Source organism: Drosophila hydei, unplaced genomic scaffold (assembly GCF_003285905.1).
Source record: "Drosophila hydei strain 15085-1641.00,03,60 unplaced genomic scaffold, DhydRS2 tig00000063-arrow-pilon, whole genome shotgun sequence".
Lineage (NCBI taxonomy): Eukaryota > Metazoa > Arthropoda > Insecta > Diptera > Drosophilidae > Drosophila > Drosophila hydei.
Genome location: NW_022045657.1, coordinates 7461772 through 7522719, shown reverse-complemented (window position 1 = coordinate 7522719; position 60948 = coordinate 7461772). Strand labels below are relative to the sequence as shown.

Below are 60948 nucleotides of genomic sequence, written 5' to 3'. Positions count from 1 at the left end.
GTCGGCTATATATACATATAAACATATACATATGTATATTACAGAAGAAAATGAAATATTTTCCACATAACGTTGCTATAAATTGAGAACGCGTTCAACATTTCAAAGCGTTTAGATTGGCTTGCAACATTTGGCAACGACCACGGCATCAGACGTTGTCCCAAGTTACACAAAAGGATTTGTAGACGCTAGCGCACCTGGATGAGTCAACACGGCACAGCACCGCAGACAACAAACAAGCGCAAAAACGAACTGCGCAACGATAAGTGAAATTGAAATTGATTGAAGAAACAACTACAAGAAAATAGAGGCAAGTGCCAGCAGCAGCAGGAAGAACTCAAGCAGCTATCCAGCGCTCACGGCAACATTTTAGCGTTTGATGTGCAAACCTCTGCAGGAACCAGTAAGCAAATAACCGCACACTCATACATACACACGTCAGCACATACGTGCGTTGAAGTAGACAAAGTTAACCAAATCAGCCAGAAGGTGCCCTATGGCTGGGGCTGCCTTGGGAACGCCGCTACAATCGATGTCTTATACAACAGGCTCCGTCAAAGCCTCGCTGCAGGAAAATGAAAGCTTTGCTGATGGCCCTATACATAATGAGGACCCTCGTATCGTTTGGTTGAAGACTATCATTGCCAACCAGCTGGGAGTGTTCAAGCCAGTTTACGTTAATACATTGATAGCCAAAAATAAGGATGCTGTGGATCAGTTTCTCAACAAGCGCTATGAGCGGCAGGCACATCTGGATCGTGTTATTATGTACGTGTGGAGAACATTCTACGACAGGCTCGTGGAGGAAGAGATCACTGTGCTGGAGGAAGTGCCAAGGCCTTCGTTACCGGATAAAAAAGATAAGAAAAAGAAGGGTAAAGGACGCAAAAAGGGCGGACAGGAGCCAGAACCCGTGGATGTCGAGCCAGCCGAAGGTACTGATCTAGAGACAGAGGCCGAGGGAGAGGCCGAAGGGGAGGAGGAAGCCGCTGCTATCAATAGCGCCAAGAGCTCAGCACGCTCCAGACGCACACGTAAGTATTCGTTGTCCTTAATGGACTCTGTTCTGGATCCACACCACCAAACTCAAACCGACATGCTAACTTCTTTATCTGCTCGCGTTTCATTCATGCAGTCAGCTCTGATATGGATAACGGTAAATATATCGCATCCTTGCTCAATTTTGCTTTATTCCAACGCCACTTTTAATTTGGAAACTTTTCTCAGCACCTTTTCCCTTGAGCACTCGAATGCAATGCATAAATTTAATACCCGTCCAACTTAATATCAAAATGAAATCTTTGTGCTGCCTTTGATTCAAGCTGCCCACAGCACACAGCACATCATAAATATTTAGGGGCTTAATTTCGGCTCGTCTTCCTAATATTCATTTCTTTTGCAACTTTTAATTTGAATTCGCGCCAAGCCCACCATTTTCGTCGTTGGAAAATGCAGCTCATTTGATTTGCTTTGCCCGGCACAAAGATAAGACCAAAGTTTCATTCCGTTCATTGCATTTAAATAGAACCGAAAAGTTCCGGAACAATGACAATGCAAATAACCCCGACAGCTTCTTCGCTTATTCACCACGTCAGTCTTTGCTCACAGTCCCATACATTTAACTATTCTGCAGTGCACTTGCCACGCCCATTCGCCATTCTAATGTACTTAATTTAATCTGCCCATTACAATAGGTCGCAAAACCAAGAAAAAAAGCTATGTTCCAGTCTACATTGAAGTTAAGGTGGGTACAAAATATCAATAAAAAACTAATTGAATTTAATAAGGCCACTTATTGATTATAAGTCCGTCTATTAGACTAGCGAATATTTAAATATTTGCTTTTATAAGGGCTTAAAATACTCTTATTTAGCTTATTTAGAAAATGTATTATAACTGTTCTAATTTATCCAAACGTTTTTTACAACCATTTACAGAAAATTGTTCCCGCTTATATAAAAACTCCAATTCTTCATTGTCACTTTGGCGAAATGGAATCTCACAACTTCGACCCCAAAACAAGATATGTCTATATAATGCGCAAGAATGCCAGAGAAATACGTAAGCTATGAACTATCTAATAATACCAAGAGTTTATTTCATTACAGTGATAATTATGATATGGACTGAAACGCATTTTACCGTTCGTATAGTCATTAATTTTATTTATTCTTCCAGCCTGGTTCAAAGAGATATCGCAGTGCTTTGCCGAAATGCCATTATTATTTCTATTGGGCTCCATTCGTGGCAACCTCATCGACGCACTGCGACACGAATTAAAGATGGTAAGCTCAACTAGTAAGCTGGTCATAAAATGCGCCACTTAATGCCACAACACAATCCGCAAACCAAATCACTCAAATTTGCGCCCTTTCGCTCATTTCACACCCCATAAACCGTTGTTCAATCAATCAATGGCTTTGAAGCAGCAACTAGGGCTTCCAGTGTGAACGGCTATGTGAGTTCCACTCGATGCCCTTTGTCTTTCTTTCGTCCATCTTCGTTGGTCCGTCCGCGCTTAACCGCAAAACAAAATGTGACGAATTGTAATTAATTCCTAAAACAAGGCAGTCATCTATCAAAATGGACGCTGTGGCGAAAGATTTTTGCGCTTCGGTGCACAACAGGCGGTTATCTGAGGGTGTGGGGGCCATAAGGATTCGGTAGCGGGCTCACGCCCACAATGCCTTGGGCGGGCGGCTCCAACTCAAATTGCTTCATCATAGCCTCAAAATGTGCTGCGGTTTCCATTAGGCTGGATGGCTGGCCAACCCAACCCCTAAACTTCACCCCTCCGCCCCTAAAACTTGGCAGCTTGCAAATTTTGCGGTCGGTGAGAGACCAGCAGCCCCAACTGCCATAATATTTGCTTTACGCATGAAAATAAATTGGGAATTTGTCGAAAATTGAAAATTGGTTTTGCCAAATCAACGCAGCAGATCAATTAGATTGCCTGCACAGAGCAGACTCTGCCTATTAGTACAACATATGAAATTCTCAATTTTTTTGCTTTTATTTTCATTCTATTGCAGGTTTACAATAGCGCCTTTCGTTTTCAATTTCGCGAACCGGACACCACGGATACCCAGCAAAAGGAGAGTAATGAAGCCCAGAGGGAGGGTGGAGGCGCTGGCGGTGGCAGCGTTGGTGATGCTGGCGCTGGCGAGAATGTTTCCAGTGAGCCCAAGGAATCGGGGCCGGGTCTATTGGAGCTTTCCAAACCATCGGAATTTCGTTTGAAAGCGCTTAAACAACAAAAGTATTTAACTTTTAACAAAGGCAACGCGGCAACGCATTCGCTTTTTTTGGGGCTTTGGGGCAGGGGTAATAGGAGGCCGTACCCTCCGCGCTTTATTGGTTTTGTGCTGACTGAAGTGCTTTCTCCGACGTGCTTTTTGTTTTTCTGGCTTTTTTGCTCACACTTTTTTCGTGCACATTTTTGTTTGCCCTTTGTTTTGCATTTATCACTGTTTACCATCGATGTGGCTACAGTTTCTTTTCTTTTTTATTTTGTGAATCCTGCATAACCCTTTTCGCACATAAATTACAGCGCATCCGATAAGAATTTTTATTTTTAATCGGATTTCATGCTACCATCAACGGCGCCAGCTTCAGCGTATACGCTGTTGTTGATGCTGTTGCCGTTACTTTCGCTTCTGTTGTCTTCTGCTCCCCTCGCCATTGGTATGGAAGTCAACATTTATGGCATATCCTGGCAGGAACCTCACTCGCCCGTGCATTGGGTTTTCATTGCTCTTATTGTGGCCCGTGCTCAAACTGCCACTTGACCAATGAGCGCTGTTCAGTCCGTCCTTTTTAGGCTGACACTCGTGCATTCAAAATCCTTTGGTCGCTTGGCAGCCAGCGCAATCGGAGAGGATTCCTTTACGTCCACTTTGTGCTCTTTGTTGTCCTTTGTTGGTATTTGCTGCTCATTTCGCTTATCAACGGCTTTTCATTGCGCTTTGTGTTAATTTTACATGTTGAGTGCCTTTAAGTGTACTAATTTATTTATTTATTTTTCTGTTATATGACAGAAAGCAAAAAGCACTGGAAGCAGAAGCGAAGAAACTGGCTCAGGCCAAGTTAGCTGCAGGCAAGGGTGATGCAGATGATGAAGAAGAAGATCAACCTGTAACCATAGAGCTGCCATCATCGTCTGAGGAGGAGGGTAAGTTGATAGTCAGAAATTTGACAATAATTGAAAAGCCGCTGGTTTCCATTTACAGTGCAACAGAAAACTGAAAAACTGACCATTGCTGAGCGCTGGGAAAATCTGTTAAATGAGACCAAGGCTAAAGTAGTGGCGGAGCGTATGGCTGAAGAGGCAACACCTCCTCGTATTAATCCAATACTGCGTCGTTTGCTCAAGGAGATTGAGGAGTTTGATAGAGAAATCGTTTGGACTATCAATCATATTGTTTGGGCCTTTAATTTACCCTCGTCCTATGTGCTGCCCGGTCAAGAAGAAACTGAGTTTGAAGAAGCGCTTATACGTGTTCCTGTAGATACAAAGAAATTAGAATTGGTTCCCACTTATACACAAGGTCAGCTCGAGGATGTGGTTGATGGTTGGATGACGTATCTAAATAAAACAATGAAAGCCTTGAAGGATGCCAAGCTAGACGAGTTCACTCCCATGGCCGAATATCGCTACTGGCATAAAATGGAAATCGATCTGTATGGCACACTGGAGCAGTTAAAAACTGAATTTGTGATGGCCGTACTTAACCGTCTAGCCAATGATGGATCCAAAAAGCTTATCGATTGGAATAGAGTTCTGGCGAAAACAGAGGAACGATTCAAATTGGCAAAAGAGAATTCGGATTACCTTGGCACCGTAACAGACTACTTGGAGGTATGTTGAAGCCCGAAATGTCGACAATCGCTTTATAGTCTTTTTCTCTTCGTTAGAAAATACAAAACTATGACAGCATGAAAATGGCCATAATGCAGATACCAAATGTAATGGTCGGCTTACGCCACATCTGGACTATGTCTAGCTACTATTGCCGCGATCCCGAAATGCAAGTGCTACTCTGTGAAATATCGAATGTGTTTGTGCAGAAGGTGAAGAAAATAATTAATTTTGACAATATATTTCGGTGAGTTTAAGTCGACCGAGTAGACAATCCCTTAAGCCAAGTCATTAATAACCTCAAACGTTCAGCTATTCTGCATCCTATACATATGAGACTGCCAACAACTGTGCAAACATTTTGCGCTGCTGGAAGGAGGCCTACAAAGTAAGCCGCCAGCACATTGAAGAATCCGGTGCCGGTTCCCGTTGGGAGTTCGATCGTGTAGCACTATTCAATGAGGTCAATCATATATATCAAGTGGCTGTGGATATTGCATATGTGGGGCGGGTGTTTATACAGTATGAAAACTTGTTTGGACGCAATCTTAAGGCACTGATAACTGATCCCGCTATTGTGGATAATCTTATGCGAAAAATCTATCGCTTGCTAGATGATCTGATTCGAAGCGTCGATTATGATATGTTCCTGCCCAGCAATTGGGAGAACTGGGAGTACTCGCTGGAGCAGTTTAATAAACGTCTCGAAAGTCTCGAAATTGATGCCAAAGCGGTTATAGATCAGAGCATTAACTCGTTACTATCTGCCCAGAAAGGTATCAAGCTGCTAGTCAATGCAAACACCATTGACACGCGACAGGTTCTACAGCAATTCGTTTCCACGAAACATGAGAATCTACTACGGTTTTTTGTGAGCGAGATTAATAACGTGGAAACAGTGTTCACAGTACGTAAATTTGATTGCTTTATATATTTTCTTGACTAGGAGGTATTTTATTTTTATCATTGTTATTATTTTACAGAAATTTAAGAAAACACCACCAATGCCGAAATTACAGCCCGCTAAAATTAGCGCCATCTGTTGGGCACGTTTGTTGGGCAGGAAGCTCAAGAACTCTGTCTTGGCATTCAAGACCGTCGAAGACGATCCGGCAATGAAGAATAGCTTTCTAAAGCGTAGCGCATTTAAGCAATACTTTGAGCTGATGACAGTTATGTTCCAGTTCGAAAAGATACTTTTTGAGAAATTCATACAGAACTCCACTTTTATAGTAAATCATACCAACCGATCCAACATACTGAGTATAGAAATATGCGTTGATGAAACTCGTAAGTACTCATTACTTCGGCCATTAGACATTCAACTGATCAAACTGTATTCCTACTCCAGTCAATTATATATCGGAAGCGACACAAACACTTAAGTCCAAGAGCCGAGCAAATTCTATATTGCAAATGCATTCTTCACAATATGGCGGTAGTATGAGTTTAATGGATGTCAACTCTGACGGTAGTGGAGAAGGATCCATCAGTTTCTATGAGGAAGAGGATGATGACAACTCGCAGACCGCAGTAGACGCTGCTCAAATAGGTGTCATGTGCAAAATTAATCGGTTCACGGTACTCACAGCGATGATCATGTGGATGGTGGGCAAGACGCGTCATGCGAATCTGCAGCTAGCTAAGGCAAATGCCTTTTTAGCTGCCATGAAAGAGCGAAAGCCAAAGGACATCACTCCTCGTGATCGAGAATGCATGCAGACATGTAACTGTGAGTATTTTAAACAAGCTCATTGTATACTATCATAATGACATGTATCAACTCACGTATGTGCTTCGAATGTAAGAATCAGATAGGTTTTTAATGTATCTGCAATTTTCTCTTCCATTTAAGTGCTTCTTCATGCGGAATCGCAACACATGTTGCCTGTGTGGCGGGAGCTAGTTGGAGATAAGGTTCTAATCGAGTACGATATGCAGTTTGTTGTCAACTTAAATCGTGAGGTGTTTGACACAATGTTCGAGGGACAGCTTTTTGAGCAACTGGGCTTTACGTTACCTACAGCATTACGTACTTCGATCATGAGAAAAGACATTCTCTTCAAGGACTATGAGAAGCTATCTGAGGTTATTAATCGGTACAATGCGATTATTAGCAACCTATCAATGTCCGAGGTGGTGTTTTTACGAGAGCACATCTACGACACGGAGCTGTTTATACAAATGGGTGTGGGGCGCTTCAACTGGATATCGTTCAATATTATCAAATTTTGTGACCAGATCAACTCACAACTGCGCAAATTGACCTCGATAGTGTCGCAAATAAATTTTATTCGTCGGGACCTACGCAACCGTATCGATGAAATCCAAAAATATAATCTGTTTAATCTAGATTCAGAAATAGCTCGACTGAAAGATACAATCACAAGTGTAGTGCCTGAACAAAGCTTTACAGGATCCATAAAAAACTCTATGGCACACACCTTCAAGTCAATGACAGGCGAAACAATTACAATGCTGCAAGCCGATGATAATCATGATGAGCAGAAAGTTATTCAAGACCTGACTTGTGGCACGGGAGTTTACGCCTGCCAAGGCTATTTTGAGCTTCTGGAGGCATCCCGTAATCAGAAAGCGGCACAAATGAAAAAGCTATACGATTCCCTGGGACCAGTTTTAATAAAACTAGAAAGCTTAGTGTTGGGCACATTCACTGGCCGGTCGGAAAAAATGCGCAATTACTACGAATTTTGGGAGGAAGAGACTTTCAAGTGTATTGTTGAGTAAGTTGCTGTCTTAAATAGATAATCCTAATATGGGTACATATATGAAAACGTAATTTACAGTATGACATTTGAAAATTTAAAATGCTACATTAATCGACTGCTATCGAATGAGCCCATGTTTGAGGTGAATGCTGTGCTGCTCATGTCTGAAATTGTATTGGAGCCGTCCGCCAATGAACTGCAGAGCATCATAATAACTGCAGCCAAGGATTATCTGACGCGGTAAGTCTTTGATTCCATACAAAACTTTTGCTGACCACTGCCAATCCACAGAATTAAAATATTCACACGCTGGATGTCCGGCACTTGTATCAACTGTCCGCTACTTGATGCAGGCACCCAGTGGAAATATAACTATACATTCTTCGAGGATGTAATGAGCATCAATGATGTGGTGAATCTTGTTATAAATATACACGATTTAGCTGCAAAAATTGTGAACGAAGCCAAGTCCTTTGTGTCGCAGTGAGTATAAATTGGTTTCTTTATGTTAATGATTGCAATTGGTTGTTTAAGATTTCGCAAGTACTTTAATCTATGGGCCTTTGAGAAGGATATCATATGCCAAAAGTTTGTGGAACGTCAGGTTACGCTCGTCGAAATCGATGAAAAATTTACATTTTACTCGACCATCGTAGAAACCTTGGATCAAATGCGCCAGTACCATGATGTCAGATGTGTACGCATAAATTTGAGACCATTGCTGGAAAGCATCAAGCAACATGCCCAGGAATGGTGCACCATATTGGGCGAGGAGTTGTTGCAGCATGTCATCGACAATATGAGGGCCATGCGAAACGAAATCAAAGTGAGCAGAGGAATACCACATGGCATCAATCTCCCCACCAACTCAAACCACTTCTGTAATCCCTTATATAGTTGCTGAGTTTGAATCTTAACAAGACCACACGAGAGCTAGAGGACTTTAAGCTGGTCATGCAAACAATCGCCACAATTCAGTCAACAACGTTGACAAATGAACAGAAAATACATGAGATGCAGGAGACCTTTACAGTGCTAAGTGAACACCAAATTACGGTAAGCTTTCCAGCTCTAGCCTACTATCAATCAATGAATGTACATTTTTCTATAGTCTAAGCTAGACAAACACAAATTTTTGTTATTAATAATTAAGCTTCACAAGCTTCAATATATAGTTGTTATAACTAAATCCGGAATACTGCAGAAGCAACTGACTACATAATCAATTGTATCATATTCTCAAACCCTTTGCTTACATACAAGTTTCAAAAGTGTGGGAGAATAGGTGCATATTATATGCATAATCTTACTCTTTGCCGATATCCATGTGTAATAGAATGATATCGTTAAGTCTTATCTACTCTATTTAGAGAGCATTTGTGACTGGTTTAGCGGAATTCGCTAATGTCGAGTAAGTTGTTGGAGGCGCATATTTGTGTATTCAAATGAGCTGTTTTGGAAATCCTTTTAAAAATCTTTTAAAGCCTTTGTGGTCGACAGCAGCTACACACTGTTTACATATGCATATTTCGTGGTCAGAGAGCGGAGCATGATTTGAAAATGGCTTTCCGCATGCTGGCATGATACAGACTCACACACACGCACACAAAATGGTTGCATAAGCTCGACATTCGAACTAGACACAGACAGCGGGTGGCAGCAGTTAGTTGCTAACGGTCCTTTGCTGGCCCAGTCATTTCCGTCCGTTCTCCACTTTCCGTTCGTGGACCTCTGTATGTCCACCAGTTGGGATTCGTTATTGATTGCATTTCGTTGCGGCAACGGCGCTTAGCTCTGGCTCAGACAACGACGGAATTAACTTGCATTTTATATAAATTAATGAATAAATGAACAAATGCACTCTCACACACATACACACGCACACAAGCGCAACAACGTAAAAGCTACAAAGGCCATATGAAAATTTATGCAATGACGACCAATTGCGGCGGCGGCGGCATTGAAAGCTTTGCAATTTTTTCAATACCCAGCAACCACACGAAACAAGTTAATAGTGCTTTTAAGTACGTATGTAACATGATGGATATCAAGTGTGAAAATATATAATTAACTAAATTTTAATTTTCTTTGAAGAGAAGATAGATGAGTAGAAGTCTTTGAATACAGGGTATCGTCTAGTCGGTTAGTCGACCTAGTTGACCATTCTTTTATTCATAGCTTTCTGCGTGTTGCAGTTGCGGTTGCGGAAGCGACACTTGGCAGCTCGTTAGTGAATTCGGCACTATTGATGATTATTATTTGCACTCAGCAATAATTGAAGGCCATTGCCTAATTTGAATGTCGGTGAAAGCTTTTATTTTTTCTTAATTTTTCGATTTTTTCTGTTTTTTTTTGCAGTTTATGTACGAAGACATGCTGATGGTCCATCATCTGGAGAAACGCTGGAAGCGTCTATTTTTATCGGCATTGTATCGCTCGGAGAAGCTGCAACCAATTAAGCAAAAATTCGCAGAGTTGACTACCGGAGAAATCGAAATTTTCTGGGACGATGTGAGTTGTCAAGTCGACGCTAGGCGCCACTCCTTGACGAGTGAGAAGAGTGTGGTGTAGGTGTGGTGTGGGGCTTCACTTTGCACTGCTTTGCCATCCCTGCATTTCCGCAATTTTGCGTTTTCTGCAATTCCGTTTTGTTTCCCTCTATTATTATTTCCTTTCGATGGCATTTTAATTGGATTTTTCCGCCCGCCCAACCGTTATTGTCAATTGTTAGTGGCAACGGTGCCGTCAGCGTAAAATGAATTAACTTGAAGTGTTTATTATTTGAATTAAGGCGTGAGCAAAGAATCGAGCAGCATAGCACTGGGAGTCCTGCACAAAGCGCAACAATAAAAAGCTGCTATTCGACAAGTGTACTGGACTAATATTGCGTTTTCCTTTCCATCTCAACAGCTGGAAGATTTTATCAAGGATTGGGATGAGAACGGACCTGGCTCCCATGGCCCTGATCTGGAACGCGGCGTCCGTTTGATGGATCAATATAGCCAAAAAATAAACGAGCGAGAGCTAAGACGCCAAGAGCTGGCTAATGCGGAACGTCTATTCGATATGCCAATGGTGGACTACCATGAATTTTCTCGCGTGCAAGCTGAATTCGAGGGATTACAAACAGTTAAAACCAAATTCAGATATTGGTATCCAACAATTGCTTTTAATACTTCTAGTTTTTTAGATCTTCAAGCTGTACAGAGCCCAAAAGAATAGTCGTGAAATCTGGGGCAAAACATTGTGGGTTGATTTAGATCCAAATTTCCTGACTGAGGGTGTTGAAAGCTATCTGAAGGAATTCCGTAAAATGCCTAAGGCGGTAAGTCACGCCCCCACGGCGTTTCGAATAAAAAGTTTGACTAATTGGTAAAGTTTCGGCTGGCCAGGAGTTTTTCATAAAATTGCAGAGGCGCTAAAACAATAACAAGCAAATGCTTCTCAGCTAAACGCTCAGTTTGCTTTCATACCCTGTTTCACCCTGTCAGCTCGACGGGTGTTTCTTTCTATTATTTACTTAAAAATTGATATGTACTCAGAAGGAAATACAATGCTCGTATCAAAGATTTCAGCAGTTAGCCGTTAACAGTCTACGAGTTTAATACATCTCTTAAACAATTCAAAGCCATTCAACTTTATAAAGCATGTCTAATAGTCGAACTCCATGCACTTGTTGACTTTTCCTTACAACAAACAAGTAAAGTGAAATTTGGCCTAGCAGCGTCGAAATTTTGCACCTAAACTGATTATGACAAATTGATTTATTTACTTCACTAACAAGTTTCTGAGGAATTTCCCTCCGTCCAGGCCAAAAGTTTGTCGCGCCAAAAAGTTTTATTCATACAAATGAACCGAGTTGTTGTTGAAAAGTGGCTGCAACTGGGCCGGCAGAGGGTCGAGTGGAGCTGGATGACTTTGTGGGAGGGCATTCGTATCTCTAAACAGTGATTACATGCATAGATTAGCATGCAAACTATTTCATTAGTTTATCATTAATATAAATAGCGCACTGAACACAAATTTGAATATAATCAGTTGGCATGCACACATTTTAATGCAGTTTTTATAATGCATAATTTTGGATGGGCCTTGCAGCCACATGTCGTTGTCGGCAGCCATGGCATAATCAGTGTCCCAAAATGCAAATCAATTTGTTCAATATTGAAAATAATTAAAATGCCAACGGGTGTCGGCCGATATGCCCTGGACGGTCTGCGCCGCGCCAATAACCCGACATACTCTCTCTCTTTTTCCTCGACTTGTTGACAATCCTCTCCTCCCTGCTGTCTCGCAGTGCTGGATTTTAATTTATGCCCGCACTGTTTCGCTCAATGCATGCATTGAATGTACATGTGCAAACTTTCATAGAGAGACACGAGCAATGCGTACAAATGTAAACAGAATGCGCTTTTTGGCAAACTTAACAAGCCCGCTGCCATTGACCAAAACCAAACCAAGCCACCAAAGCCACAGGCGCAGCGCTTGCGTCATAATTCAATTCGGCTGTAACCACAACTGACAGTAGCCAGGACCGCACTATTGTTTCAACTGATTTGACGTAGCTAACTAACCGTTTATCGTCTACATCACACTCTTCCCTTCGTTCACGCCATAGGTGCGTATGTTGCCCACTGGCCAGCAACTGGAAACGCACATGAAACAGTTCAAGGCCACAGTCCCGTTGATGGTCAGCCTCAAGCATGAGGCGCTGCGTGAACGCCATTGGCTACAGCTGATGGAAAAGACGAATCAGTTTTTTGATATGTCACCCAGCCGCTTCACATTGGACAATATGTTCGCAATGCAGTTACATAAGTATCAGGAAATCGCCGAGCAGATCCTCACTAATGCTATCAAGGAATTGCAAATTGAGCGTGGCGTTCGCGCCGTGGAGGAAACATGGGGTTCAATGTCCTTTAAGGTAAACAAACATTTCAAGGGCACAGAAGACCGCGGTTGGATATTGGGACCAGTCGATGAGATAATGCAAGTCCTTGAAGATAATGCCATGAACTTACAGTCAATGGGAGCGAGTCAGTAAGTTTTACATTTAAGATCATATAGTCACAAAAGAATTTAGATAAAACGATACAAATTAAGAGAGTACTTGAGCTAATTATGCTAATCATTGTAATTTAGCTTTCGTTGACAAAGCCCAACTATAAAAACTGCTGTCTATTCTTTCAAGTCGATTTCTTTTGATTTCTGAGGCACTTTGTGAAGGGTCCGATATTATATAATACCAAACTCTTATATATTTTCCCAAATATGTTATATTTAGACTTGAGGGCATCTGCTAGATTGCTATAATATAATTGTTGTTCGCATGCAGATTCATTGGTCCATTTCTGGAAACTGTCAACCGATGGGAACGGGCACTCGCGCATGTTTCAGAAATCATCGAGGAATGGCTGATTGTACAACGAAAGTGGCTGTACTTGGAGGGAATTTTTATTGGAGGCGACATACGCACACAACTGCCGGAGGAGGCGCGTAAATTCGACGACATTGACAAGTCGTATCGCAGGGTAAGTATTTGCTGTTTGGTATGTATTTGTTTATCCTGGTTGTTTGCCTGTGTGCCACTGCCATGGCCGAAATATCTACTCAATTTATTTGAGTTGATTTAATGTGCGCCGACAATATGGCGACGCCTTACTTAACGGTAAACATAATACGCATGCAAACGACCACTTTGCGTATTCGTAATTGTGTTGCCATACGACTACTACACACACACACCACCACATACTCTTACATTCCAAGGTCCTACAACCATACATCACACATGCGCTCCGTCAGCCGGCGCAGTGTTTACCGAAGCCAAAGGCTTTCACCTTACCGTGTGATACACACACTTTATACTGCATGTGTTCTTGCGTACGTTTGTATATGTGGGTGTGTGATTTGTGTTTATGTTTGTGTTTGTGTTAGACGCTTAACTTCACTTAACCTTGCTCGCCACTTGCGTCGTTTGCTTTACGTTTCATTTGCAACATTTGCCGACATATTTGATGCCATTTATGAAATGATTTATTATTTTGATTTGCTTTCGACATTCGTATTATAGTAATACTCTTCCAGAACAATGTGTTATTTAAGATTTCTATGGCGTTGACAAGGCAATAGTAATCTCTGTTCTCCATTTAAGTCCTAAGACTTGAAATGGTTTTGCAAGCAATGAAATAGAATTAAAATTTGCAGAACTATCTAAAATTTAATTTTACTGCCGAGATTTTGTACCTAAGTATAACGCCAGATAAAATGATTGGCATTCTTATGATCCTAAGAACTCTTCTCCACAAATAACACAAGATATATATATGTATTTTAATTTTTTATCTGAAATTTTATACTTAAATAATAATACTTAATAAAAATACTCAATAATAATACTTATTCAAGGGTATTCACGCGAGTATTTGACAAGTTATAATATTTTGTTTTCGTGTTGTGCTTGATATGGTTCATTGTTGTTGTTGTTGCTGATGTGCTCATTGCTTTTCAAAATAATTTACTGCTCTAACTGCTGCTTCCTCTTCCATTGCAGATCATGGTCGATTGTGCCAAAAATCCGTTAGTGGTGCCATTTTGTGCAGTGCCCGGACGTTTATTGGATATACAGAGTCTAGGAGTTGGCTTGGAAAATTGTCAGAAGTCGTTAAACGAATATTTGGACTCAAAGCGTCGCATTTTCCCGCGTTTCTATTTCATATCCACCGATGAGCTGCTCTCGATTTTGGGCAGTAGCGAGCCATCTGCAGTGCAGAACCACATCATTAAGGTGGGCTGAAGTTCCTGGCCATGTGTGAATGTGTGAGTGTGTGTGTGTGTGGGATGAGTCCGACAACAACAGATTTGCTAAACTGCCAGCAACATTATTTTTATGTACGACTGAGTGAGTGTGTGTGTGTGTGTGTGAGTGGAAGAGAATCTTGCCATAAAAGTTAATGTCACTGTTTATGCGTTCTGGCCAATGTCCAAGGCGGAAATTACGCCATTTGTGCAGCACATGCACTGGTCTCTGCCCACAGGCCAGAACAGTGGTAAATTTTTATGAATTTATTTGGCTTATAAATAAATATGTATTCCTGCGCATTGATTTCACAATTTTCATTCTGCTTCCGCAGATGTACGACAATATCAAGTCGCTGCGCCTGGTCAAGGAGGGCGGTCACACAGTTGTTACCGCCATGATATCCAGTGAGGGCGAGGTCCTGGAGTTTCGCCATTTCAGTAAGTACACCCAACTCCCAGTCACTTCCGCTCCTGCTCTTTAGGTCTCCAGGCAAGCGGCCGGCAGAGTCCCTACGCACTGATTGCCAATTTTAAAATTGAACTTTTTTATGGCTCTGCTCTCCGGCTGGCTGACTGGTTGGCTGAATGGTTGGATGGCTGGGAGGAACGCTGGCCAATTTCTTTTAATTAATTTGAAGCCAGTCGGCGTTGCCGTTATCCCCTGCTGGAGATGATTGCGCATTCGATTTTTGTTGTTGTTGTTGTAATTTGGGTACTTTGATTTTTATTGTTTTTGTATACACTTATTGATATTGGCGACTGGGGTTTATTTATGTGGTTATGCCATTTGTTGTTATTGTTTTTGTTTTACAGTCCGGGCCCATGGTCGTGTGGAGCATTGGATGAACGATGTGCTGGATGAAATGCGTATCGCGAATCGATATGTAACCAAGACGTGCATCTACGACTTTGGTACCGATCTGGTTATTTCAAGGTAAGTGAAGCACATTAAATATATATAAAGAATGCTTATATATATACAAGATGTATGTACATGATGGCTATAGCCCGTCGCCAGGGTGGCACTGATTCCGCTTTCGACTTTAACTCCCACTTCTTTCGGTCGCCTTTTATGGCCAGCGATTTACATTGAGACAGTAAGCCTGTGGCTGTATAATTTTGTCATTTGGCGCGATTTATTATTTTTTTGTATGAGCCGGCCGGGAAGCATGTCTCGGCATATTTATGGCCAATTGCATTAAATTGACAGTCATTTGGCACTTTCGATTTCCACAGGCCGGACTGGTTAATGAACTACCAAGGCATGGTGGGCTTGGCGGCCAGCCAAGTCTGGTGGACGGCAGAAGTGGAGGAGGCTTTCGATCAGGCCCAAAACCATGGCAACATGCGCGCAATGAAGGACTTCCTCATGAAGAGTAATTATCAAATTGAGGAGCTGGTACTGAAAGTGCGCTCAAATCTTTCGCGGAACGATCGCCTAAAGTTTAAGGCGATATGTACTATTGATGTGCACGCTCGCGATATTATAGATAACTTCGTGCGCGATAATGTGCTGGATGCCAGTGAGTTCAGCTGGGAAAGTCAGCTACGTTTCTACTGGGTCAAATTCTACGACAACCTGCTTGTGTTGCAGTGCTCGGGCAGTTTCGACTTCGGCTACGAGTACATGGGTCTTAATGGACGTCTGGTGATCACGCCATTAACAGATCGAATCTATCTAACCATTACCCAGGCACTTCTAATGAATCTCGGCGGTGCACCAGCCGGTCCCGCTGGCACAGGTAAAACGGAGACTGTCAAGGATCTTGCCAAAGCCATGGGACTGCTCTGTGTGGTCACCAATTGCGGTGAGGGAATGGATTTCAGGGCTGTTGGCACCATCTTATCTGGTCTAGTGCAATGCGGTGCATGGGGCTGCTTCGATGAGTTCAATCGCATTGACATATCGGTGCTCAGTGTAATCTCTACACAGCTACAGACTATACGCAATGGATTAATACGAAAGCTCAAGCGTTTTGTGGTACGTAAAGTCCAAATTTAAAACGTTATAAGAGTTGCTAATTTTAATCTGCACAGTTTGAAGGTGTTGAAATAAGTTTAGATCCCAAGTGCGGCGTCTTTGTAACCATGAATCCAGGTTATGCAGGCCGCACTGAATTGCCCGAATCGGTGAAAGCTTTGTTCCGACCTGTAACCTGCATCAAACCTGATTTGGAGCTCATTTGCCTGATTTCACTGTTTTCCGATGGCTTCCTTACGGCCAAAGTGTTGGCCAAAAAGATGACAGTGCTGTACTCGTTGGCTCAGGAACAGCTCTCCAAGCAGTGCCATTACGATTGGGGCTTGCGTTCGCTGAACTCTGTGCTGCGCATGGCTGGTGTCATGAAGCGTCAATCAGAGGACTTACCAGAAGCTGTTGTACTGATGCGCGTCCTGCGGGACATGAACTTTCCCAAATTCGTATTCGAAGATGTCCCTCTCTTTTTGGGTCTTATCAAGGATTTGTTTCCAGGCATCGATTGTCCACGTATTGGCTACCCAGACTTCAATGCGGCTACTCGAAATGTCCTTGTCAACGATGGCTACATACTGCTGCCTGATCAGGTGAGTTCTTTTGTCATTGGCTCTGTGCGTGTGCTCCTTTTGCCAAGTCATGACATGGCTGACAAGCAAAAACCTACCGGTCAGGGCAGATACCAATATAACTAGTTGCTGAAGCTGTCCTGCTGCAGTCCGGTTGTCATCGTTGACACTTTGACACTTTGTAAATGGCCCTTTCTCGCATAATCGCAAATAGCGGAAATGTTACAAAGCATTTTGCAGAACAAAACTTGCCATGCCCTCGTGCAGCTGCCTACATCTAATTTTAACTTTTGTCCTCTTTGCTATTTCCTATCTATCTATCTGCTTTCTGCTGACAATTTTCACTAATACAATTTTCTGTACTTTTGTCTCCACCTGGCCATTTTTGCCATTTTCATCAAACAAAACGTTGCACAAATGTCGCACAAAATGTCAACTGCTGGCCAACTGATGTCATGACGACCTTCTCTTCTACCGCCCGCTGGCGACACCATTTATGGCAACCAAATCCCAACAACAACGGAACGGCACGCCTTCACCTTTACCTTTTGCCCTCGCACTGTGCAACGACAGGAAGACAAAGTGGTGCAAATGTACGAAACCATGATGACCCGACACTCGACCATGCTTGTAGGTCCAACAGGTGGTGGCAAAACTGTCGTCATAAATGCTCTGATCAAAGCGCAAATCTACATGGGCCTGCCCACCAAGTGCCTTGTGCTTAACCCTAAGGTAAGTGGTCTGCCACTTTAATACCCAACACACTCACAAATTCATATACTCTTTCTTCGTGGTGCTGGGTAAATAGTTACCATACTTATATTAGCTCCAATACTGAAATCCAATATGTTCACAAATGGCTTATATATAAACTATTTAATAATTAATTGTTCATGTTTGTAACTAAGATCAATCTTAAACTGAAAGGTATGTTCGTCAGAGGTAATAGAAAAGGCATAGAGCATTCAGTTTTCGTTGGAAAGGCTCCAATTGTTCGTGTTTCTCTTTGTTCTGCATCAAGCTCGCTCATTATTACCTCTGGTTTAAAAGCGGGACGTACAGATGATTTTGTTTCCCTTTGATATTACAGTTCTCTTTGTTATTCGCAATTCTCTTATTGAAGATAATAAGACTGCATTTGAAAAGCGTATGCAATAAGTAATTTTAGTTCAACTCAGATATAAATGTTTGCAAATGGCACAAGATATAAACGAGGACTAAGGAATTTGGGTATAACTGTAATTTAATATGCCAAAAATAATTATCCCCGAAATATAAATATATATATTTATATATTTTGAAAAACTATCAATTGTTTTATAGGCTTGCTCGGTAATTGAATTGTATGGTTATTTGGATATGGAGACAAGAGATTGGATTGATGGATTATTTTCAAATATATTCCGTGAAATGAATAAGCCAATAGAGCGTGAGGTAAGTAAAGTAAACATTTGATATATTCCCTATATTTGCTGATGGTTGGCGCTGGCTGTTATCGAGCCACCCAGGAGTCCAGTCTCTTTGCAACCGGAGTAATCCCATTTGAATGGAAGTGCAACAGCAGCTAATCCGTACATACACACACACACAAACTCACACACACATATAGAACAAGCACATTTCTGTTAAAGCCGACAGCATTCTCTGTCAGTTCAGACGCCAGGAGTATGTAACAGACGCAAGCTTGCAGGCCTTGGTTTTGCATGTGTTGAGTATTCATACGAAAGTCACGCCATTCTCTATTAAATCCTATTGCAAAACCAACCTACGGCCGATCCATTGCCTAGTGGCGATGGCTAAACAAACTATGTCGCCTGACAATCCATTCGGTTACTCAGCCTTTTGACTTTCAGGAGGTAATCTTTCGTTCGTAGCTCTAGCTGTGTCGCAGATGTTGGTGCCGATAGACATAGCTTTTCCCATCGCTAATCAGTAACCGCTGGCATTGAATAACACACTCTGACTAATGCAATCCAACACCACCCAATACAAACAGGAGCGCCGGTATGCTTGCTTTGATGGTGACGTGGATGCACTTTGGATTGAGAACATGAACTCTGTTATGGATGATAACAAGCTGTTGACATTAGCGAACGGCGAACGAATACGCCTGGAGAACTATTGTGCGCTGCTTTTTGAAGTCGGTAATTTGTTTTATGCCTCTCCGGCTACTGTGTCCCGGGCTGGCATGGTATATGTAGATCCCAAGAATCTTCGGTTTAGTCCATTTTGGCAACGTTGGGTATTGACTCGACCAGAGCCGCAACGGGAGTTGCTTAACGACTTTTTCGAAAAGTTAATTGTAAATGCCATAGCGTTCATATTAGAAGGTCTGGACGGAACCACACAAGGCAGTCCGCTCAAGCTAGTTATCATGCAAACCGACCTCAATATGGTCACACAGTTTTGCAACTTGTATGACGCACTGCTACCGGTATATGGACCGTCTGATAATAAAAATTCGGATGAGCCTGTGCTCAAAGTCTACAATACAGATACTTTGGAATGCTGCTTCATACAGGCTATCTATGGATCTTTGGGCGCCTGTCTACTTGAAAAGCATCAGCTCATATTCGATGAGTTTATGAAACGCATTGCCGGATTTCCTCTAGTGGAAGACACACAGGCATCGCCTGCCGGTGGCGGACAACTGCCACAGGGCAAGCCCACGATCTATGATTACTACTGGGATCTGAAGGAGAACTGCTGGATAGCTTGGGAATGGGTTGTTAAGTCATACGAGCATGACCCATCCGTCAAGTTTAGTGAAATTCTCGTTCCGACTGTGGATAATACACGTACGAATCGACTGCTGGCACTCATGAGTGATGTAAGTGGAAGTGGAAAACTCCGACAGATCACTAGGTTTGTCTATTAAACTAATGACATACATGGCTTTCCAGATTAGACGACCCGTTTTATTGGTGGGCGAAGCTGGCACATCGAAGACGGCTACTATCATGCAATATTTGCGCAATCTGAATCCTAATATCAATGTAATTGATATGAAAAAGATGCGGGCTAATAAAGCTTTTCTTTAATATTTGCCCTTCCTCCAGGTCATTCTCAATATTAATTTTTCATCGCGAACTTCATCTCTGGACGTGCAACGTACGTTAGAGGCAGCTGTCGAGAAACGTACTAAGGATACATATGGCCCACCGATGGGCAAGAAAATTGCCTGCTTTATTGATGACATGAACATGCCGCAGGTGGATGAGTAAGTACTTAATCTCTTACTAAAATGAGAAATGAAAAATTAAACTTTTTTACAGTTACGGCACTCAGCAGCCGATTGCGCTGCTGAAGTTGTTCTTCGAGAGAGGTGGCATGTATGATCGGGACAAGGATCTCAACTGGAAAAAGTTTAAGGACATGACATTCTATGCTGCTATGGGCACCGCTGGCGGAGGTCGAAACGAAGTTGATCCGCGCTTTATCAGCATGTTTTCCACATACAACATCTTATTCCCTAATGATGAGTCACTCATACAGATCTATTCATCTATATTTAAAGGGCATTTAAGATTTGTCAAATTCCATGACCGCTTTATAATAGTTGCCGATATTATTGTAATTATGACGCTCAAGCTATTTAAGGTTAATATTCCTATCATTCAATGTTATTATTTTTACTTTGCTTATGAGTATGATACCAACTAATTCTGGCATTAACCAGAATTCTTGCCTCAGAATTTATTTCAAGAAAATAAACTAAGAAGCTCGGCAATATTTTCCATAATGATATACTTCACAATCTTATTCAACGAAACTGTTAAGAATCATTTAAAAACCACAGCTTCATTTTTGTTGAAAGTCTGTCAAAGCGAGCTCTTGTGAAGGGTACAAAAAGCTATCGCATTCTGAAGAGCGCTTTAAAATCTCTCACAAATTTTATGAAATTCGATTTACATATGCAAATAGCGGCAATTTTTCATAATCTGCTTTGCTGCCTCGCCACCATACAATGGAAATTATTCAATGGTCTGTAATGCTCGACGACGAGCGTTGCCCTCCATAGCTGCTCCATTGGTTCCTCGAGTACAGCTCGATGCTGGTGGCAGTCGGAGCCAGAGCACCAGTTACAGCTAGAGCTGCTGCTGTGGCTGTTGCCATAGCCATTTGCTGTTTGGCCTTCCACACAATGGTCACCCGCCTCGACTGCTGCCTAGTTGACTGTGTCTAGGTTGGTCTTGGTGCTTCGCCTATCTTCGCCGGCACATCTTGGCTGAAGCAAAATTTGATTATGTTCAAGTATTGAACTGTAGATGGCTCTTTTTGTGCCTCCCTGGCCCTTCCACAGGCTGGAGCATTAGTTTATGGTGCTTTTAACAATTGTTGACACTAAAATATTATCGCATTTCATTGCGTGCAGATAAAAATGCATTTGTCGCCACAATTGCCACAAGCAGCATGCGCAAAGGCAGCGCCAGCTCCAACAGTTCCACCAAAAAAAAATAAAATAATATATATATATATGATTTACTCACACCTGCAGTTTCAGTTAAGAAGTAGTTGTAGTAACTACCCAGGCCTGTCTAGTTCGTATGTCTTCTTTACACACTCGACGCGCCAGCCCAAAAGATATTAATGTTCCTCGAAATGGAATAAAATGAATTATTTGAATAGAATTGCCCAGGTTATAGAGGGCTGGTGGCGGCTGCAACTTGATAATGGCTGTAAATTCAAGCGAATGCAAGTTGCCCAACTCTCCCCCTCCTTTTTACTTCTCACAGAGGATACTCAGCATTCGACTGCATATTGCTGGTAGTCAAGATAAAATTGATTTGTGCAGTGCTTCGCTTTATGGCGACGGCATAGTTCGTGCCCCTTGAAACTTACAGCTTTTTACTCTAATTACTGCTATTGTTACTCATTTCTTTAGATGGTCATCGTGGATCTGCCGCCGACGCCCTCAAAGTTCCATTACATATTTAACTTAAAAGATCTGTCGCGTATATTCGCGGGCATGCTTTTAATTCAGCCCACGTTTTTTAAGGATCTACGCGAGCTGTTACGAGTCTGGCGTAATGAATTTACCAGAATAATATGTGATCGACTCATTTCTCAAACTGTAAGTAATATTGCCCAAAACTGTAAAGAACTGTCTGCAATTTAAACTCTCAGGATATAACAAATGTAAATCGGAATCTGGTCGCTGAGGTGCAGGAACGCTTTCCACCAGAGTTCGAGGAAATGCATGGTTTCATAGACGTGGAGGAGGCAGCTGCAGAAGCACAGGCACGACTACTATTCGAACCGGAGCCAACAGGAGCGGGAGATGAAGAAGAAGAAGAGGAGGATGAAGGTGATGAGGAACAGAATTTAATTCTATCGCTCAAGGATTATGTGCTCCGCGATCCGCTGGTCTTTGGCGATTTCCGCAATTTCACCAATGAATCTGAGCCGCGCAACTATGAGGATCTCATAGATTATAAAGCAGTCTTTAGTTTATTTACCGAGATCTTACAGGAGTATTGCGAACGGAAACAAAAAATGACGCTAGTCTTATTCGAGGATTGCCTGGAGCATTTAACGAGAGTGCATCGCACCTTGCGCATGAATCGCGGCCATGTTCTGCTCATTGGAGTCGGCGGTTGCGGTAAGAAGTGTGTCACTCGTCTTGCCTCCTTTGCGGCCGAGTGTGAGATTTTCGAAATTACTATATCCCGTGGCTACAACGAATCATCTTTCCGCGAAGACCTCAAAGTATTGTATAACATAGCTGGAGTTAAGCGCAAGAAAGTTGTGTTCCTGTTCACAGCCGCGCAGGTCACCGCTTAAATAGCTTAAAGAATTTTAAAATTAAATTAATATATATTTTTGTAACAGATAGCGGAGGAAGGGTTCTTGGAGCTGATCAATAACATTCTCACAGTTGGCCAAGTGCCTGCCTTGTTTGCAGATGAGGATAAAGACTCAATTGTCAATCAAGTGCGAAAATTTGCCGAGGAGGAAGGCCTTTCTGCATCCAAGTAAAAATTTTAACCATTTCCCTATACTTTACCTACTAGTCTTCTACTTTATAGGGATTCAGTTTGGGCATACTTTTTGCGCTGTTGTGGCGAGAATCTACATGTGGTGCTATGTATGTCGCCGGCTGGTGATGCCCTACGCAACCGTTGCCGCAGCTTCCCCGGTCTGATTGGCAGCACATACATAGATTGGGTATTTCCGTGGCCCAAGCAGGCGCTCTATGCGGTTGCCAAGCTCTTCCTCACCGAGCACGCCCTTATTCCAGTACTTCATCGAGAGGCGATCATTGAGCACGTAGTTCATGTCCACATGACCATTCAAGATTATTCCAAGGACTACCTAACCAAGCTGAGGCGCAGCAATTTTGTTACGCCGAAACATTACTTGGACTACATAAACACCTATCTTGGACTACTCGGTAAGTATGATGGACATATTATATAAATTCACATGTAAAATATTTTGGTTTAGAGGAGAAATATAAGCACATCATGCAACAGCGCGAGCGACTTGGGGAAGGTATCAAGAAAATCGAAGAAGCTTCCGTGCAAATCGACGAGCTGCGTATTATAGTGACAGAACAAAAGAAAAATGTGGCAATTGCAGCAGAGGAGTGCGAGGCCATGTTGGTGACCATAGAGTCCTCCACGCAGAAAGCAAACACAAAAAAAGCCGAAGCATCTGAAAAGTCCGTAGAAGTGGAAATTAAGGGAAAGCAAATTACCATTGAAAAAGATGAGGCTGAGATTATTTTGGCTGAAGCAATGCCAGCAGTAGAAGAAGCACGTCGGGCGCTATCTGAACTCGAAAAATCGCAGATCACTGAGATTCGATCCTTTGCGACGCCACCGCCAGCCGTGCAAGTTGTGTGCGAGTGTGTGGCCATATTAAAGGGGATTAAGGAGATCAGCTGGAAGAGCGCTAAGGGTATGATGAGTGATGTGAACTTCCTCAAGAGCTTAATGGAAATGGATTGCGAGGCCTTAACTCAAAAGCAAATTAGCTCCTGTCGCACCCACATGAAAACTCAAAATTTAGATGATATGGGCAAGATTTCCGTAGCCGGTGCTGGGTTGTTGAAATTCGTGAAAGCTGTGCTCGGGTTCTTTGACGTATATCGCGAAGTAAAACCGAAAAAGGAGCGTCTCGAATTTTTGGTTGAAGAACAGGACGTGCAAATAAAACTTCTGAATCATTTGAATTCGGAAATACAAAAGCTGGAAGAGAAATTGGATGAGCTCAATCAGAACTATGCCACCTCCATGAGGCAAATGCGAGCATTGACTGAAATGATGCAGCAGGCCGAACGCCGTTTGCTTGCATCTGATAAACTAATCAGTGGCCTTTCTTCGGAGTTAATACGCTGGAGTGCCGAAATGGCCAGCCTGGGCCAACAGTTGATCGACAGCGTTGGCGCCTGCCTTATTAGTGCTTCGTTTCTGGCTTACACTGGTGCCTTCACTTGGGAGTTCCGCAAGACAATGGTGTTTGATGACTGGCTTGAGGATTTAGTTGCGTTGGGTATACCAGTAAAACTTCCCTTAAAAATTGACGGTTATTTAACCACCGATGTGGAAATCGCGCAATGGTCTAACGAGGGCCTGCCGCCCGATGAACTTTCCATTCAAAACGGCATCCTAACAATGCGCGCTTCGCGTTTCCCACTCTGCATAGATCCTCAGCTGCAGGCGCTTCAATGGATACGGAAGAAGGAAATGCGTAATAATCTCAAAGTACTGTCTTTTAGCGACTCGGATTTCCTGAAACAGCTGGAAATGGCTATAATGTATGGCATTCCAGTCTTATTCGAAGACGTAGACGACTACATTGATCCCGTCATTGATGATGTTCTGCAGAAGAACATTCGGGTACAGGGAGGTCGTAAGTTCACAATGTTGGGCGATAAAGAGGTTGACTGGGATCAAAAATTCCGACTCTATTTGACCACAAAGTTTTCGAATCCCAAATTTGATCCCGCTGTTTACGCCAAGGCTTTAGTTATCAACTACACAGTCACGCAAACGGGTCTGGAAGATCAGTTGTTAAGCGTTGTGGTCGGCACCGAACGGCCAGATCTGGAGCAGCAGCGGTCTGATTTGATTGCACAAACAAGCGAAAATAAACAGCTACTCCAGCAGCTCGAAGATTCGCTCTTGCGTGAGCTGGCCACATCAACGGGCAACATGTTGGACAACGTCGAGCTGGTGGAGACTCTGGAAAACACCAAATCCAAGGCAGGCCTTGTCATGGAGCAACTTAAGTTAGCCAGCGACACTGCTGCCGATATTGAGATACTACGTAATGGTTATCGAGCGGCCGCCAAGCGCGGGGCGGTACTCTTCTTTGCGCTCGCAGACATGGCCACAGTAAACAGCATGTATCAGTATGCGTTGGCTGCATATCTTGACGTATTCGTGTACTCCTTGCGCAAGGCTGTACCGGACACAGTGCTGGCCAAGCGTCTGAACAATATCATTAAGACCTTAACCGAAAATGTGTATTGCTATGGATGCACGGGCATCTTTGAGCGGCACAAGCTGCTCTTCTCATTCCAGATCGCCACAAAACTGGCGCAACGTGATGGAGTCCTGTCACAACAAGAAATTGATTTCTTCATCAAAGGTAGCATTGCGTTGACAAAAAGCGAACGTAGTAATCCTGCCAAATGGCTGCCCGAAAAATGCTGGGAGGATATCCTTAAATTGGCTTTCGATTTTTCAGCAGCATTTGGCACTTTACCTGATCATTTTGGAACGAATTTGGAAGAGTGGAAATACGTAAGTATTTCTGCCAAAAAATTATCTTTAGTCACAAGGCTTCAACGATCACTTTAATAATCACTGAAATACCAAATTAAGTTATTTTCACCAACTTAATTTTTAATTAAATTAGAAAAACCTGTCTGTTTTGTACAATTTGGCAGACTAAAAGAGGATACCAACCAACACTATAACAATTTATTTATATTTAACAAACGATCATAACATGTAAATTAATTTCTCATATCGCTTATCACTTCCATATTTATCTAATTGGCTAGGCATTAGTATTGACTTTTAATTTTTCTTCTTTTTTGAATTTGTTGCTGCACCATCTTTATGTCAACAACAAATTCAATATACCCTTATTAACTGCTGCTTCTGTGACTGCCATGAAAATAAACAACAACAACGACGACGACAATTTTGGACTTGGATGGTCGCTAAAACTGTTCCTGACTGGCATGCGGCATTTACTACTGGCTTCCGTCGCCGCTGCTCATTCTGTTTGCACTTATCGACAAATGGCCACGGCCCATGGTGGTGCAGTGGTACGACTTGGAGAACCCCGAGGAGGTGGAATGCCCTGGCGGTTACAACATCAAATGCAATGCATTCCAGGCAAGTGCCGTTGCTGCTGTGTGCTTTCGTTTTGCATGCTTTCAGCTTCAAGTGGCTGCCGCTCCGTCGTAGTCCGAGTAGGTCCTTGCCAGGAGCTGCCGTTGCCATCGAGCGTTATTGGATTTTGTACTTTATGCTCGTTTCTAGTGGATTATTATGTACAAGCCGCACACACATCCTCGCTCACACACAGACACTCTCCCACGCACACCCAGAGAAAGTCTGAGCGTTCAGTTTTACTCGACTTTTGCTACGTCCTGCAACTTTGGCGCACATTTTCTGCTCAAGTTATTAGCAGCCTGTTTTTGTCAGCCACCATAGCTGTATCTAACATAGTGTGTGCATGTGTGTGTGTATGTGTATGTGCGGGTGTATGCATTACCATATTTTATCAATTTTCCAAGCCATTAGATGAGCGGCAATTTAGGCCGGCAGTTCTACTTGAATCCAGCGGCGAGCCCAATTTGCACTCGAGTCGAGCTAGAAGCCACAAGAACGATGGCAACAACACCAGCAACAAAATAAGTGCTGGCAAGGACTAACTATAGATGAGCGCTGTCAGTCAGTGCTGTTGACATTGTGCTATTAGAATGTCGCATTGTCTAATGTCGATTTATTTCTTATGCCTTCACCACAGAAATTGCTGTTTCTGCGCTGCTTCCGTGTGGATCGAATTTTCCGTTGCATAAATCAATATATTGTGGACACCATGGATGAATTCTACATTATGCCGCCGGTTGTGAGCTTCTCCGCCGTCTATGAGCAGACGACATGTATGATTCCTGTTTGCTTTATACTCAGTGCCGGCTCAGATCCCACTAATGATCTAATTAAGCTGGCTGATATCATTCTTGGAGGTATGGGCAATTTCTGTCACATTTCGCTAGGTCAGGGACAGGAGAAGGCTGCCATGAATTTGTTGGATGGAGCGCTTAGACAGGGTCAATGGCTGATGTTGCAAAATGGTCACTTATTGGTCAAATTTGTCCGTGAATTAGAAAAGTTCCTAGATAAGGTTGAGAATCCGCATCCAGACTTTAGGCTATGGATAACCACAGATCCAACACCGACATTCCCAATTGGCATATTGCAAAAGTCTCTAAAGGGTAAATGATCTATTATTATTATAACCAGCTAAACAATAATATTTTTCTTATCCTTTATAACTGATGTTTAGTGGTCACTGAGCCGCCCAATGGCTTGAAACTAAACTTGCGCTCAACATTCATTAAAGTACGACAGGATCGTCTAGAGGCGTGCGTCCATCGTGCTTATCGTCCATTAATCTATGTTCTGGCCTTCTTCCATGGCGTTGTGCAAGTAAGTTTTCAGTCCTTTTTAGGAACAGAAAAAGCCAATTTTGGTAAATATAGCTGCACTGGAAGAGTTGGCGCAGCTGCTTCGACTGTATCATGCACTTCGTTATTTATTAATTTGTTCATTTTTATCTGCTTGTTAAAAGCATTTTCGACACAACTGCGCACAAGTTGCCCAATTGATGGAGCAGCCATTGTGCTTTTTGTCCAACAAACTGTTATTGATAGCGCAGTTACTGTTTTCTCAATTAATCTGTTCAACACGCTCCGAATTCCCGTTCCCATTTTCCATTCACTAGGAACGACGCAAATACGATAAGCTTGGCTGGAACATAGCATATGATTTCAACGACACAGACTTTGAAGTATGTACGGAGATCCTCCGTAACTATTTGACCCGCTGCTCCGAAGAAAAGATTCCGTGGAATAGTCTCAAGTATCTCATCGGCGAGGTCATGTACGGTGGCCGCGTCATCGATGATTTCGATAGACGTATTACTAACTGCTATATGAATGAATATATGGGTGATTTTCTGTTTGATGTATTCCAATCGTTCCACTTCTACGAGGACGAGAACGTAGACTATTGCCTGCCCGACGAGGAGACCGTGCTCAAAGAGGACTTCATTGGTGAGTAGTCGCTGTCTGTTAGTAGGTCACGTGATGGGACATCCCCTGTTTAAATACGTAATACATTGATCACGCAGCCCACATTGACAAACTGCCTCTGGTCAATAAGCCGGATGTATTTGGTTTGCATCCAAACGCGGAAATCGGTTATTACACAATGGCCGCGCGCAACATTTGGAACAGCCTGATTGAGTTGCAGCCACAAACTGGTGAGTGACTGGCCAACGGGCTATACTATATAATTCTGGGTACATTGATATTATAGCACAGTAGAGTGTAATATGCATTTTTCAAAACCAATTTCATAAGCTTTAGTATAACCAAGTTTAGCCACAAGTTTCTTTGAGATAATCATTTGATTTACTTATAATTTATTTATATCAATTTTATGCAATCATTGAAAGATTTTCTGTTTATTCTATCTTTTACTTTTTAAGCTTTACAAAATATTAGATCTATTCATTTTTAACCAGTAGTAACATTTGGTTGCCGGTGCAAACATATCTACGTGCATCTATATCCGATAAAGTGTTTGACAGTTCGGTTAAAAAGCGGAAGCCATTTACAAGTAAATGGTTTAATTTACATGCAGCGTGTGCCAATTGTCAGCCGTTTATTACATTTTATCTTGTTGATTTTCATTGCTGTTGCATTTTTGGCATGTTAAATTTTTAATTTAATTTAATTAATTAGTTGCGGTTTTGCAATTAACTTTATTGCATGCGCCATTATAGCCTGCGAACAATAACAGGGCATACATTAAAAATTAAAATAGAAGCATACTCGCACACTTGCACAGTGGAACAAACATACATATAACAGCCCGCACGCCCCAAATAGCCGCAAAAAAGCTGCGATTCAGTATAAGCCTCGCCACATTCACCCTGATCCGCATCTGCATTCGTATTCGCATACGCATTCACAACAGTTTTTGAAAACGTCACCCGAAAGTCGATAATTTTGCGTGGCGAACTTAAGCGTGCCAAAACCGCCATCAGAGAGCACTTCCCGCACTCGCACTCAAAGCTGTCCATGATGTACATTGTCCATGATTGTACATATATATATGTAATAAAATTTAAACAAATTTGGCGTTTTACTCTTTTTAACACCTTTGCGCAAGCATAGCTACCATATGGACACCAAATAATGTGGAAGCTGGTAAAGTATTCCATGTAAAGCTGTAAAGTATTTAATCAAATATTGAGCAGAAGATTGAACAAGCAGAACATTAACCATCCGTATGCATATGTACATATATACGCATTTTATAGTTATAAAGCTCATCACCTAATTATAAGGGACTACTGAATTGTTGTACCACTGGCTATATAAGAAACAGTAGCTTATTTAACTTGCTCGCTCTTTAGTAGTTAACGGCTGCTACCAAATCGAAGACTTTCAATTATAATTCAGTAAAATCAACTGGGAAATCTTATTTATCTTTTACATGGGAGAGACTTGCATTAGCTGCTCAACGGAATCGTTTAAGTGTATAGTGAAATCTAAAATTAATCGAATGCTTAAGATACTAATAATGATATGTGCTCTCAACATTTGTTGGACAATGAAGAACTAAAAAGTGTTATTAGGAATATGTTTTTAAAGAACTTCGTCTTAGTCCCATCCAGACTTGCTTCACAAGTGATGTACTCTAGTTTAATAGGGTAAACTCTGAACACCTGCCTAAAATTTGCATATTCATGAGCTGCAGTATTTGCTAATTGACAATTACGAACAAAAGGGAAATCTATAACACAATAAATGTCATGTGTAAAAGTTGCATTGAAACAGTAAAGGCAGTATAAAAACGAAAATTAGTTAAATTTTCAATATAAAAACAAAAGGGGAAGAGTGATGTTGACCACTGACTGCTAACTGCTATAAATTCTATATTGATGATTTTCTCTGGCAGTGTCAAGCCTAATTTATATTTTAAATTCTCACTCACTCAGGTGAGGGTTCTGGCGGTATCAGCCGGGATGACTTCATCGACCTTGTGGCTGCTGGAATACTGAAAAAACTTCCGCCCGCCTTCGAAACGTGGCGCATCCGAAAGCAAATCCAAATGAGTCTGTCACCCACCGGCGTAGTGCTGCTGCAGGAGCTGGATCGGTTTAATATTCTGGTGGTGCGCATCAAGAAGACGCTGGAGCTGTTGCGGAAGGTAACTTCGACTTTTCCATGGCTCTTGCTTCGTTCTTCTTTGCTTAGCTTTGTCTGTCAATAGGAAGCTCACATAAATCCTTCAGCTTTGTTTTGCATTTTGTTTATACATTTGCCAACTTGGCTGTCGACCAATAGTCGTGGTCGCCCGCGTTCATCCCATAAGCAATGCGACTACCATCCTATGCTGGACTGCAGCATTTTGTTGCCAAAATAAATTTACAAATGCAAATGAACTCTGCCGCTGGCGCTGCCTTTGCCATTGTCTTGATATAGATGTCGCCGCGCCCACACAAATACTGTTACCGCTCTTCTATAGATGCATGCATATGTGCTGTCATTGTGCCTTTTAATTTAATTGAATGCTCTCCGCAGGCCATCGCCGGCGAAATCGGCATGGACACTGTCCTGGACAACATTGCCAACTCGCTATTCAATGGCCTGCTGCCAGCCGCATGGAGCAAACTGGCGCCGGCCACATGCAAGCAGTTAGCCAGCTGGCTGGAGCATTTGAAGGTGAGTCGCAGTCTCTGCCACAATCGCAGCTCATTAATCAGCTCGGCGAAAAATCAGTCAGTCGCCGGTCGAGCACAGTCCACTAATCAACGATTCGCTTTCACCTGGTATTTTAGAAACGTGCCGTACAGTACAAGTATTGGTCGATTTCAGGCGAGCCGCTGGTCATGTGGCTGTCTGGACTTCATATACCGCAGAGCTACCTCACGGCCCTTGTTCAGGTGAGAAATGAGCTTCTCCATAATGTGAGTTTGTTTAACATTGCGCTGCCACCCACTTATAGATTGCCTGCCGCAGAAACAACTGGCCCCTGGATCGTTCCACACTATTTACCTATGTGACCACATACACGGAACCCGATGACGTCGAGGAACGTCCAGCGACGGTGAGTAGACTGACCGACGCTAAATGCAGAACTATGACCCTCATGTGACTAGAGCTGAAGTAGCACTGACCCACCGTACCCTCGCAAAGCACTAATTTTGTAATTAAGAATTCTGTTTGCATTTTAATCGTTGAACTTTTTACAGGGCTGCTATGTGCACGGTCTGTATATAGAGGGAGCTCGCTTTGACACACAGGCTGGTCAGCTGAAGCGTTCGCATCCAAAAGTTCTGGTCGAGGAGTTGGCCATTCTGGCCGTAGTGCCCATTGAAGCGCACCGGCTCAAGCTACAGGTTTGTGTTTATGCCACTGCAAGTTTTCAACATGGGTCCAACACCATCTGCAAAAGACAAGTACTAATGTCCTGTTGTATCTACATATACACTGGATAGACCGTTAAATGGGGCTAGCACGTTGTTGGGGGTGGTTATGGTGCCCATTCTCGCTGATATTTGTTTAAATGCTGTGCACTAAATTACCAACATCTCCCTCATTTTCCGCAGCTAATGGGGCAGCTGTTGTGCTAATTGTTTCTGATTTTAAATACGGGAAGTTTTAACCTTTATAGTAGAACAGCTAAATAATTGGTTGGAACTCGTTTGCATAGCGAAGACCAATGGAATAGGGCTTCAGTATGAGGGAGACGTTTCTGACTTTGATTCTCTTATCTATTTTATTGCTTAAACCTTAAATGTGATGACAATAGCCATTGGCTTAACGAGATGCTGAATACACGCATAGTTCCATATGAAATTACTTAGTTACCAATACTACATTTTTTAGTTATTCCAGAACTGTAGTACCCATTAATATATGATTATTATTATTAATAAGATTATTCCAATACCACATGAAGTTCTTCAATAACATAACTTTGACATTTACAGAATACGTTCCTAGCTCCCGTATACACCACATCGCTGCGACGCAACGCCATGGGCGTCGGTCTGGTATTCGAAGCGAACTTAGCCACTTCTGAAGATCTCAGCCACTGGATACTGCAGGGAGTGTGTCTAACTCTGAATACGGATACATAGAAACGACGAAGATATGTGTTAAATGCGATTTTTTATCGTTTTGCCAGTAAAATAGCAAATAAATGTATATTTGCAAGTCAGAATTGGCAATTATTTATGTACGTTTTGGATATTGTGTCTATAAATGAATTTCTAGTGCCTTTCAATAGCGTGCTTTGTGCCTGGACTTTTTTCCGGTGCGCTTTGTCTCCTGGCATTACCTTCGCCGCCAGCACCCAAAACAACTCTTGAACTTATCCAAAATAGTTGATTTCATGGAGGGCAATAGTAGCTCGAGATTCTGAGTACCGCCGCTGTCGTCGGAATCCAGATCTGACTCAATGGTCATCTCTTGTATGCTAAAAGTATCAGTTAACTCGTGATTTTGCTGACGTCGTTTAGCGCGCTTCAGCTGTGCGGGAAAGAACGATATTTCCTCTGCCTCATCACTGCTCTCAGACTTATAGTCAACCAGTGGCTTCTGCTCAAGTTCACCCGGTATGGGCAACCGATTAATGGGTATGAGCGTGGCCGCTTGTGTTTTAGTTGCCTAAAATGTATATCTGCATTAACTCAATACGTATTTAATTTGATTAAGTGCACCTACCTGCTCCTCTTGGTATTGCGTATAGTTGCGCCTGGCTCGCTCGACCTTAAGTTCCAGCTTGCGTTGCAGTATGCGGCAGGTGTTTGGCGGTTCGCTGCGGTCCGTCCCTCGTGCAGCCCTATCTTCATCGATTTCAATGGTCGTGGGCGCATACACCTTGCTGGCACCCCTAAATGCCACCTCAAACTCCAGATCCGACATATGTTTGGGCGCTCCACTAACCGTTTTCTGTATTGGGCTTAGCCATGAGCTTTTATGTTCGTGTCGAACTGCTTAAGCACTTACCAGTAAACCCGCCGCACCATCCTCATATATGTTCGATTGTCTGTCTTCACTATCTATGCCGCTGTCCTCCATAATTCTATAATTTGGACTTTATTTAATCTGCTCCTAAAATTTTGTTATAAGAACTTAAATGCGATGACAAAGGCAAACAAATTTTATTATCTCTTTGTGTACTACTCCTAACTTCAATCCACCCCAAAGCTGCACAGCGCAGAATCCAACAAACAGCTGCAGAATAACAGTCGGTGGAAAATCAATAACCCCTTATTGCACGGCGTTGCCAGATTGTTTGGAATTTGAATCATTTTAATTAATTTGAATGAAGAGATGGTTATAGTTAAGGAAAATATTTGTAATATTCATACATATGCACTCTTTATTATATAATTTTAATTTATTTACAAATATTTTTAGGCTTAAATTGCTTTACTCGTTGCACAAATATCGTAGAAAAACACTAAATAATATATATCAAATGAAAATAAGTTTTAGGCACTTTCTTCTATGGATTGAATTTAAATCAAGAATAAATAGGAACAAAAATCATAAAGTACTAATACTATTTTCTTTTGTGCTGGAAGAAATCATCGTTTATGGGATTATGTTATATGCAATTTTATTTACTTAGCAAAACGTTCGTTATATATTTGATCTGTCGGCTATGCAATTGGCGGTATTTTTGGTCTATCTATGGTTTGTGACGTTGCTTATTCTCTGAATAATTTCTGGTTTAAACTCAATTCAATGCAAATGTCCAACAAAAATGTTAGACTTGAAAATTTCGTAATTTTAGTATGGAATTAAAGCATTGGGATGCGGCTGCGGAATCTGGCCAGCCAATGTGCAGGATCTGCAGCAGAACTGCGCATAGTACTTATTCACACAGTAATGGCCCTGGATGATCAGCTTGCAGTTGGCAAAGTAGGGATTGTCAATACACTCTGGCGATAGTGGTATGACAGCTGCAAAATCAAATAAAACCTTGATTGAATATTCATTACCCATATTTTGTGAATGCTTACACTCGATTGTGACTGTCTCCTGGCTGGTACTGTAGCTGTAGGCATTTCGCGCTGTGCAACCATAGACGCCGCTGTCCTCGGTGGTAACATCACTGATGACCATACGATGCGGATTGGCTTAAATTTTAAATATGGGCGTAATTATGGGCAATGTTTCAAACCACAGATATATATCGGCTTACAAGTTATTTGAACACGTTCGTTATTGTATAGAGGCGTATTATCCTTGGTCCAGGTCACATTCGGTGCCGGATTGCCCTGCACGGCGCAGTCAATCGCAATTGTGGAGCCCGGCGTGTATTTATTTTGTGGATTCAGTCCAATAACAGCTCGGGCATCAACTATAGCGATAATTGAATGTATTATGCATAAGATTCAACTCAGTTCATGTAGAAAATCATAAAACAAACCATAACGTAATAATATCATGCAAATAGTACTTACTTCTTGGGTCGTGAACAACAGGGGGTGGCACATAGACCGGACGTGAAGGTCTATAGGGATATGTGGGCCTTTGAGTGACCGGTGCCGTTGGTGGGTTAATGATATACTCCAAGTATTTTTCATCGCCAACGCCTTGAGCTGGACCAATAGCCTTGAGCGTAATGTGCAGCGAGACAGGGCGTCCGGTGTTGTACGCGTCGCATGTATACAGGCCCAAATCGGACAGCTGTACAGATCGGAAGTAAAGCGAGTAGTCGCGGTTCATTACCGCACGACTAGTTTCGGGACCCATACCGAAGTGTTGGTTGTTTCGCCACCAGCTGACATGGGGTGCGGGATAGCCACCAGCCGGACAACGAACCAAGGCAGGTTGATTCAATTGCACAATTTGGGTGGCGTTCTTATTGCCCAATATGTAGGCTGGTACATCTCTAGGCTCTACCAACACCAACACATAATCAAAAAGCATGCAAATGGTTAAGAGCACGCAACATGCACAATTACAAAAAAAGTTAGTTATAAAGCCAAAACCAAAACAAGCAATAAACATAAAAGCCAATATCTAAGCTTCGAAAATCCGAAGTATTCAAAGCCAATTGCAAGTTACTTATATAATAAAATATAATTTAAGAGTATAGCTTAGTTTGTATATATAAATTTCGCGAATTGATTCTATTAAAAACCGGAAACCAGTCCTGACCCAGTCTAGGTAATAGCGTGCTATCGAAATATTTGTATGCCAACTTTTATTAAAAGTTTTTTTTTTTAAATAAATAAATATAATATATCCAATTTCTTAACTGGGCTGGTCTATGACTGACTGGATATGGCTATAATCGATTTTGTCAGAAATAAATTTTTAAAACTTATCGCATTTCGTTATCTTATTAAACACAAGTAACCAATTTGCAAAGGCTTGGAATAATATACATTAAAAGATTGCCACGCACCTGTCACTTGTAGTGCGACTTCGCGACGCACTGGCTCGCCCAGGCCGTTGCTGGCCACGCAAACATAGGTACCATCGTCGGTTTGTCGTACCTGGACTATGGTTAGATCGCCGTTCGAAGTCAGCACATAACGACCTTGATTGGTGTCAATCTAAAAAGATGTGGCTCCCGAATAAGATGTGGATTCAGCTTGTGAGGACTTATGGAGTACTTACAACAACATTCTTTAGGGACCAAGTAATGTTCGGTGCCGGATTGCCAGTTGCGAAGCAACGTAGTACTGCTATACCACCTATTGATGTCTGCACATCCACTTCCTGTGGCGGCTTGGATTCAAGTGTGGCTCGCACTTCGCCTGGGTAAATAACGACCGGGGGTGGAGTATTGGGTCGCCGTGTGGGACGCGCCGGAGCCACACACAGATGGCCACAGCCATCGCTGCAGCATTTGTTATCTCCGCGACAGTCGGCATCGGTATAGCATTCGCGAGCGCATTCGCTTGCATTGGTCGCCAGCTGTGGACAAACACCAGGCTTGTTGATATCACGGCAGACAGGCACAAACTGATGATCACGGTCACCAGAATTGGACACATCGATGGCACATTGTTGTGTGGCGGGACATGGATAGCCCTCGCATGGATTCAGGCAAATACACTGCTCACACTCCGGCTGCGATTCAGCTGGGACGCGACGCACACCGTACGGACAACGTAGATCACGGCATTCACTGTCATAGGTTTCGCAACGACTGGGTAAGATTTCGTTGATGATCTCGTTGTCGATTGGCTCTGTGAAAAAGAACATAGTCAGATTTGCTCCATACTGTGATTACCCAGCTAGTCTACCAAGCTGCGTGCAATCTTATATCTACTGAGGGTGCACTATTCAAATAATTATACTAGGCAAAACTACTTCTACGCATAACTTAACAAGCATATTCAAATTTAAAAGTGAGGAAGAGTGCAGAATTGTGTGGGGTGGGTAATAAATTGAGTGCAGAGTGCTCGAGTGCAGTTGGAAAAAAGTGTCAGTTGTGAGGCAGGCTTACTTCCGCATTGATTTGTGCATGCTTCAAAGGAACGGAAGTTGTTCTGGTTGCCAGAGCAACCTGAGTAAATAAAGGATATACAAGTGCCACGCTCATCATCGTAGTACCAACGACGCTCCTGCACCGAAGGGCCATTACACACACCGGGGATGACCGGAAGTCGACAAATATCTACTTACGTCCAGATAAAATCAAAAATAAAATCAAATTTTACCAAAAGCTCTTGATTCTGAGCTTTATATGTTGTTACCTTTAGCCGCACCCGAAGGCAATGGCTCGCGGCCACCGAGACAAACCGATTCACACTCATATAGGTCATTGAAACGATTACCAGTGCCATCGCAGCCACCATAGGTGAAAGGTTGGCAGCTCTGACTATCACGACTGTAGAAATAACGGGTCTGCCACTGTGTGCAAGGTCCCGTCGTCACCGGTTCATTGCAAACATCTGACACAGCACGTTAATAAAACTAACTTATAACAATTATTATAAATAAATCACTTTACTTACCGACACCCTTGAACTCGCCACATTGACGTTCGCATTGATCACGGGTCTCAAACCGATTACCATTACCACCACAGCCACTATAGCTGAAGGCTGTGCACACCATTTTCTCATTGTCGTAGAACCAGGCGGTGGTATGGTTGTCGCATTCTCCGGCCTCAGGATGCTGAGTGCACACCGAAAAGGACTAAAAACAGTAACATTTTATATGGATAAAATCAGCTTAGATGATTATTATATTACTGGTGCTGGAGGTTCTTGTTCCGATTCTGGATGCGGTTGATCACGACGGCAATAATCTAAGCAAGATTGCTCCGACACGAAGTTATTACGATTGCCGCGACAGCCTGTAAACTCGAACTGAAGACAAGTTCCTGTGCGTCCATCAAAGTACCAGCGGCTTGAGGTATCACTACAGCGTCCTGCTATTGGGGGAAGGGAGCACGTGTCCTGTGCCGGATGACAATCATTCTGGCACTCCTCTTCGGTCGCAAAGTTGTTGTCGTTGCCACCACACCCGGTGTAAACAAACTCATCGCAGAGTCCCTCCTGGCTATTGTAGTACCATCGTGTAGTATTTTCATAACAGTTTCCTGGCTCTGGTCCCCTAAAGCATTTGTCCGTTTCAGATTCAGGACGTGGTTCTTCTTCTACACCTCCATTGCAACGCGTAGAACAATCCTGTTCGGTATCGAAGCGATTATCGTTGCCTCCACATCCGCCATAGTAGAACTGTTGACAGCTACCCAATGTTGAATTGTAGTTCCACTTCAACACATATTCCGCACAATCGCCCACAGAAGCTGGCTGCTCGCAAATATTTCCAGACGGCTGCGGTTGTGGTGGCGGTTGCGGGTGGGGCTGAGGTTGTGGCTGTGGCTGCGGCTCTGGTTGCTGTCTAGCACAAACCTGCATGCAGTCGGATTCGGTCTCAAAGCGATTATCATTGCCTCCGCAACCACCATAATAGAATTGGCGACAAACACCGATCGATCTATCAAAGGTCCATTTGAGTGCATATTTGTCACAGTCGCCACGTTCCTCCGGTTGATCACAGACATGAACTGCGCTTTGCGGTGGAGGAGGTGTTGGTGGCTCAGGTTTCTTTTCGCATCGAGCCATGCACGCCTCTTCGCTGGTGAAACGATTCTCGTTACCACCGCAACCTCCGTAGTAGAACTGACGACAAGCGGCATCCTTGGTATCATAGTACCAAGCAAATTCATAATTGGCGCACTCGCCAACCTCGGCGGGAATATCGCAAATATCCTTGGCTAAGAGAATGAAAAAGTGTTAAAAGTGTTTTATCCTTAGAGAAACAGCTTTTCGCACATCAAAAGCTATCGCAACAACATTGAAGGCTTACCAACTTGTCGAGGACAATGATCCTCACATGATTCCAATGTAGGGAAATTGTTTTTATTTCCGCCACAGCCCGTGAAGTAGAAGGGTAAGCAACGTTTTTCAGCTTCAGAGAATTGCCATCTGGCATGTTTCTCGCTGCAATCACCAGTTTGCTTAGGCAATGAGCATTGCTCTGGGTTTGTGTGTTTATGTGGAACAATATATCGTGCAGGAGATCGGGATATAGAGAGCAAGCAACAAACATTCATGCACAAGCAAAAACCAAGCAAAGGAAAGGAGATTATAGAAAAAATATACCGTTAACCAAGGATAAAGTAATAAATTTCATGCTTAATCTTAACCAAGGCAAAACATTGATATTACACAGATCACTCCCAAGCCATAATACACAAATATATTAAATCTCAAACCTTTAAGCACTCCAGGCTGTCGACAGCTATAGCTACAAGCGTGTTCGGTAGGATAGTTGTTTTTGTTGCCCTTGCAGCCACCATAGCTGAAGGGACGGCACACGTCAGTCTGATTATCATAATACCAACGCTCATAGTTGCCGGCACATGGTCCACTTTCCACTGGTTGCTCGCATGCGGCTAAAATACAATTAAATTCACCTAGAATTCAATCTTATTCACTTATTCATGTACTTACGCATGCTCTCACTTATGGCACAAGTAGCCTGGCACTGTTCAAGACTGTCGAACCGATTATTGGTGCCATAACATCCGCCATATTGGAACTCTTCGCAACGATTACGGTCTGTATCGAAGTACCATTTCTTGGAATAACCTTGACAGGGACCGGAGCTCTTAGGCAGCAAGCACACATGCTGTCCAGTGTACTCCTGGCACGTGTCCTTACAGTCCGCCTCAGTCTCAAAACGATTACCATTACCCTCACAGCCGCCATACCAGAATCGAGCACAACCTCCATAAGACGTATCAAAGTAATATTTAACGCTGAAGTTGCCGCAGGTTCCCTGTTCCTTGGGCAAACCACAAGCCTTTTGTGGGGGCTGCTGAACGTTTTCACAGCCGCCAAACTTATCATCCTGAGCTTTTGTAACACCATCTGGACAGCAACCGAATTCGGTCTCCACACAAGTGCAGCCCTCAAAGTTAGGACCTTTAGCTGGTGTCTTACCATCCTCACAACATTTGAATTCTGACTGTGCACAGTGACATCCCTGGTGATGCGGACCCTTAGCAAAGGAAAGACCATCTGGACAGCAACCAAACTGCATTGACTCGCACGGACAGCCTTCAAATTTGGGTCCTCTGGAAGCGGTGATTTTATCGGGACAACAACCATGTTGAGTGGTCTCGCATGGACAGCCCTCCTGTTGTGGTCCACGTGCGGAAGTCTTTTGATCCGCACAGCAGCCATATGGAGAAGCTCCACACTCGCAGCCTTCAAAGTTAGGCCCATATGCAGGCCGAATGTTGTCAGGGCAGCAGCCGAATGCAGTATTGATGCAGCAGCCTTCGCCCTGAGGGCCATGAGCGGGAGTCTCATTGTCCTGACAGCAGCCAAAAGGTTCACTAGTACAAGCAGCACAGCCTTGACCATTGGGGCCGGCAGCAGGGGTACGCCGATCTGGACAACAACCATGCTCGGACTTATCGCATCCCGGCTTACCAGCGTCTGTGGGGCAGCCAGCAAAGTTCTCTCCCTTGGCAGGTGTCTCTCCATCAGGACAGCAGTAAAATTCAGTGAAAGAGCAAGAGGTGACAGCCTTATCTGACTCCGTTGACACAGTAGAATCACCAGAGCCCTCAATGTCTGTAGATATGGTAACAGTCGATTCTTCTGTGGTTGTTGGCGCCAAGGTTGTTGGCTCAGGGCATCCTTCATTATCCTCACCCTCGGCAGCTGTATATTTATCTGGACAACAGCCGAAGAGTGTCTCTGCGCAATCAGATTTCGGACAACCCTTGTTTCTTTTGCCCTCAGCTGGTGAAACTCCGTCTGAACAGCAGCCGAATTCTGTCTCAGCGCACGTTTTCGCAATGGGACATCCCTCATCAAATGGTCCCTTAGCTGCTGACTTGCCATCAGGACAACAACCGAATTCAGACTTCTCACAAATCTTCTTCTTGGGCTTACACTTGCGAAGTTTTTCTTTGGTTGGGGTAAGTGTTGTTTCCCAGGTGTGGGGTGTACTGGATTCATTATCAGAATCAGATGTGCTCCAAATATCGCTGGTACTGCCTGTTTCCGTAGATAGTGTGCTACCTGTTGAGTCAGTAGAGCCAGTAGAACCAGTAGAACTCTCAGATGTAGTTTCTGTAGTGGCTCCACTTTCAGTAGTACCTCCACTCTCCGATGTTGCTGTTGAGTCAGAAGATTCGGAGGAACTTATATCAGTGGACGACACATCGGTAGAGCTGTCGGTAGTTACAGAAGAGCCAGTGGATTGAGATGATTCGGTTGTAACTTCTGTCGTCTTAGAGGCATCTGTAGAGCTGTCGGTGGAACTAGAATTGTCCGTGGAAACTGAACTATCGGTGGAGCTTGAGCTTTCTGTCGAACTGGAACTAGCTTCAATAGTTGAACCAATGCTAGAACTCTCGGAAGTACTTTCTGATGGACCAGTGCTCTGTGATGCAGTTGATTCAGAAACGTCGGTTGTGTCTGTGGAACCAGTAGACGAACTATCGGTGGAACTATCGGTCGTAACATCCGACGAGCTATCGGTCAAACCAACAGATGAGCCATCAGTAGATCCACTACTGGAACTATCAGTTGAACCATCAGTCGAACTATCAGTCGAGCTATCTGTCGAACCTTTAGTGACTCCCTCGGACGAGCTATCGGTTGAACCATCTGTCGATGTGTCGACAGAACTGCTACTTGCATTTGATGTAGACCCATCAGTAGAACCTTGCTCGGTGCTACCTGTTGATCCTGAACTCGAAGATTCTGTTGATTCAGTGGGGCCAGAAGTAAGATCAGACGATTCGGTAGATGAATAACCTGATTCAGAAGATGCTGATGAACTGCCCCCCGTTGTGCTTTCAGTTGAACCAGGTGAACTTGTCGTTTCAGTTGAATCCGTCGAAAGCTCAGGTGTAGTCTCCGTTGATGAGGAGACAGTCGTATCTGTAGATACAGATGATTCTGTCGAAGAAGAGCTATCTGTCGAAGAGGATACAACTGTGGTGTCCTTCGTTGCATCGCTAGTTGATTCTGATGTAGATGAGACACCTTCTGTTGAGCTACTAGATTCAGTGGTCTCCGAAGAAGTAGAAACTTGAGATGAAGTTTCGAGAGGCGTGTCTGTAAATCCACTGGAAGAGCTATCTGTAGAATCTGAAGTATCTGCCGCAGTTGAAGTGTCAGTGGAACTTGAGGCGTCAGTTGAACTTAAGGCATCCGTAGAGCTTGACGCATCCGTCGAGCCAGAGGCGTCTGTTGAACTGGAGGTCCCAGTCGAGCTCGATATATCTGTGGAACCTGAGGTGTCTGTAGTGCTCGAAGCATCTGTTGAGCCTGAGACATCTGTTGAGCCCGAAGCATCTGTCGAACTTGAGCTATCTGTCGTACCTGACACTTCACTTGAGCTTGAGAAATCTGTCGAACTTGAAACATCTGTTGAACTCGATGCATCACTTGAACTTGAGTCCGATGAGCTCGATTCCGTTGTGCCCAAGCTTGAACCGTCTGTTGAACTTGAGCTTGAGGCGTCAGTTGAGCTACTTGAAGTTGATTCAGTTGATACATCAGTCGAGGAGCCTGAAGTAGATCCAGAGACCGATGACGACGAGACCTCTGTTGTCGATTCACTAATGTCTGAAGAACCACTGGATTCTGTAGTCAAGTCTGTAGAGTCAGTGGAAGATTCACCCGACGAAGTTGAGAATTCACTTGTAGATTCACTTCCACTGCCTTCGACAGAAATACCACTATCAGAAGTGCTATCTGAGCCTGATCCTTCGACTGTGCTATCAGTAGATGCCGATTCGTCGTCTGATGTGTAAGTACTGTCGCTCATCATCAAATCGTCGGTTGTTGACATTGCATCTGAGTCCTCATCAGTGACATCAGTTACGTCTGAGTCGACCAAAACAAACTCATCATCATCTTCGCATTCATCTTCATCATCCTCAATCGGTTTATCAGTGCTCGTAAGAGGCAGGACTTGGTCCTTGGTACAAGGTTGAGTATTACACTTTTCAGAAATTGATTCAACCTTTGATTCATCGCAGTTGAGAGACTTGGTACCATTGGATAAACACAGAACCTCACGCACACGTTCACCTCCACCACAAGGTTTGCTACAGTGGCCGAAAGGTCCAGTAAACCATTGACCAGGGCATTCCTTTTCTTCACCTTCACATTCCTGATCAGTCTTTGGTTTTGTTGCTGCGTCACACTTGGAGTCGTCTGCGGTTTTTATCTGTTTACCATCAAAAACGCCACATAATACAATACGTGATTGAGCACCCTTTCCACAAGCCGCTGAGCACTTGCTCCACTCCGATGAAAACCATTGCGACTCACACTTTGACGAAGTGCACGACCTGGTCAGTTCCGGGGCTTTATCTCCACAAAACTTTTGTGGGTATACTTTACCATCTTTTGAGCCGCACACGGCGCTACGAGTTTCGGTATTCTGACCACAGGCGTCACACTAAAAAAATCGGATTAACCTTTTGGCTTGAAATTAAATTTATTTAACATACACCACTCCACTGGGATATGATCCAGTCTACACCCTCGCATGGTGCTAATAGGCAGGTCCTTTCCACTTCAGGCTTGTCTTCCACACAATCTTCCTCAGGCAGAACACGCTTGTGACCATTCTCTTCAATGAAGCAAGTGACTTTACGGGTTTCTTTACCCTCGCCGCACAGCTTGTCGCATGGCTTCCAGGGACCCAGATGATATTTCGGACAATTTTTGACATCACGATTGCACTCCTGAGTTGTTGCTGGCTTATTTCCTACTTGCTTAAGGCAAACTGCATCATCCTCCGCCGTATGAACACTAGAAAATTCAATGTCTTTAATTTTTTATGTTTTTTCTAGCAGATACCACTTACCCATCAGATGAGATGCGCTCGCAACTAACTGTGCGATTTTGGAAACCATCGGATCCACAGCCTTTGGAACACTTACTCCATTCACCCTCAACCCAATGTGGAGCACATGGTTCTGTGCCACATGCCTGACTTTCGACCGGCTTGGTCTGTGCCTCGCATAAAGCCTCATCGACTTCTTGAAGGTTAATGCGATTATTGCAGGTAACTTGGCGGGACTGAATTCCACCACCGCACGATGCACTACAGGGCCCAAACTCACGATGCGTCCACGTATGTGCATCTGGCTGGCTATGGCTCAAAGATTCCGGAATACTGTATTCATAGTCAACGCTTACATTCTTATCCTGCACCAACATTATAATGTAGATACTTTCGGTTATGGGACCGCTGCATGTCAGTTGATCGGGTGCAGCAAATCCCAATGGCTTACGCTCATAGTTCCACCATGCACCCGCATAAAACATGGGGCGTGGAAAATCAATACGCCAATTTCCATTTAAGTAATAGTGACCTGTTTGGTTGCGGCAAGCTAAATAGTTATTCGATGGCGCCGATTCCTGAATGCGAATATTTGTTGCTCCTTGGGGCACGAGCAGCAGATCGTTGTAACCAGCAGATAGATCACTTGATGTATAGGTATTCTTAATTGTCTTGCATGTGCTGCCGTCACCGCCACATTTGCGGCACTTGTCCTCTTTGGCCTCACTGCCCAGCATCATGTCACAGCCAACTGGCATGCACTGCCCATTGACACAAACGTCCAGATCCTTATCATTGCACCGGGTACCATCCACCACCATTTCTCTTTGACGATAGTAGAAGCGCTCACCCTTTGGCATGCAGTTCAGCTCACATGGATTCGCCGCATTTGTGTAGGGCACCCAAGTGTAGAGCACACCATCAAATTTGGTGTAATCGAATCGCGAACACTGCATAGCTCTAAAGTCTGGGTCCTCCTCCGGGCAGTCCTGGGTGTTACAGGAATAGTAACGCCGACTGCCACCACTGCACATATCTTCGCCGTTCGCACTGAGTAAAAAAAAATTGAGGGTAACTATATGAATATAGGAATTTCTCATAAAAGAAAGCTCACTCTCTACGGCGGCATTCGCGCGTCTGATAGGAAACACCACCTCCACAGGTGCGCGAGCAGTCCGAGGGTGAGCTCCAGTCAGTCCACTCATTTGGATCGTCGCCCTCGCCGCCAGGGGTTACGTAGCTAGCGGGTAAATAAAGATTTGCACCATATTGTCTTTTTGCACGTAGTCCAGGCTAAGAAATAAAATATCGGTTAACTAAAACGATCAGTAATGATTAAAATGGTTACACTTACGAATCTACTCTGTGAGCTCTGTATGCCTATCAGTACTATGAATGCTACCAAGGCAGTTGATCTGTAAAGAAACAAAAAAAATCAATTTAAAAAAAATATAGCACAGCCTCATAACCTCTGCTTATAATTTATACGAACATTAATGAAAAGCATGAAACACATCGTCACCTGTTGACTCGTTGCAAATATTTGTTGACTTTGCCTCATGCTTAATTACAAAGGCGGATGTGAGAGAAGAAAAAGAGAGGGGAACTGTGTGGAGAGAGTGTGTGAGAACGAGTAAAGCAGACGGGAGTCAGTTACTTGTCAAAGACTTTCTCAAAAAAAGGCACGCCACGTCCAACAAATGTGAACAAATAAGCGTTTGTAGGGCTTCAGACGGTTGAAAACAACAACAGCGCGAACTTGTTTTTGTCCACTGGGCAGAGCAAACAAACATTGAACTTGTTTTTGCATTAAACGGTGGTGGTGGGGTATTGCTATTGTGAAGTGGGCGAGTTAGTCGAACTTGGTCAAGTCAAATTTTGCAATGCCATTCTTTTGGTAACAATTTTTTTATAGTGCGCCGAAATGCTGGCCATAAATATGCAATGCCACATAAACAAGACATAATTTAGCAGCGCTTCCTGCCGATTTGCCAAAAAGAAAAGAACAAGCAAATAAGTACCCGCCAACAGAGAATATATGATTATGCCTCAGACAAGGCGACGCCGCAGCCGCAGTCGCACTAGCATTCGCAATCGAAAGAACAGGACCGAGGACGAGAACGATGACGAGGATTGAGGAAGGAGGACGAGGACAACTTGCGTGAATATGTCAAAAGCGTTCAACGTTGCAAGCAACGAAGCTTAGTGGCCCCAGGCCCCAAGCCCCGCTCGATATTGGTGGCTTGCCAATTTAATTTTTGACGCTGCGTGCAAGAAGCCTGCGTTTTGTTACACTTGGACGCCTCCGACTGGCTGCGACTGCGACTGCGACCGTGGGGCACAGCAGGCGTGCTGCTTATGACAGGGCCAGGACTTGCTAGCAGTGTGGCACGCCAAGTGTGTGGCCATAATTTTTATGCTTCTGTGTTGGTATTTTAATGCAATTTGAGCGCATTTCCCTTTTGAAACCAATGCCAGGACACCTATTGCTTTGGCAGAGCACCGACAATGACATCGACTATGACTATGGCTACGGCAATGACAACGACGAGGACAACGACAACGCCACGGCACACATTTCACAGTCCATTAAGCTGGGGCTGACTCTAGCCTGAAGGCGGCGTCGCTTAGACGCCTCCAAAGCTATTGCGTCATACAAACAGGATAAACTACCAGTACACTGTGTCAAAATCGGGCCAGGCTAGAACAGCGACGCGCTATTAATTGGGTAGTTCAAGAAAATCTGCTGAGACCGCAGAACCCATGACCAGTGTCTGGTTCCATTTTTATGCGCGGCTGCTTGCTGATAACGCACAAATTTTCCACACGTAAAATATAACCAAATTTTATCCAAGAACAACATTGTACATACTTATAGACATGCGACGTATGCTTTCCAGCATTCTTGTTGCCACATATGGCGGATACCACGTGACACAAACATAAACAGCTGCCACAATCAAGACATACATATGTACAGGCATTGCTCGTACACATCAAATGAAAACCACTGGCATTCAAGCATACGTCGCTTCCCCACAAATGTCAAACAAAAAGAGGAAATGCCAAAAATCCGACGGAAGCTTTAGAACAGAAATAGATCAAATCGGGCCCATGTCCAGGTAAACACATATATATTTGGTAGAATTTGTATTGCCTTTGTTCCGACCCCAATCGGACTTTGGCTGTTAATCTCAAATGGCTCAGTGCCTGCTAATGGCCAAGATCAAGGAAGAGCTTTCCATATTGCAGCTTGCGCCAATTTACAGGCCCAGTTAGAGTAAAATGAAAGGATTCCACTTAAACAATCAAACAATGGACTGTATTGTTTGCTGCTTAGAGCAGAGAAATCACTGAACAACAATGGAAACAATAAGAGGTTGTAAGACAAGTAGAAGTAGTTATTAGTAAGTATTTGCAAGAAATGGTACTCTGTATGCATTGTTTGCGTCTACTGAATTGCAAAATATATAAAAACTTCTCTTTCCATTACTGGTAATTACTAAACGAGGATTAAAAACTTAAATATATATCTGACAAAAAAATAAATTTATTTGCCGATATTGAATTTCAATACTGCCTAAAAAATGTAAAAGGTCTAAAATATCTTAATTTATGTTACATTCAAACTCATTAAGTTTACTAAACAACGAACATCCTTCCTCAAACTATAGTGTTAAAATGATATGTCTAAGAAAACTGAGTTGATTATTTGGTTCACACCCTTTTGCGTTTATTATTTGTTCTCATTCACTTCGATTCCAACATGTGTGTTTGTATTGGGAAATCGGTGGCGCGCAACAAGTGCATTTGTGGCCTGAAATGTTGCAACGGCCATCATAAATAACGCCTCTACTTATTAGCCGCGGCAACATTAAGTGCTGTTCACTTAGTGTACAAGTGCGTGCACTTACCCGCTAAACTCAAGAAGACAAACAAATTGTATAATACTTAAATTCGATGCTAAACAATGGCTAAAGACTAGCTAAAATATGTAGCAAGTCGGAACTAATCTAAACAAAGCGTCAGCAACAAAAATAAATTGAAAGCACCAGCAACACCTGAAGATAGAAAGCAGCGTTTGATTTGTTTATGTTAACATGACTCATCGACGAGGCCGTGGCAAGCAAACGCCCCCACTTAGGAGAGCATAAGAAGTAAGAGTCTTTGCGTAGTTTCCCATGCCACTTGATTAACCCACAGTGGCTGGTAGTTGGGACGGGCACTTGCGGCACTTGCGGCACTCACAGCAGCTGGGGCAGCATTGCGTTCTATTTAAAAGTCAAAGAATGTACTGAAAGAATGTAAATGAAAGAGTGCAGCATGCAACATTTGTGCGTACCATGTAGATGCCACAACAGCCTCCGGGCCTTTGATGAAGATGGAATGCGTATGCCCCGGGTCTCTCCCTTTTACCAGCTGCAATCATTTGACTTTAGCTGCCCCACGTTTAAATGCTGATTGTAAAAAATGTTGGCATTTTTTGTTGTTGTTTTATATGAGCCTCAATGCAATTGTAACTGATTTCATTGCAACAAATTGAAATGCAGATAAAAAACAAGTTAAGGCTGAACTCAGAGTCAAAATGATGCCAATCATTGCATGTAGAAAATATTTAGCAAAGCGTAAATTCAATCAAATATAGGTAAACATTCGTATGGAACTCAATGAAATCAGAGATTAAGTGCCTACATGATCCACTGAACTTCCAAGGTTATATACATAATATAAGCAAGCATCAATATTCCCAAAAGTAACACTAATCTCCATGAAGTAAACATTTTGCCAAGTCTTATGAGACTGCATTTAGGAGCGTGTGGTTTATTTGGCCTTGTCTCAGCAGCCGGCAATTAAGTGCAGCCTCGCAGGCTTGGCCTCATTAGTTGAAAGGATACACGGGCACTGCCATTTCAAATGTCACGCCCACAGTTGGGGGTGTGCAAATACAATTACATAGTCATACAATTATCGCAAGACAAACACAGGCTAATGCAAAACGCCAAATTGTGGCTGAGCGGCGGACAGGTAAATGTTGCATATGCACCACCAGGTGGATGTTGCTGCACATGCTGCAGCAGATGACTGCGGGGATAACACCATGAAGATGCTGGCACAACGCGTCGACATTTGTGGCAACGGAAGTAAATGTTTGCATTGTTGAAATTTTAATTGCATTTGCATAAAGCACTGCACACACGACATTGACAGCTCAGCTAGACTCGGCACGACTCGGCTCGGCTTTAGCTTGGGTCTGGGCTTGGGCTTGTGCTCCTGCTGTCTGCTATTTTGCCCGGCAGCCAAAAACCCTTGCAACGCTTGCGCAAGCAATTATCAATTTCAAAATTAATTAAGCTTAATTGAGTAGTGAAAATAATAAACATTAAAGCGCACACACGCACTGCGCTGGAATTGTTTACCAAATGAGGCACCTAGCGGGCAGGGTTATGCAACAGTTGAGCTTTGTCTGTGTATGTGCGTGCCCACCAACAAAGTTGCAGCTCTTTGAGGCTAAAAGGCACTTCAGACACAGCATCAGCATCATCATCATCAGCAGCAGCAGCAGCAGCAGCAACACAGTTTGCATAAATGCCTAATGAAATATTTGTCACGCGTTTGAGCAAACGAGCAAAGCAAATGAGCAAACAGTATTCACAGTAAAACTCAGATAGACAGAGACGAGAAGATGGAGATAAGGAGAGAGAGAGAGTGAGGACAACATTTGCTGCATTTCACTTTAGTGCAGACTGCAACAATTTACTGACCCATAAATTTCACTAGTTGACAGCGGCAGGCGAGCAAAACGTTTGACTGGCCAATAACAACAAACACTTGTAAACAAATTTTTATGGCAAATGTTGCATCGGCCACTTGAAGTGCAATATGCGAGGCGCAACAACAACAATGCCAACACCAACAACAACAAAGATGCCAGGCAGCTAATTAGAAGCATCATAATGCCCCTCCGCCACACGCAAACATTGGCAATTTTCTATTTGTCCAACTCATTTGGGACGAGATTGCAACAAGCTGCTTCGAGTGGTCCGAAGTTGTACAATTACAAATACGTATACAACCCCGAGTACAACTCAAAGTACTCATTGCTAATAGCACTGCGAAAATAAAGCACAGATTCATAAAGTATTTACTTTCAAAGTTTCGAACTTTGTACCCATCAGATGCCTCAACTGGCCCGATTTATCAGGTCTTAATATAAACAGCTTGCTAGCTGGTAATTTCTCAAAATAGATTCTCCAGGATGCGCAAAGTATGAGCATATTTTAACACATAATTACCTGCAGAATTTTTATAGATATTTTCGTTACTGAGTATATAGCTAATAAATTAGACAATAAACATTAATAATGAAAACAAAAGTAAATTATATCGCAACATTTTTCCAATTGTACCTATGTATATATATAAATACTAAAGTACATTAAAACATAAGCAAACACTTCTTATTTAGTTTGCAGTTGTTTAAAAATTGTGTTTATCTTGAAATTTTGAAAATAAATGAACATTAACTTATCAACATCTCTAATTTGTTACTGTCATAAATCAGCAATCTTTACTCCTAGGAAAATATGTGACTAATAATTACTTAAATATATTTATAAATTGAAATTCACTTGAAGGTCTGATTGAACAGACATGAAAAATGTGTTAAAAATAAACTAAAAACATATAAAAAAAGACAAGCTCTATTTCTTTTGTATAAAATGACATTAGATAAAGTTATAAAGTTATAGAACAAAAATTGATATTGTTATGATCCATCAAGATCTCTAAGTACGCCTATTTCCTTCGATATTTGATACATCGCAACAATCTATTGCCAACGAATTATACTACATCTCTCTGACAGCCAAAATGTAGAGCAGAGACATTGATTTATTACGCAATTGTAAACTGGAATTGTTATGCTTAACACAGAAGGGCAATAATTCTTGCAAATTCTTATTAACTACATAACTGGATGGATGCTTTGCTACCATTACTTTAAAAGTGCACAGTTACGTGTACAAGATGTAAATTTTAAATGACGCAAGAGGCTGCAATGACAAAAATCAATCAACAAAAACTTATCCTGGACTTCTCTCTCAATGTCCCTATTTTACTTCAATTTTGGCTTGATTCGGTTCCTTTTCTGTCATCGGAATTTGAATCACGTCTGCAACAGCCCACTGCAACAACAACTAAAACAACAACAAGTAAACAGTTCGCGTCTTTAGCCGGCAGTCAAAATATTTTTATGGCTTTTTGCTCTGTCTGCTGGCTGCTTCACTTGTTGCTGTTGCTTTTGCTGGTGCTGCTGATGCGACTGTTGCTGGCAGCGCCGCTTTTTAGGCACATTTACTGCTGTTGCTGCTGCTGCATGTGACGCATCTCATTGAGGTCTCTGTGCTGCTTGCTAATGCCCACTGTCACCCGGTTCCTTTGCAGAAATTTTGGATATTTTTTGCATCATGCGAACTTTTTTCAAAGTTTTTTTGTCTGTTTTTGTTTTTGGGTCTGTGGCTTGTTGCGGCCTCTGCAATTTTGCGACGGCATATTTTGTGTGTCTTGTTTTGGGGCATCCTTTTTATCTTCCGCGTTGCAGCGTGCGTCGACCCCATGAAAAAACTCGGTCCGTAGCCGAGGCTATCGATTTAATTATATATGTACATATGTATGTTATGGGTGTGTGTGTGCGTATGTTGCTTATGGGCTAAAAATTAACATATTAGGGACTGGTAGCTGGCATTTGATTTAACGCTAGGCTATGGAATAATTAAACACGACGTCGCCACGTCGTCGGCAGCCTTTGTTAATTAAGCATAATGCATAAAGTCATGGGAACAAGATCTGCAGATCTACGCCGGCTCATGATCATTAACTGCCACTGGGGGGCCAGTCTGCAGTCGGTAGGGACGCAAAGCACACATGTTGCAAATGCAGCGTGCAACATGTCCGCCATGAACTTGGACTGTAATTGAGCCGTGGAAGGACCGTAGATGCAGCAGCAACAACAAGACGGGTCGTTTGTTTAAGCCTGCGAACGACTTGTGTTTAATTTGTTGCTCATTTGCCGCATCATTCGATATTCTCGTTAATTTCATTTTCCACAAAACTGCATGCTCAACTTCCAATTTCAAGCACATTGAGTTTCCGGCGTATTTTTCGCACCAGCAACAAAGTCATTGGGCACCCCTTGTAGCTGCTAGAACCAAATACGATCAGCATTTGCCTAAACAACTTATTAATAGTAATTAAGGTTCAATTATGCAATCGAAGTGTGTTTGTTTGTTTGCCTCGTGCCACGGTGTCCATAAAGTATGCATGATTCTGTTTGAATATTCGATACTGTGAATCGTGTGTGCGTGTATCATTTTCAGCATTTTCACAGCATCCATTTTTGGAATTTATTGTTTATACTTAGTTAAAAGTACACAAACACTTAATAAACAATTTGGCCATGTTGCTGTTCTTTTTCTTTCTGGTTAAAATGTAGTAATTTTCGGTGGAAAAAATATTGTTGAAAACATAACAATTCAGCAGCAGCCGTGAAGATATTTACTTTTGGCTTTCTACACGAAATTCTATATTTCAATCAAAAAGAACGCAGCTAACAATCTGCATTATTCCGCTTGTCGTTTTCCAACACTAATCATCATTACCAACAACTAAGTCAAGTTCAAAGACGTCACGAGTCACAAAATTTCGCTTTGTGCAATAACAATGAGTTACTTATACATATAAGCATTTAATGGCCCCACATATAGACGAGTGTCTTAAAATGTTTAGGTTGTACCATTAAACTACAGAGTGTCTATTGACCCGGCCCAAGTTGATGTCGGTAACAAGTCATAGGTATAGGCCAGCTAAAGAATTGAATGCGAAGTCATTGAAGCTAAAAAATACAGAAATACTTGAATGGAAAGAAAATCCAACTATCAAATACGAATATTATCAAATGTAAGATGAATTTATTTTCAATATGTGAATTGATTATCAGTATGTTAGCTCATAATGTGGAAAATCAATTTGCTTCACATTCTACAGAATTTCTAGTACTTGACACTGTATTAAAATCTATTTTTATGAATTTTAAAAGTTTTTCCAATTAGGTCAATTTACCTTCACTTTGCATTTCATTCAAGTGAAAAATTAATTGTATTTTATAGATTTTCGTCGAGTAAACATGTATGTGGTTAGATTCAAAGAATATTTTGCTTGTCAGCTCCCGCAAAGTTTGATTCAATCTTTAGCTGAACACGTGTCGTTATCGCATCTGCCAAAGTCAACGCTAAAGAGGTCATGTGTTGGCCACATTCTGACGCAATTTCGCAGAAAAACAAAAGAGCCACAAAAACCAAAAGTGAATTGAAAAAAAGACTGCCTCGCCGTTGACAACGTGCAACATTTTCCTTTATTCAAGTGGCTCGCTCAGTGTTTTTCGCGAAAAACTTTAAAATACTTGACGAATGGATGCGCTAACTACCAGCTGGCCAGAGACCTCGTCGTACTAGCGTGTGGCACGGGGGAACAAGTTCTGGGCATTTATGTGTGCTGGCCACCACGTCGACAACTTTATGACTTTAGCCAAAAATAAAACGCAGACAGTGCTGCAGATCACACGCAAAAGATAGATGTCCAGCGTCGTGTGCGTGAGAGCAACTGCTTCAGCTCCATCAAGATCTATCAGAATGGCTGGGCAGAGCCTCAAAGTCGTAGTCAACTTTGAACCGACTTTGCACGCGGTATCTGGTTGCCTGTTTCACTTTAATTCAAACTTTTTCTTCTTCGTCTTCTCTTTCAATTTTTTTTATTTGGCGAGGCCTTTTTGGGAGCACTTCAAAGCGCACGCACTTCACCTACACACACTAGCCACACATAAATATTTACATTTCAATATGAAATTTTGATTTGATTTCTGTGTTCGCACACAAATTTGAAAAACTAACAAAGCCAAAGGTAAAAACAAAACTGCTACGCGCACAGGTATTGGGCAGAGCATTTGTATTCAGATAGCATATTGGGCCAAAAAAGCTTTTGGGAAAACTATCTCTGCCGGAAATATCGATAGTGCTTCAGTAAAGCAGAATAACTTTGATCATTTTATACAGAATTTTGAAAATTTTCTTTGCATAAAGAAATCCTTGACTTCATGACTTCATATAACATGGTCTATAATTAATCATTGCAAAAAACACATTTCTCGTTTTCATTTTACACATCAGACTATAAAGAAATTCCCGAAAATAATTTGTCAAATAGCAGATTCAATCTCTTTGCATCTAAGAGAAAAATTTACTCATTTACGCACAACTTTTAAGCTAATAGTAGAACACTAATTAAGCGGAGCTCGATGTGACAGCGAACGGGACCAAGGATGCTTTTCAAATTGTTGGTAAAATGTTGCAATTTTCATTAACAAACTTCAATTAAACGGGCAATGTAATTTGGCATGCAAACAAAATGTTGGCCAGGATAATGGCAGTCGCGTAGTGTCAATAACGTAACGCCTGTTGCACAGGAAGCACGTTCCCTTCGCAAACGCCCACTGGCACACACACACACACATAGACAAACGCACACATGTGCAGGACAATCAGTGGCAGCAAGTCAGGCTGGATGCCTGGCAGCCAGTCAGGAGCCAAGTCAAGTATTTGCACATGTAGTTCAAATGAAATTAAAATTCGCATTGACACTGTAATTTGTGGGCGAACACAAAAGGAATCAATTTCATGCCAAACACGTTTCAACTGCTGCTTCTGCTTCTGCTGATGCTGCGGCTGGCAATTGTATCTGGGAGATACATATTTGTCAGATGCTTACCGCAACCGCCTCGATAAATCCATTTCGCTGCTGATGCTATCTATATATTAATCGACAGCGTTTGGCGCTGCTCTTCACGAATTTCTTGCACAAATATTTAGAAGTTTGCTTTTGATGGCCAAGCACTTGAAATGTTTATCACTTGAGTTTTAATTATTTTTTTGCACACTTGTCACTCGAACATTTGCTTGCACTTTGCGCTTGCGCGTTGCCAAAAGGAATTGTGAGGGCTGTCAAACAGGCGCCGTCGTCCTTGCTAACACGTCCTTCCAACACGACCACGATCACCAGCACACCCGCAGGTCTAGAGCGTACGCCACAAACTGATCGAGACGAGATCGCTCTAATTCTGTTGCAGCACCACAAGGCGTCGTCTCGTTCTGCGGCTGCGTCGCCGTCGCCGCTAGCGTCAGCGTCGCCGTCGTTGTGGCCGTCGACGTCAAAGCAACTGTAGCGATAGCGCCATGATCAACGGGTTGTGCTTCCGTTGCTTTTGGTGTTCTTTCTAATCAGCCCGAAAATGGATAAAGGGCTTAGGTTAGCTACTGAGCAGCGATGCTATTTATTTCTTTTTATAAAATATCTACTAAGCACTGAATGAGAGCTTTTGACTGTCCATTTGATGGAGCTTAAATGCGAGTGATCCTTTATTGAACCGGCTGCTTACAGCCCCCACAAGCGACTGGGTTCGATTCGATATTTTTTTGCCAGCAGTCGGACGAGCAGTTCGCTCTCCAGTCCCAACTGGTTCTCTCTTTTTCTTAACAACTTTGCAACTTTGATCTTCATGCGTTGCACGTGTGGATGCATATATATGTGTCTACATGCCTGCGTCTGTGTGTATTGAAGTTGAAAGTACCCAGCAAACCCGTGATTTACTGCTTCGTTGTTGTCTCACATGTTGAAATGAAATTGAAGTCGGAGTTAAGACCATTTGACGCCCCTAATGAGCGAGGCTGATGAACACATGTCGTCGGCATTGAGGAAGCAAGGGTCCTTTGCAGGGTGCCGATCATTGTCATAATATGCATCCATAGACATACACATACATACAGTATACACAGTAGTAATTTCGTTTTAATTGCAACTAACAGCACATGTACATGTTTATGCTCTGATTTGTCCTTTTTTAACAATTCAGTCAAATTGATGTATATATAGACATGGAGGGTAACTGATCTGTCTGTCAAATTCATTCAGCGCATTCATCAACGACATTGCAGAGAGATATCGAATGTCCATAGTGTCTATTACTAGGTTGTTTTAATTGTACGAGCTCATTCATAAATTACTCATTCTGGAACGTTTTTGGTCGCTCTGTCTGCTGATTATTTCCGCATTCCACTCTTTGCCGACTTCCGTATACAATCACAGTCACCAAAAATAGTTTAACCCAAGTCCCGGTTTCCGGTGTTTTATTTTGGAGCTGTGTGATATGATTCGCTTATCATAGGTCGCTTTTAAGCCACAGCTTGCTGCACACTGGCCTAAGAATCAAATTAACTATGAAATGTATTTTTCTAGAATTGCTTTTCAAATAAATAGTTTTTATCACAGCTTACGAATAAATACCAAAACGTACGCCAGGTAAGCAGTCAGAGTCAGATTTGACGGCCCTTCCTACTATCCTGAACTGCCAACTGCTAGGGAGAATTTTAAATATATCAAGTGGCCCACTTAAAATTGAACTAATTATAAGTTTTACAAGACTGTTACGTCATTGCTCCAGCTCCCCCAAGCACGCTATAGTAAGTGCCCAAATCCCGGGATTCTACATTTCGAGCTGAGTTTTCCAATTAAGAGGTAATTAGAAATATTTAAAAACCAAAATCGAAATGAAATCCCAAATCTGGGCCTTGATTTCGTGAAAGTAATATAGTAAAATTGAGATTTCAGTTTCTGCGTATGCCCAGCACACAGTGCAGTCCCTAGATATTTCATTTTATCAGCATGCCACTGAGGGAAAGTTTCTTTCCATTAGCTAATAAGTAACTGTGCCGCAGCGCAAAAAAACATTCCGCAAGTTTCAAGGGAAGAATTAAAGCGCGATTAAATGAAATTAAGCATGTGTATAATATTTAATGTGCGATGTGTATTAAATAAAAAGAGCTCATTCATAAATAAATGTGGAACTAAGCGCTAATTGGCCACCCCCAACGGAAATCGTTTATCAGAGCAGAATGAGAAGAATACGCTTAGGTCTGAGGCAGTTTCTATGCTGTTTCTTTCTGCCTTGGTGTGGGTTAACTCCAATTAGCATTGCTTTGACCCATTTAGACAGCATCCGTCATGGCATGCACATGGACAGCCAGGGGCGAACGCAGCTGCAGCAGTTGCTTCTGTCGCAGCCTCAGCCTCAGTCGCTGCTGCCGTTGCCGCTGTCAGACGCTTATCGGCGGCAGTTCCGCTGCGGCAGCGGCGTTATCCTAAGCGCAAGGCATGTGGGTGAAGGGTGGCAGTAGCAGCGCACGAACAGCAGAAAGATCAACAGGAAGTCGTATAGTGGATTTGTTTTATATACACAATATATAATACAAAACTATAGATATATGTATGAAATGGCGATAACAATAGCAGCGGCAACAATATAAATCAGTTATTCAACGGCAATTAACTAAAAGCCAGGATCCCAATCCGTTTTCTGCGCCTCCATGTGCGTGGTAAAGCATTGTATTATGTCCCCCGGCTGCGGCAGTACCTTGGCATCCTTAAAGCGCAAACCACACTCTACGTCTTTTTTGATGGAATCCACCTCGTTTTTCAAATGACGCATCGACTCCAAGACACCGTCGTAAATGACCTCGCCATCTCTTATCAAGCGGAACCTTTGGGCCTTCTTAAGAACTCCCTTGGTACAGCGGCAACCAGCCACCGGGATCTCTTTGCGCCCCTCATTGATAAAGAAGTGTTGCAGCACATTAGCTTCACCGAGCTGCTCCTCCACCTCCACAGCTGGCAATTGACTGCTCAACTGCTCCTTGAGATCATCAATCAGACGATATATGACATTATAGCTCTTAACATTCACATCCTTGACCTGCTTGGCCTGTGGCGTTTCCACGGCAAAGGCATAAATTATAGCATTAAATGCTTTGGCCAGCTCAACATCACCTTCGGTAACATTGCCCACACCGTAATGCACGATGTCGAGGCGGCAGCGATCGTTGCTATTGTAGGTATCCAGCACATCCAGTATGGCTTCTACAGAACCATGCACATCACCCTTGACGATAACGCTCACGCGTGGAACGCCTTCATTTTTATCGACCTGCTTCACCCGTTGGCCGCCTCGCGTTCTAAAACGACCGGCCAGGCGACGAGCCTCACGCTCGGCACGATACTTTGCATGATGTTCCTCCTCCTTTTTCCGAATTTCATCGCTGCTTGATTCCACTTTCGCCACTTGGGCCTGGTGTTCACGATATTTGAGAGCTGCATGCGCTTTTTTCTGTAGAATTAAGTAGACATATACACAGGCACATCGGGATTTCTAAAGATTTATCTCACCTCTGTTTCTACCTCAAGAATCAGGTCACCAGCCAGTGGCAACTCGCGCCAACCTAGTATTTCCACAGGCGTGCCAGGCGCGGCCTCTGCTACCGGCGTCCCATTGTGATCGAAGAGACCACGTACTTTAGCATGCGCTAACCCACTCAGTAACACTGAGCCTTTGCGCAATGTACCGCGAGTGACAATGGCCGTAGATAACTTGCCACGGCGTGGATCAGTCTTGGACTCAACTACAATGCCCTCCACAAGACCTGTAGGATCTGCTTTTAGACCCATTAGTGTAGCCTGCGTGCTAACTGCTTCCGCCAGAAGCTCCAAATTTGTTCCTTTTAGTGCCGATATGGGTACAACTTGAACATCTCCACCGTGCTCTTCTAGTGCCAAGCCCATTTGCGCCAATTCGCGTTTGCTCTTTTCCTGAAACATAAAATTCGTTAGTTGGCATATTTAAATCGATTTTATAGCAAAAGTGCATTACTATATTCGCTTCGGGCTTGTCAATCTTATTCAACGCTACGATTATGGGCACCTGTGCCTCTTTAGCCAGCTGAATGACCTCACGGGTTTGTGCCATCACACCATCCTCGGCGGCTACAACAAGCACAATAATATCTGTGGCAACGGCCCCGCGAGCTCGCATAGCACTGAATGCGGCATGTCCAGGGGTATCCAAGAACGTGACCTTTTCGCCGTTCTCCAGTGTAACAGTGAAGGCGCCAATATGCTGTGTTATACCACCTGCTTCGCCAGCAGCGACATCTGCCCCTCGCAGAGAATCCAAAAGCGTTGTTTTGCCATGATCCACATGACCCATCACAGTGACCACTGGTGAACGGTGTTTTAGCAGCTCTGGCGGAGCGGGTGGCCGAGGTAAGACATCACGGTCCTTGTGCTCGTCCTCTGTGCCTGCTTCAGGTGCGGCCACAACACGTGTTTTAGCGCCCAACTTCTTAGCAATGTTCTGAATGATCTTCAAATCCTCCAGTTTGGCGCCCGCCTCGATGTTGTCCGCGCCAGGCACATACAACATGGCCTCCTGGACATCGTCTGCATTTAAATTAAATCACATTAGAGCAGGTTAGATTTCCATTAAATTACCAACACACCCAAAGGCCTTTCCAATGTTTTTGCCAGCTCTGCTACGGTCATGTATCGCCAAATGTCGGTGGTGCCGTGTGCGGTCGCTGCATTGGAAGATTGCAACTTCTTGGGCGAATACTCTATAATTCGAGGGGATTTCTATACAATTAGTCAGCATGTTCTTTTCATACAGGTTCAAACACAGCATAATTACAAAATTGAAGACACTAGAAATAGCATCGACCAAAAATTGACAATTTTAAATTTATCATTGAACACTTCTGTTATTTTACACGTTGTGACGTCATTCGTTCAATGATACAATTTCTCTCTGCGTCACCTCTTTTTTACCGCGATTGTCGTACCTTCTCTTCAGCTGTCTTGCGGCGCTTGAGTCTTGTAACGCCGGTATGAAGTTGGCGTTGCCGCATTGTGCTGCCAAGTCGAAAGATATGGCTTAATCTAAGCATTTTACGCCGTTTTATTGATTTGTATTTTCACTTTATATCTTATACTCATTGGTTTCTTTTAAAATATAGCTATTGTGTAATTTAAAACACTATTTTTCCAAAGCAAGGTGCTCTCTGCCAATGTGACCGTAAGCAATAAAAACTAGAAAACTAAAATTAATACTTTCAGCCCTAGCTTTTTAGATCAACTGGGCTGGTCAGCTGATGATGTTTATAATTATTTTCAATTTCGCATAGTAAGACAGAAAACTTAATGTTGATTTTAAAAATAAATCATTTTAATACAATTAGGAAAACTAAATGTGTATTGCTTTACTGCGTCTCTGATATGTTATCGATAGTAACCGATTGTTGGCTACCTTAACCGTGACACATGCCCTAAACGGTTATTGTTGATAGCTACGACTGAGACCAGGGATATTTTTAGTTCGTACACCAGCCAAAAAGCTTGGTTGTGTTTTTAGCTTAGCAAGAGCACATCAACGCTTTTTAGCTAAGTTTCAAACCAACTAAGACAGTACTAAAAGAAATTAATTTGAAATAATAAAATACAAATTATTGACGAAGGCATTCAAAGAATTAATATTAGTTCTGCTTTAATCATATATATGTTGTATTTGAATAAAATATCATTGAATAACGTTTTCATACATTTGAATTTTATAATATGTTTAATTACCTCCTTTTGCCAGCTGCGTGCGCGTCAATCAGTGGCAACTGAGGCCGCGCGCTTTGGTTTCGGTTAAGCATGGAGCACTGCGGCACATGGTCGAGCAGTTAGTCCTGCTGGCTGACACTGAATGCCACTTAATTCGGTTTTGAAGCGAGTTGCATGTCAAAATGATTGCTCTTCTACAAACAGCGCTTCTGTGTTTGAATTATGATGGAGCGCGCAAATATTCCAGATGCAAATATTTGCGCAAAGCTACACACACTCACACTTACACACACAAGCACACGCATGCCAACTTGAAGTGCAACAGCGCTGCCGACCAGGCGCAGGAGCCTCAATCCCGCCCTGCCAACACCCCACACTTGACGTCCGACTAATGGCAGTGAGCTGCAGCTGTAGCTGTAGCCGTAGCTGTGGCTGTGGCTGTTGCCATAGCCAAGCACTTTTGAAAATGTGTAACCGGCACTGACTGACTTTCTGCTCGTGTCTGGCTGAGGACGATCCGGGCTAGGAGCAGAAGCAGGACCAGGGCCTGGTTTGACTGCAACTCGTTTGGCCGGAGCCAACATTTGCCGCCTCTGCTACTGCTACTGTTGCTGCAGACATCCGTTGCCGGAAATATGCTTACAAACGCTGCACGTTTGGCTTGACAGGGTATATAGGGTATACAGGGTGCTCTGGCAGGATGAGCCACTCCTCTGCCCATCTACCCATCTGCCCATCTACCCATCTGCCCATTTGCCCGACTGTGCGTTTGTTTGCTCAGCAGCGCCAGAAGACGAAAGCGACGCCAACGACAGCAGCGACAGCAACTGCGGCAGCGACGTCAA

The 60948-nt window shown here is 42.9% G+C and overlaps 4 protein-coding genes across 9 annotated transcripts; 1 reads left to right on the top strand and 3 right to left on the bottom strand.

Annotated features, from left to right (window-relative positions):
* The first annotated feature begins 313 nt into the window (after positions 1-313).
* On the top strand, positions 314-32402 carry LOC111595990 (dynein heavy chain 10, axonemal). The gene is made up of 48 exons (XM_030222926.1): positions 314-1034; positions 1695-1744; positions 1938-2061; positions 2179-2285; positions 3033-3259; positions 4038-4171; positions 4230-4858; positions 4915-5105; positions 5171-5765; positions 5842-6148; positions 6210-6590; positions 6714-7602; positions 7666-7827; positions 7879-8070; positions 8122-8413; positions 8485-8643; positions 9946-10098; positions 10498-10716; positions 10778-10912; positions 12206-12627; positions 12923-13118; positions 14141-14374; positions 14721-14826; positions 15202-15322; positions 15625-16369; positions 16426-16953; positions 17506-17664; positions 18256-18366; positions 18929-19762; positions 19836-19928; positions 19992-20152; positions 20208-20532; positions 21818-22006; positions 22060-22704; positions 22765-22907; positions 22962-23326; positions 23380-25685; positions 26217-26288; positions 26926-27394; positions 27466-27608; positions 27904-28234; positions 28312-28443; positions 30190-30401; positions 30776-30916; positions 31033-31137; positions 31200-31301; positions 31447-31593; positions 32188-32402. The coding sequence occupies exons 1-48, from the start codon at positions 497-499 to the stop codon at positions 32335-32337; spliced, it is 15171 nt and encodes a 5056-aa protein (XP_030078786.1). The 5' UTR covers positions 314-496; the 3' UTR covers positions 32338-32402.
* A 23-nt stretch (positions 32403-32425) lies between these two features.
* On the bottom strand, positions 32426-33409 carry LOC111596007. The gene is made up of 3 exons (XM_023310025.2): positions 33209-33409; positions 32924-33151; positions 32426-32866 (listed from the first exon to the last, which is right to left on the bottom strand). Exons 1-3 carry the CDS (start codon positions 33278-33280, stop codon positions 32534-32536), a joined length of 633 nt encoding a protein of 210 aa, XP_023165793.2. The 5' UTR covers positions 33281-33409; the 3' UTR covers positions 32426-32533.
* A 277-nt stretch (positions 33410-33686) lies between these two features.
* LOC111596328 (papilin) lies at positions 33687-54695 on the bottom strand. 6 transcript variants are annotated; one of them, XM_023310497.2, is made up of 18 exons: positions 54386-54695; positions 44922-44982; positions 44682-44860; positions 43589-44617; positions 43230-43533; positions 39196-43177; positions 38958-39137; positions 38549-38719; positions 37426-38456; positions 37186-37369; positions 36925-37122; positions 36675-36845; positions 35840-36414; positions 35625-35775; positions 34675-35112; positions 34413-34571; positions 34231-34347; positions 33687-34170 (listed from the first exon to the last, which is right to left on the bottom strand). In XM_023310497.2, exons 1-18 carry the CDS (start codon positions 54406-54408, stop codon positions 33998-34000), a joined length of 9126 nt encoding a protein of 3041 aa, XP_023166265.2. In that variant the 5' UTR covers positions 54409-54695; the 3' UTR covers positions 33687-33997. The 6 variants fall into 6 exon arrangements, with proteins under 6 accessions (XP_023166265.2, XP_023166292.2, XP_023166310.2 ...); XM_023310524.2 differs by lacking the exon at positions 34675-35112; XM_023310504.2 differs by lacking the exon at positions 38549-38719 and having other exon boundaries at positions 33688-34170.
* A 2232-nt stretch (positions 54696-56927) lies between these two features.
* LOC111595362 (translation initiation factor IF-2, mitochondrial) lies at positions 56928-59580 on the bottom strand. Its single transcript, XM_023309051.2, has 5 exons — positions 59341-59580; positions 59002-59134; positions 58374-58942; positions 57893-58312; positions 56928-57833 (listed from the first exon to the last, which is right to left on the bottom strand). Exons 1-5 carry the CDS (start codon positions 59443-59445, stop codon positions 57000-57002), a joined length of 2061 nt encoding a protein of 686 aa, XP_023164819.2. The 5' UTR covers positions 59446-59580; the 3' UTR covers positions 56928-56999.
* Positions 59581-60948: the final 1368 nt, after the last annotated feature.

Bases quoted from the DNA above. Each gene is read 5' to 3' on its own strand.
- LOC111595990 (XM_030222926.1), top strand. From the start codon at position 497: ATGGCTGGGGCTGCCTTGGGAACGCCGCTACAATCGATGTCTTATACA. The intron at 20,153-20,207 runs GTAAGTACTTAA...ACTTTTTTACAG, and splicing joins AACATGCCGCAGGTGGATGA to TTACGGCACTCAGCAGCCGA. The intron at 30,917-31,032 runs GTGAGTCGCAGT...CTGGTATTTTAG, and splicing joins GCTGGCTGGAGCATTTGAAG to AAACGTGCCGTACAGTACAA.
- LOC111596007 (XM_023310025.2), bottom strand. From the start codon at position 33,280: ATGGAGGACAGCGGCATAGATAGTGAAGACAGACAATCGAACATATAT. The intron at 33,152-33,208 runs GTAAGTGCTTAA...AGCCCAATACAG, and splicing joins ATGGTGCGGCGGGTTTACTG to AAAACGGTTAGTGGAGCGCC. The intron at 32,867-32,923 runs GTAGGTGCACTT...TATACATTTTAG, and splicing joins CGCAATACCAAGAGGAGCAG to GCAACTAAAACACAAGCGGC.
- LOC111596328 (XM_023310497.2), bottom strand. From the start codon at position 54,408: ATGGATTTATCGAGGCGGTTGCG. The intron at 44,983-54,385 runs GTAAGCATCTGA...GTTTCTTTACAG, and splicing joins GATTTATCGAGGCGGTTGCG to ATCAACTGCCTTGGTAGCAT. The intron at 37,370-37,425 runs GTAATATAATAA...TACTGTTTTTAG, and splicing joins AACAAGAACCTCCAGCACCA to TCCTTTTCGGTGTGCACTCA.
- LOC111595362 (XM_023309051.2), bottom strand. From the start codon at position 59,445: ATGCTTAGATTAAGCCATATCTTTCGACTTGGCAGCACAATGCGGCAA. The intron at 59,135-59,340 runs GTACGACAATCG...CTAATTGTATAG, and splicing joins GCAAGACAGCTGAAGAGAAG to AAATCCCCTCGAATTATAGA. The intron at 58,313-58,373 runs GTAATGCACTTT...TTTATGTTTCAG, and splicing joins ACAAGCCCGAAGCGAATATA to GAAAAGAGCAAACGCGAATT.